The 72,089-nt window shown below is 37.3% G+C and overlaps 2 protein-coding genes and 2 long non-coding RNA genes across 7 annotated transcripts; 1 reads left to right on the forward strand and 3 right to left on the reverse strand.

Moving 5' to 3' along the window:
- Positions 1-17,319: 17,319 nt before the first annotated feature.
- On the reverse strand, positions 17,320-18,768 carry LOC110929469 (bZIP transcription factor 11). The gene has a single exon (XM_022172626.2). It carries the CDS (start codon positions 17,926-17,928, stop codon positions 17,485-17,487), a length of 444 nt encoding a protein of 147 aa, XP_022028318.1. The 5' UTR covers positions 17,929-18,768; the 3' UTR covers positions 17,320-17,484.
- Positions 18,769-20,862: 2,094 nt separating this feature from the next.
- On the reverse strand, positions 20,863-23,613 carry LOC110929467 (cysteine-rich receptor-like protein kinase 28). Its single transcript, XM_035987927.1, has 4 exons — positions 22,772-23,613; positions 22,382-22,573; positions 21,911-22,149; positions 20,863-21,786 (listed from the first exon to the last, which is right to left on the reverse strand). The coding sequence occupies exons 1-3, from the start codon at positions 23,157-23,159 to the stop codon at positions 22,010-22,012; spliced, it is 720 nt and encodes a 239-aa protein (XP_035843820.1). The 5' UTR covers positions 23,160-23,613; the 3' UTR covers positions 20,863-21,786; positions 21,911-22,009.
- Positions 23,614-39,713: 16,100 nt separating this feature from the next.
- Positions 39,714-44,485, forward strand: LOC110929466. Of its 4 annotated transcripts, none has more exons than XR_002587120.2 (8): positions 39,714-39,841; positions 39,949-40,006; positions 40,244-40,720; positions 41,323-41,836; positions 42,633-42,669; positions 42,755-42,818; positions 43,231-44,175; positions 44,252-44,485. It is a non-coding gene; the product is annotated as an uncharacterized LOC110929466 (long non-coding RNA). The 4 variants fall into 4 exon arrangements; XR_002587118.2 differs by having other exon boundaries at positions 41,323-41,408; positions 41,750-41,836; positions 42,755-44,175; XR_002587117.2 differs by having other exon boundaries at positions 42,755-44,175.
- Positions 44,486-66,207: 21,722 nt separating this feature from the next.
- LOC110927906 lies at positions 66,208-67,283 on the reverse strand. The gene is made up of 3 exons (XR_002585995.1): positions 67,195-67,283; positions 66,601-66,654; positions 66,208-66,294 (listed from the first exon to the last, which is right to left on the reverse strand). It is a non-coding gene; the product is annotated as an uncharacterized LOC110927906 (long non-coding RNA).
- Between the last annotated feature and the right edge of the window lie 4,806 nt (positions 67,284-72,089).

Here is a 72,089-nt window from a genome sequence, read left to right on the forward strand (position 1 = left end):
GTCCTGCCGATCGAGCCTACCGGCCGATCGAACAGGCTGTCCGAATGGACCTTCCAACCGAACGAACAACCCATTCGATTGAACCTGCTGTTCGATCGACCAGGCTGTTCGACCCACTTACACTTGTCTCCAGTTTACATGTATTCAGCGTTATGCTATCAAACTGTTCAGGCTAACCCTACTCTCAAGCGCTCCCTTCAATCCATCAATCAATCGCTGTGAGTATACTCGATCCCTTTTTGTTTTTAGCACTTTTGGGTGTTACATACGTTACTTATATCAAAACACAATCAATAACACTACTCAATTATTTGAACGCTAACCGATTCGCATGTATTACGTGACTAAATGAATGCTTGTTGTTATGTTTACATGTGGATTGCTGTCTACCTGCCTTAACGACGTAGTACTATAGTTTGGACTCAGCACCCGTTCACACGGGGGTTGTTAAGGACAATTACTTGCATGGATTACGGTGGTAATCATGTATTGCGAACTGTCTCGGACAGTCAACCCGCAGTCATTGGTATCGGTAGATCCATGTCGATAATTAACATGCTTCGTTTTCCTCTATATACGTGCTGGTTATGCGTAAACTATTTCGAACTCTATATGCTATTATCAAACTTGTATGCTCACCTTTACATTATATGTATTGACTTTATTTTAACGTATGTGACAGGTGTTTAAGATGTTTGCTTGCTAGGAAAGCGAGGCTAGGATAAAGCTCTAGAGGCCCCCAACAAATAGTTGTCTGTCAGGAAGAAGCGTCTAGAGCATAGTTGTCTGTAGATCTTGTCCGACCGGGTCTTTAGAAGCATTTGAATAGTATTAATAGTTGTTGTGGAAACTTCTGGACAATCTGTTTCGCTCAGTGCCATGCCCCGATGATTCCGCCATCGGTTGGGGTGTGACAGATTGGTATCAGAGCCATAACTATAGGGAATTAGGCAAGACACGACCTAGTCCGGGTCGCTGTCTTAGAGACCTAGACTATAGTTAGGAACCAACAGACCAAGTTTATGTGCTACCTCTCGCTTATTCTACACCATCACTACACTCGAATTTCCACATAGAGTCAAGCGATTTAGTCGAGATTAGGAGTGAAAGCCGCAAACTCTCGACTAAATTGTTTGGTCAATGCTGATTTTATCAATTTATCAATGATTTCCTCATTATTTTCGATAACGAACGAGGAGAATTATACCAAATCAGGAGTGAAATCCATATTTTGATGAATAATCTCCTCAAATTTTACTAAAACAAGGAAGAAGTTGCTAAGCTAGGGGTGAAACCCTAACCTTGACAACTTGTTTCGGATTTTTATTTATCTCACCAAAGCCTCGACGGACTCCAACGACCTGAACTCACAAGTATGACCAAGGGAATACATGTTGAATGCCCAAGAATCGAGGCAGCAACGCGAGCCCGAAAGTTAAAAAGTGACGACAAGTCTATTGTGAATAGTCGAATCGCTTTGGGTAGTCAATGTCTAGTAGCCGCAGACAACCCATCTCTCGATTTTATATGTTTCGATTCTGAGCCCGCAACTGCCGACTCTGATGATTCGTCGATTTTATGTGCTTTATATGTAATTACCTGTTTATGTGTTTAAATTGTTAGCGTTTTGAGATACTTTGGGTTTTGATCTAACGCCTTCTGTTTCCGCGAATCACACAACACACTACACATCGCTAACAAGTCGCTGCAATTCTAGATGATACTACGCTACGATATACGCTATACTATACTCGACATGCTATACGATTATACGATACTATTCGATATACTATACGCGATCGCTATATACGAACGACACGCGAGCTTTGAATGATAGGATCTTGAGGCAGTCAGACTGCTCTATGTGCTTATAGGGAACCACGTACCTAGTGCCTTAGTGATTAAATGTGTATGTGTTTCTGTGATTATGTGATTTTGTGCTCTATGTGCTTCTGTGCTTCTATGATTACATGAATCTGTGGTTTTGTGCCTGTGTGTTTATGTGATTCATGCCTTATCGTATTTCTGAGCTTTAGTAAGTAATAGACGTGTGAGGTGAGATTCGATTGTTGTGTCTGAGACCTACGACGATGTCTGTTGTAGACCATGTCGTCATCTGGACACCGAACCCCACTTACTCGCCAAGAGAAGAGAGACAAGCGTCTCGCTGCTATCATTGCCAAGAGTGTGGCAAAAGCTGTGAGCGAGGTGTATGAAAACGCCAGCAATCGTCTGAGGAGTCGCGAATCGATGCTCCTAAGGATGCCAACAAGACTGGTTTCAGCTTCAAACAGTTTAAAGCATGCGGACCCAAAGAATTCACCGGAGAAGATGGCCCTACCACCATGTTTCAATGGTTCGATTCGGTCGAAGTCACTCTGCGCCAAAGCGGCTGTCCTGAAAATCTCCACACCCTCAATGTTACAGGCGTCTTCCAGTCCCGAGCTCTAGACTGGTGGACGGCCGAACGAAACAAGCGCGGAAATGATGCAGCTTATGAGCTGACTAGGGAAGAGTTGAAGGCCATCATGATGGACGAATTCTGCCCTCCCCATGAACGCCAAAAGCTGGAGGACGAGTTTTAGAACATCAAGCAGAACGATGGAGACAACGCTGCTTTAACTGCTCGCTTCAAGCAGCTTAGCATCATCTGTCCCGATCAAGTCAAGACGCCAGACATGGCCATCAAGAAGTAGATTCGAGCTCTACCCGACTGTGTTGCCGATTTCGTTCATGCTGCCAAGACATCATCGATTGAAGAGACCTACCTGCTTGCCGCTGAGATCAACGACAAGCGGGTAAAGTCTGGTTTTTGGGATAAGCATACCAAGTCTCTGCATCAAGCCGCCATCGCATCGACCGTCGACACCACCACTGCTCAACCCTCCAAGTCATCAAGAAGAAAGTAGAAGCACAACAACAACAGCTCCAGCAACAAGAACTGTGCTGTGACAACGACTGCTGCTCCTCTGCAAGCCGTACAGGCTCAGCAGCAGTCTCACCATCGATAAGCTCCAGTGGTCAATGCGCCGCCAGCCAAGCGCGCTTACACAGGTCCCCACCCGCTCTGCCCGACATACTCGTACCATCATCCGGTGGGAATCGCCTGTCGTTTCTGTGCCCACTGCAACCTCTACAGGCATTTCACTGCAAATTGTCGCTATGGTCCCCGTCAAGCCCCAGTTCAAGCCGCCGCTCATCAAGCTCTACTCCCAGCCCCTCAAGGCCAACCTGCAGCTCAAGCACCAGTGGTCAATGCTCGAGTCTGTTTTGCATGTGGTGATCCTAACCACTTTGCAAACATGTGCCCAAACCGGGTTGTGAAACAAGAACCCCAGCAGCAGCCTCAGCAGCAACAACAAGCAGCCCGTGCCAGAACCTTTAACATCAACACCCGTCAAGCCCAGGCTGACAACAACGTGGTTAATGGTACGTTCCTTGTGAATGGTATTTATGCATCATGTGTAACACCTCGAATTTTTGTGTCCAATGATGTGTTAACACGTGTCATTTGTTTACACGTGGCATTGATATTAAATAAAGGACTAATTTTGACAAACCTTGAAAGTATGTAAATTCGAGGATTATAAATGTCAACCAAGGGTGAATATACTGTATAGTAACCCTAAATGATGCTCGTACCTTCAAACGAATAAATCACGGATCGTACGGAAGCGAAACGCGGAAGAAAGTGAGAGATTACAAGCTACAGGGGTTAACTGTGTCAACATGTTTAATTATACCTCTGAGTGACCTTTTAATGTTCCCGAGGCTTTGTAACAGTATAATACACTCACTAGAATACAATATATAAATTTCGCGAAGTTCCGTTTTAAAACGAGAAAGTTATGATCAAATTCGTAGGAGAAGGGTTAAAACCGTCAATAATATAATTTAAGGCCTTCCGGATAATAAATAAATTTAACCGAGGGCTTAACGATACGGGTAAATAACGCGAGGTCCTTAATTGTAATTAACCGAGGGCCATATCGCAAAGTTACCCCTTCAAACCCGAAAGGTCAGGTAATTAATTACCAAGATTTTATAATCATTACTAAAAGATTTAAAAAGATTTATTTTTAACCCCTTACGGACCGTAAAGGGTATGCCTTACGGACCGTAAGGAGGGGGAATGATTGCTGATGATCCGCCTATGGCTTACGGACCGCAAGGCCGAAGCCATACGGTCCGTAAGCAACGCCCAGCGACAGATTGTTGGCTGTTGGCTGTTTTAAGCGGCAAAACATGAATTTATGGGTTTCTCAGGGTCATGGGCGCCCCCTACTCGACCCATAACTCTCTAGGACACATGCCACTGATCCACATTCATTTATAGGATGTGTTGTAATGATCTAAGGGCTTGTCTTTGACTATAAATAGACCTCTTGTGTTCATAAGTTTCATCACAACTCAACAACACTTCTCTGGTCATTCTAAAGGCTCTCAAGCATTCTTCTTTGTTCTCTAAGCAAGTCTCAACTTCTGTAAGTCCATTAGATCCTTTGTAGTTTGATTTATACTTAGTAAATAGCTAAAAACCAAACCGTCGTAAATACGGTTTGACTTCAAAATAAATCCGTAATGGCTCAGGCTTATGACGGATCAAAAGTAGTTATGAGTTGGTATTTATGTGGGTAATAAACCTCTAAAAGGGTTCCCTCTGATCACCACTCTAACTAGCTCAAATGTCGAGTCAAACGAAAGCTTAAAAAGTCAACAGAAAGCTATTATTGCGATTCTTACATAATCTGTAATGTATATGCTATGGAACCTGTTTAGACACTCATAAAACATGATACTAAGTATATAAACTTGTTTGCGCTCGTTTGAATCGACCATTTGCTATATTGACCCGGTTCGGAGCCGAATGTCGCAAAAGTTTGACTTTTGCTTTGACTTCAGTTCTGACCCGTTTTAGTGAGGTATAGATATGCCTTAGGACTCTCTTAGGACCAGGTTACATGATGGTATAACCCTCTGTGACCGGTTCATGATTTGTCCGAGTCTTTTACGCATTTCCGTTAATCGCCTAAAAGTTGACCGTAACGGCCTTTTTAAAATAAAACGAGTATTTCGGACACGTGAACGGACCATAACCTTGCTTACTAAATTATAAGCATGTCCTTAAAGTTTCACGTCAATCCGAGGTCTAGAATGAGAGTTATGCTAAATGGCGCATTTATAAGAAACTTTTGTAATAAACGGCGCAATTAGCATAACGCCTAACTAAACCAAGATTTCGTCACCAAACTTTTACCCACTGTAGTAAAATAATATTTTTAGAATTTTAAAGATTTTTAATAAATTTTACCTTGCTCATAACCTGCGGTTATGGCTACGGTTCGGTAAATACCGAATATGCCCTTTTCGGCCAAAACATGAGTTCTACAAGGTCTTTTGACCCGATTCCAGTTGCTACTGATTTTAAATAATAAATAAAGTATTTTAAACTTTATAAACTGTTCGGGAAACTCAGATTTCCTGTAGAACTCGAAAAGCTCTTTAAAAGTCTTTAAAATGACCGAAAAACCCCTACGGGGCGTAATATTAACTTAAACTCGTTACGGGCATCACGGAAGGTATCCTACTGATACCACAACCTCTTTAAGGCATATTGACTTAGGAAATAAGCGTAAGACTCTCATGGTTAACCGTTTCGCCTATTGCGCGCACGGTTCGGCTTATGAAACTAGTTTTCATAAAATAGCCGATACGGGTCAAATTATATTATTTGGACCCCAAAATCCAGAGTGTGAACCTTAAACCCATCTAAAACAAGTCTCTGAACTTGTTGGGTCAGAATCACACTCCATTCTCGGTTTTCGCCTTTTCGCGCGATTAAACCGTATTCACATATCGGAACCAACCGGTCTAGGCTACGGCCAATATAAAGACTCGTTAGAATTCTAATAGGTAAATTAAAACCTTCGTTCCAGAATAGGAGCCCCAGTAAAAGCTATCAGTGACTTAATCAAATTAAGGATAATACTTGCAAAGGTAAATACTTTAACTTATTTTCCCTTATACGGGCTTGGGATACGGTATATTAATACCGCTTGATTGAGCATCATATCTTCCATCGCTTAGGTGGTTAATTGAATAATGTGATCGGCTCATTTAAACAGTCTTGTTACTTAAAAGCCTTTGGGGGGTTAATGACCGTTGTCCCGGATATCCTTGGCATCATTTTACGAAATGGCCACGACCTCGACATCCCGGTGTAGGCGTACACCCGGTATATTATGTCGACATTATTATTATTAAAAGACGTAGCCGTTGGTTTTTACACTACGGTTTTACGCAATGTGGTGTGTCTATTAATCTTTAACCCGGACAGGATCCGGGCTACTGAACGCATAAAAGGACATGTAATTCGTTCACAAGATTTTAATAATTTTCCCAAGTTATAAAAGAGTTTGTGCCTCGTGCATTCAAATCAATTTTAATAAACATTTTCAAATGTGTCAGTTGAACGTATTTACCAGTGTAAACTGACGTATTTTCCCAAAAAGATTAAGTGCAGGTACTACACGAAATTGCCTGGTAATAGCTTCCTAGCATCCCGAATAGTCTCGCAAACTTGATGCTGTATCTGATTGAACAATACTTTACTATTATTTATGATCCCCTGTGGAAACAATTCGACTTCTGTAATACATTTGATGTTACATTCAAAGGTTGAATTATATTTATCTTTATTGCTTCCACTGTGCATTCATATAATTGTGTGGTTTGACTATATTGTTGCCAACTACGTCACGGTAATCCCCCACCGGGCCCACCGGTGATACACGTGGAAATCGGGGTGTGACATCATGTTTGTTTAATACTGGAGCCGATAACTGCTTTGTGTCGTATGAATTCGAGAAGCTCCTTAGTCGTAAGCGTTCTTATCTCCCCTCGTCATTCGAAGTTGAAGTTGCTACGGGAAGAACCGTCGCCGTTAACTCTGTTCTTCGTGATTGTACCCTCGAGCTCAACAATCACCTCTTCCCAATTGTCTCATTCTGATGCAGCTCGGAAGTTTTGACGTCATAGTAGGCATGGACTTTCTACGCGAAAACCATGCTGAAGTTGTGTGCTTTGAAAAGATGATTCGATTCTCGCTCGCAAATGGTGATCTCTTATGTGTATACGGTGAAACAGCTTCAGAAGGTCTCAAGCTCATGTCGTGTATCCAAGCTAGCAAGTATCTACGCAAGGAATACAGAGCTTTCTTGGCCAACATTGTAGTAGCAGAGAAGGAAAAGAAAAGGAAGGCCGAAGTTAAAGACGTTCCAGTGGTCCGTAAATTTCCTCAGGTGTTCCCTGACGATCTTCCGGGATTACCGCCAAGTCGTGATATCGACTTTCGCATCGACCTTATTCCTGAAGCTAACCCTGTTGCTAAAGCCCCTTATCGACTCGCTCCATCCGAAATGCGGGAACTCTCAAACCAACTCCAGGAGTTACTTGAAAAAGGCTTTATTCGCCCAAGCACCTCTCCTTGGGGCGCACCGGTCCTTTTCGTCAAAAAGAAGGATGGGTCGTTCAGGATGTGCATCGACTATTGGGAACTGAATAAGCTGACCATCAAGAACCGTTATCCCCTACCTCGAATCGACGATTTGTTTGATCAGCTACAAGGTGCATCGTGTTTCTCGAAGATCGATTTACGCTCAGGTTATCATCAGTTACGCATACAAGAGGAGGATATACCCAAAACCGCCTTTCGCACTCGTTACGGCCACTATGAGTTCGTTGTTATGCCTTTTGGTCTAACCAACGCGCCCACGGTTTTTATGGATCTGATGAATCACGTGTGTAAACCTTATCTTGACCGTTTCGTCATCGTGTTCATCGACGATGTCTTGATTTATTCCAAATCGAAAGCCGAAAACGCGCAACATCTACGTTTGGTTCTCGAGTTACTCCAGGAGAACCAACTCTATGCCAAGTTCTCCAAGTGCGAATTCTGGTTGGAGGAGGTTCAGTTTCTGGGTCACATCGTGAATAGTCAGGGTATTCATGTCGATCCCGCGAAGATTGAAGCAGTTAAAAGTTGGATTACGCCAAAGAACCCGTCTGAAGTTCGATCTTTTCTTGGATTAGCGGGCTATTATCGACGATTTATCGAAGGATTCTCTAAGATCGATGTGCCGCTTACCACCCTTACTCATAAAGACAGGTCTTTTGTTTGGGGAACTGAACAAGAATCTGCTTTTCAAACCCTTAAGCGCAAGCTCTGCAATGCTCCTGTTCTCACGTTGCTAGACGGAAACAACGATTTCATTGTCTACTGTGATGCTTCTAACCTTGGGCTTGGCTGTGTTCTCATGCAACAAGACAAGGTTATAGCTTACGCATCTCGTCAGCTCAAAATCCACGAGAAGAACTATACAACCCATGATCTCGAGCTAGGCGCAGTTGTTTTTGCATTGAAGATTTGGCGACACTACCTGTATAGTACCAAGTGTACGATCTTCACCGATCACAGGAGTTTACAACACATCTTTAATCAGAAAGAACTTAACATGCGTCAACGCGGATGGGTAGAACTTCTTAGCGATTACGACTGTGAGATTCGTTATCACCCGGGCAAGGCAAATGTTGTAGCCGACGTACTCAGCAGACGGAGTTATTTGCTCAGTATTCGCAATACCCAAGCCCAGCATAACCTCGAAACTCTCATCCGTGAAGCCCAACATGCTTGCTTTAACGAGCGCACTTTGAAGAAAGAGAGGATTTATCACGACGGAGCTCAGCTTGTAAGCAAAGCAGATGGGATTTTCTATTATCTGGACTGAATTTGGATCCCTAAGCGGACCGATTTGCGAAAGATTATAATGAACGAAGCCCACAAATCCCGATACTCTATTCATCCCGGTGCCGATAAAATGTACCAGGATCTTCGTTACAAGTACTGGTGGCCGGGTATGAAACGGGATATCGCACTCTATGTTGGAAGTTGCCTGACTTGTGCGAGAGTCAAGGCTGAACATCAACGACCTTCTGGCTTACTCGAACAACCTCCAATCCCTATATGGAAGTGGGAGAGTATAGCTATGGATTTCATAACCAAACTTCCGCCCACGCCATCAGGTCACGACAGCATTTGGGTTATAGTTGATCGTTTGACCAAATCAGCCCACTTTTTGCCAATACGAGAAGACTACAAGGTAGAACGACTAGCCCGAATCTACACAGACGAGATCATTTGTAATCATGGTACGCCTCGTGACATCATTTCAGACCGTGATGCTCGGTTTACTTCGCGATTGTGGGAAACGTTTCAAGCGGCCCTTGGTACGTCGCTTAACCTGAGTACAGCATTCCATCCTCAAACTGACGGACAGACTGAAAGAACGATCCGTACTCTTGAAGACATGCTCCGCGCGTGTGTCATAGACTTCGGTGGTAGTTGGAACAAATACCTACCGTTAGTCGAATTCTCGTACAACAATAGCTATCATGCCAGCATACAAATGGCACCATTCGAGGCTTTATATGGAAGGAGATGTCGTTCGCCTATTGTGTGGCACGAGATCGGTCATTCGCAATTAACCGGTCCCGAGTTACTACAAGAAACGACTGACAAAATACTCCAGATTCGAGACAACTTGTCGAAAGCCAGGGATAAACAGAAAAGTTACGCCGATAGAAGACGCAAGCCCCTTGAATTTGACGTTGGCGACTACGTACTCCTAAAGGTATCACCTTGGAAGGGTGTTGTCAGATTCGGCAAGAAAGGGAAACTAGCGCCTCGATATGTTGGACCTTTTAAGATTCTGGAAAGAATCGGAAAAGTCGCCTACAGACTCAAACTACCAGAGGAACTTAGTAACGTCCACCCAACTTTCCACGTGTCGAACCTCCGAAAGTGTCTAGCCGATCATGATCTGATTGTACCGCTCGACGACCTTCAAGTAAACGAAACGCTACACTTCATGGAAAAGCCTGTCGAGATCATGGATCGCCAAACCAAGCAACTCAGACGCTCGCGCATCCCTATCGTGAAAGTCCGATGGGAAGGAAAACGAGGCGCAGAGTTCACTTGGGAACTCGAAAGCGACATGAAGGCTAAGTACCCGCAGTTGTTTGAATGAAGATCTGAAGCGAGAAATTGGTAAAATCATTCACGGCGATGTGCAGCTTCGAGCCTAATTTCGGGACGAAATTCCCTAAACAAGGGGAGGCTGTAACACCTCGTGTTTTCGAATGTCAAAGTCAAAGTCCAAGTCAACTTTGACTTCTTTGACTATAATTAGTCTATTTTATGTTTTATTTGTATTATGTGGAGTAAGTGTTGTTAATCTAAGAAATCGAAGTGATCGAATGTTTTATCAACGCGAACCGATTTACGACTGTGAATAGTAGGAAGTAACAATGCGATAAAGTTAACTAATCAATAATCAAGCCAATCGAACCATCATCGAACTCGAAACTCGAGTTATGCGAATTTGGTTGTTGTTATACGTGTGTGTGTGCCTTATGTGTTACATGTGCGTGTTTGCTTTATTTTTTGCGTGGTGATCAATCAAATCAATCGAAACTCGAATCAAAACTCGAAACTCAAATCGAATGCAATCGAAATCGAATTATGACGAATAGTAACGTAAGGATAGTGTGTAATATAGATGATTGTATGTTAGATATAGTGATTGGGACTGAAAGTAATTTGAATAGGAAACTCTATCGTACTCGTATCGTCTCCAGTCGAAATCAAAATATCAGAAATCGTCGCACCGAACACTTGAACCAGGCTGTTGATCGATCAGGCTGACGATCGAACAGCCCAGCCGATCGGATGGACTGCCCGATCGAGCAGGCTGTCCGATCGGGATGCCTGGCCGATCGGCCAGCTCTTTCCTCTTTTGGAGCCTATAAATAGGGCTGTCATTGTCATTCTTTCCACTTTTGGAAACTCTCTGACCGACCAGCTCGTGCTCCTCATCCTTTCTCAGATTTCTTCCGATTTCGGTAAGTTTTCATCCTAAATCTTGTACTTTCTTGATCAATGCACACTCCTACACCTTTCTATCTTTCGAATCTTTATTTTAAACCGTGAAATCATCAAGATCTAAGCATTCTAGGATGATGTCATCATGGTGTTCTTCAAGAACATCATGTTTTGGCCTCAATCCACCATGAATAGCTCAGATCTAACCGATTTCCACATAAACAAGCTAAGATATATCAAAGATCTGAACATTTACATGGTGTGAAGGATTGAAAGAAGGATTTTCAACTCTTTTACACTCAATGCCTTCAAACCGATAGGAACGGAGCTTGAGTCAACTCACCAATCATTCTGGTGGATGAGTGGTTCAAGATTCGGATTCTATCTACGAGGTTCACCGACTTCGGGTTAAACATCAAACTACCGTTCCGAACAGTTTACCGGCCGGACTTGGGTGATTCCTGTCCGAGCAGGGGAAACAAGTAAGAACGAAAGTTCTCTGGTTCAGCTCGCTGTTAAACTACCTCGAAATAATGTCAAATAACCAAAACAACCAAGTGTTAGACGAACAGGCCGACCAGGTCAGGATGCTAACCGAACGGTTAGGCTGTCCGAACGGACAGCCCAACCGATCGGACATGTCAGCCGATCGGCTAGCAAGTGGCCCCATACTTTGACAATTTCATGAAGTATAGTATTGAATAAGGTGATGTTCGATCGAATGAGCTGTTTGATAACATTACTCATCGGATCATGAGATACTATGTTTCAACCCTTGATCGATTTACAACTCGTAGTAGTACGGGGTGCCACCCGATCGAACATGCTGTTCGATCGATCAGGTGACATCCAGCTGAGGACTCACTTTTGAAGTTCCTAACCGATCGGTTAAGCCGGCCGATCGAACAGGCCGTTCGTTCGATCGACCTGAAGGGTAAGGACACTTCAGTGTTCTCAAATACTACAACGAAAACTTCAAAAGGCCAAACCATCATACACAAACACATCCTACTCAAAGGAAGAAACAATCCGCTCGAACAGTCCAGCCGATCGAACAGGCTGTCCGAACGGACCTTCCAACCGAACGAACAACCCGTTCGATCGAACCTGCTGTTCGATCGACCAGGCTGTTCGACCCACTTACACTTGTCTCCAGTTTACGTGTATTCAGTGTTATGCTATCAAACTGTTCAGGCTAACCCTACTCTCAAGCGCTCCCTTCAATCCATCAATCAATCGCTGTGAGTATACTCGATCCCTTTTTGCTTTTAGCACTTTTGGGTGTTACATACGTTACTTATATCAAAACACAATCAATCACACTACTCAATTATTTGAACGCTAACCGATTCACATGTATTACGTGACTAAATGAATGCTTGTTGTTATGTTTACATGTGGAATGCTGTCTACCTGCCGTAACGACGTAGTACTATAGTTTGGACTCAGCACCCGTTCACACGGGGGTTGTTAAGGACAATTACTTGCATGGATTACGGTGGTAATCATGTATTGCGAACTGTCTCGGACAGTCAACCCGCAGTCATTGGTATCGATAGATCCATGTCGATAATTAACATGCTTCGTTTTCCTCTATATACGTGCTGGTTATGCGTAAACTATTTCGAACTCTATATGCTATTATCAAACTTGTATGCTCACCTTTACATTATATGTATTGACTTTATTTTAACATATGTGACAGGTGTTTAAGATGTTTGCTTGCTAGGAAAGCGAGGCTAGAATAAAGCTCTAGAGGCCCCCAACAAATAGTTGTCTGTCAGGAATAAGCGTCTAGAGCATAGTTGTCTGTAGATCTTGTTCGACCGGGTCTTTAGAAGCATTTGAACAATATTTATTCGTTTTTAATTAAATCTGAGTTGCCGGAACAGAATTACTTGACTAGTTGTTATCTGTAATAATATATTGTATTATTTGGGATACGGTATGGGTGTATCATTTAACTGAATAGTATTAATAGTTGTTGTGGAAACTTCTGGACAATTTGTTTCGCTCAGTGCCATGCCCCGATGATTCCGCCATCGGTTGGGGTGTGACATCACGCAAAAGAAGAGAGTAAAGGGCTAGGAGACACCAACTTATTAGGTCGCATGCAACATGGGCTTAGTCAAGTCAAGAAGTTAGAAGACTTTGCTAGAGACCTGAGTAAGAAAATGTCAAATCTGTCACCAAATCCTGAGCTACAAAAGACATTAAGGAATGATTTCTTGAACATTATCATGGATACCAAGCCGTACGATGCCTATAGGTCTGATTTCAAAGACTGGCCCCTTGAATCTCTTAAAGAGGAAGTTAATAGAATTGAAAAGATGAATAAAGATCCTCAAATGCAAAAATTTGCTCCCAACTGGAAACAATACAAAAAGGTTGAAGTGGATGAAGCGTTGAAGTACAAGAGAATGAGGGCAGAACTTGTAGCAGCTAAGTATGGGACTGCTAGAGCTATTGGAAAATGGTCTAGGCAGTATATTGATCAAGCTTACAATAAGCTAGAAGAGCGAAGAAAGACAGATCCATCCCTTCCTAAAAAGCCAGTATACAAAGATGAAACCACTGTTAGACGTCGGCAGACCATTACCTCTAAAAAGTTGTTCTCATCAGTAGATGTATCCATCGCTGTCTTGAACCAAAGAAAAAGACAACAACTGATTGATGAGGAAGATGAAAAGAGAGAAGCTGAAATCAGAAAAGAGGCTATCAGAAATCAGTTACGATATGGATTGGATGATGCTTCGTTGCAATTACAAGCTCAAGTTGCTCAAACACTTCAAACGTTGGCTAGCAGGCCTCAATCGCCAAACTCCTCTCAAATAAAACTTCTCCCAAGAAACCCATTAGACCCAAAAATACTAAAGTGGAAGTCTGACAAACAGACCCATGACTTGACTTTGATCAAGTCTGATGGTAGTGTTGAAAAGATATCAAGGGAGAGTGCACTTAGTCTGAATCCAGTTGACCTCCAAGATCTTTTTAACCTTCAGCTTGATAGGGATGAAGATGTTACTAATTCCTTGGATTTTGAGCTCCAATTCAAAGGGAAAATCCGGGAAAGGTTGATGAGAGAATAAAGATCTGCTGATTTCTAAAGTTTGCTGATTTATAAAGGCTGTTATACACAAAAATCTGCTGAAGTCTAAAGTCTGTTGATGGACCTACCATCTGTTGAACTCAAAGAACTGCTGGAAGTCAAAGGCCTGATCAATCTTGATTTAGCTTTGCTGAAAGTTGTTGAGGCAGGTGATTGTGTGTTTGTAGTTAATGTTTGTTGAAACTTAAGTTGTATTCAAATTCTATTAAGTTTTGTTAAACATCTTTTATATGTACTTATGTCTATAAACAGTTTATATTGTTTTTTTGGGTAAACAGTTTACATTGTCAATGGGTAGATAACCTCTTTTTTGGATAAGAGAATGGAAATAATCGTATGTAACTAATATATTAACCGATAATCTATGTTTATAGTTGTCTTTTAGCTATAATAGATAATATGTTTTGATACATTATCTATATACCTATCTATACTTTCTATCGAAATGTGTTATGCATGGTTTTCTAAAAGCCACCCGTATTTATACACGGGTCTTACCGTTAGTTTTATATAATATGAACTGTGACTAGTCAAAACTGATTTTTTAATGTTTGGGGGTACCAAACCCACTTAGAATTCGTGAAATAAAGCTAGGGTTTGTTAGATACTTGCAATGGGCGATTTAACTTTTCTCCAAGCAATTGTTACTACACTTAAACTCCCTCACTTTGTTTGTCATTTTCTACAAGAAACTCCTACTCTTTTCGTTTGCATACGTCGATGACAAACACCGTCGGGATTTCTATGCTAGTTTAATGTATTATTTTAGAACGAAAGCGAAAACCGTAACAACTTTATACACTAAAAAATAATCCTTAATATGCAAATGATCGAAACTTAAGAAACTAAAACAATATAAATTCACAATGTTATAGAAATTAAACATTTGAATACTTTAGATGACAAAGAGCCAACTTAGCGTCCTAATTTAGTGCTTACCGATTATACGAATTTTATGTAAACTATGTGTATATATATCTGAGGTTTCCTTTTAGTTGGCCCCCCTTATTTTATGAAAACATTGGGGCATTCTTACACACAAAATGGACCATTCGTTATTATATATGTGTGTGGCCAAGAAATACATGGCCAAGTACTTTCGAATAAAGTAGAAAGAAACAGCATAGTTCCATACATATAAAAAATGGCTGCCCACCCTTTCAAAATCACGGCAGCCTTATTTATTATGTATAAACTAGGATAGGATTAATCCCTCGCGTTGCACTACGGGTGTAAAATCGTGCCAAATAGCACCGTGCCAAATAGCACCAATGTCACATCACCGACAACGACCACCGACACTGAAGTTGTGACGTGTTAATGCGAAAAATTAGACCGAAACCTAAAACATAAAAAATAATAACTAAGTCGATCTAGGACCCGTGCGTTGTGACGAACCTGTCAAACATGAAAAAATAGATGAGGTAAAAATGTTGAACCATATACGCACGTTGCGCCGTGTTAACTCGCAAAATTTAGAGCGAAACATAAAACAAAAATTTTGCACTTATGTGGAACAATATCCAATAAGCTTTTTTGTTTATCTAAATAAATATTTGAAATGATAAATATAAATCATTTCCAATATATGCAATTGATGTTAATCCGCTCTCTAAATGCCATTCAACAGAATCATATTGAGCTATTAGGGTGGAGGGGGAGTCCTCTAGATGGGCTCGCCAGTTAAGCAGGTTCCATAGAAACACCGCCACAACTCCCATATCTCTGTATATGGGATCATTTTACGGGTTCATGAACCAGGATGGTTTGAGGAATGTTTGAGTGGAAAGAGAGGAGAAAAAGGGTGTTGAATTTCTTGGGAAGTGTGGGGCTCAAGTGATGGAGCTAGAATCCTGCTATAAGTGGTATGAGTTCGTTTGGGTTCACATGGGTTGAGATGAGGTGTCACACTATAATTGGTTGGTGGTCAGGGTCCACACATGTTGGGCTAAGAACGCCCCTTCCACCCTTAGAAATATGTTCAGGACGGTATCAAAACTCACTCTGAAATGTTGTTGTATGGTAGTTGAATGCCAATTGATTTATTAATTTTAGACATTTATGTATAAAATCTGAGGTATACTTGAGGATAAGTTTTTGCCTTTCAAGTTGCATTTTTATAAACATGAAATTGAGAGAGTAGATTACAAACCGGCTCACCACAACCTTACTAGTACAACTGTACAATCAGTCTACTGAGTACTAACACAATGAACAATGCAATCAAATTCATAATGAATTAAACATGTGACTCAAGTACCCAAACCATTTACTATGAATACATTTTGGGTGGGGTAAGGGTGGGAGTGGAGGACACCTATCTTACATGAAAACTATGCCTTTGTTGTACATTTTAGGTGTATTGAAAAAATTAACACAAATCAAGAAAGAAAATCAGGTGTATATTAACACCAATCAAGAAAGAAAATCATGTTTTATATAGAATTTTTCTAGAAGAAGTTAGTTATGAAAAAAGAACTAATCAAGTTGTATTATGAAAAAAGTTCCTAAATTAAAATTTTGGCCAGCGAGAGCCACAAAAATCTTGGTTATTTTTTTTAATGCGGAAACCTTTATCGTTTGCAATGTTTATTGTTGAATATATATTATCGTAGCATTTTCATTTAATTAATATCCGATAAAATATGCAGAATTTGCTTTTTTATAAGCATCTAATTTAACCAACTCTCAGTCTCATTCTCTATTTAAGCAAGCATCTATTCAGAGTCAATCAACTAGGACCGTTGATTATTCTATCAAATATATTCTTATAAGAAACAAAATACAATATACGTGTACTGTTGAAGCAACGGTAGGAGCTTCCAACATTTACACATGGGACTGTAAGTCTGAAAGAAAACAACATTGTTAGCCTCCTCATGCATGCGACTTTATTATTTAACCTAACCAGATCCCGACAGGAGGCGAATCAACATGATGTTACTTTCATAAAAAGGGATGGTTCTCTCTTGCATCGACTAGCATTGTTCGACGTTCGTTGTCATGTAGGGTACCACAGTGATATCGTTGCATCGTTTTATTAGTAATGATTGTGTGTACATCTTTTGTAATGATCTGGTCCACTTTAGACATAATTTCAGACATGTTGTGTACATTTATGTTTGGTCGTCGTGGTGTTTGTTTCCAGATACGTCAAATCTGGAGGCGAGGTGTACATGCTCGGTGGTGCTCATGTCCAAACTTATAGATCTGGGCATTTTAGACCCGACCCGTCATCACATATGCATGCATATTTTCTTCTACCAAACACTTATATAAAATAACATTTTTATTAAACGATAAATGATTGTGCATATATTGCTTATTTACTCGATCTACCAACACAACTTTCATGACCCTCCCCCACCTCATACAAAAAGACCATTTTACCCTCCAAATAAAGTCAATATTCAATGACTACATTGTTACAACACTTTCAGTACGGAATCATGTCTGAAGCAGCCAAAATAGGCAAGTTAGCATAAACACAACTCAGTGAGTTACCCATAAACTCGTCAACAAACTCAGTGCCACCCCAACCCGAATCAACGGGTTGACTCATGATCGACTCGATCTGGTTTAGCGAATCCAACCGACGGCTCAGCTCGGTCACCTGAGCCCTCAACACCAAATTCTCAGCCTCCACATTCGTATAATGCTGCATGGTGACACTAATAGTAGCCATAACCTGGTTATTCTCCATCCTGAGTTGACTCAGCTGAGTCTTCAACTCGTCCAGGTGCTTTTGCTTCCTCAATCTTGATCTCCTTGCCGATTCCCGATTCGACACCATTCTATTCTTCTTCCTTTGATCCATTAATCGTTGAAGATCTTCATCAGAACCACCTGATGAAGTCGCTTTACCACTCGAAGAAGCCATCAAAATACCGAAAAAACAAGACGAACTTGATGATTTGGAGGGTGAATCAGAAGAAAATAAGCACAACCCAGATAGTAAATAAGGTTTAATTTGATTATTACTAAGATAGATTGGCGTTTTTTATTAAGTAACTATTGCAGAAAACAGAGCAAAAACAGAGCAAAAAACAGAGCAGAAACAGAGCACCAAATTATGAAATGTAATGGAACAATACTGAAGATTTAGAGAGTGAAATTGAAGAAACTGAGAATGACCCACATAGTAACTAAGCTTTAATTCGATTATTATTCAAACAGATAATTGTTTTTGTATGGATTTGGATCTAATTAGGGGTAGTTTGTAACTAAAGCAAAAAACAGAGTATGAATCATGTGATGTAATAGAACCAGTAGAGAAACACAACTGAAAACGAGTGAACTAAATGGGTTCTACGCCAATATGAGGAATTATTGATCATAAACTCAGAGTGAAAATGTTCACTTAAAATCTGAGACATGTATTTCAAACATCAACAGCAAGAGGTTGAACATTAATAAATACGAAAATGACCAAATCCCAGATGAAGAACAATGGGTTTTAGGCTTAAAACCTTGAATATGAATAAAAACAGAGCAATTACTTTGAAGAATAAGCTTCAAAGTTTGCTGAAAAAAAGAAGAAGAGATGGAAGAGAGGGGGAAGGGTATATGGAGGAATTGTTTGTTGGATTTTATAGAATTTTTGTGCAGCACAAGTTGCAAAAAAGTACCTTTGTGTAGATATTTTTGTTTGAAATTTAATGTCTTACAAAAAAAAAAGCAACCTTTTTCTAACATGAAAATCAAATTTTTATTAGTTTATAATATTCACACACTACTTCTCTCTGTGTATGTGTATGTATATTCATAGATATATATAAAGAGGTAGAGTGAAAAAGAGTGTAAGAATAGTGAGAGTTTTTATTTATTGTTAATAAAGAATTTAAAATAGGAGACTTCAAAACCAAATTCACATCAATTTTGCCCCAAGTTTGCCCCTCTCGTAGCCAAACTGGCTTAAAAAACGTCTCGGTAACACACCCTCCCTCTCATATAACCTGGATTTAAACGTTCTTACAAAAGATATCTATCATCCCTATCCCCTTTCCATCATTCTTTCTTCTCAAAAGCGTCCTATTATGGATGCTTTTAGATTATATTTATTAAAATTACAGACTTGATTTGTAATTAATTAACCATGTGATTTAATATGTTAAAAGTTATTAGATGCTTACATGGTTTAACACTTTAACATGTATGTGGTGACTAGGTTGTCTTGTAATTGTGTGTATCAATAGTTTGGCCCACGCCTGGGCTCTTTCTTTTTCACCTCTTGACCGGTTAGGTGTAAGACCAAGCGTAATGGGGCGTTTTTTTTTTAAAAAAATTGCCCCAAAACGCCCTAAAACGCCCAACCCCCCACTACAGGGGGCGTTTTCCGGCGTGATTTTCGAAAAAAATTGGGTCCGGCGTTTTAAAAATAACGCTTAATTCGTGTGGGGGCCACCATCTTTCGACCGTTGTTCAAACGGTAACTTTCTTATTTTTTTTTTTTTTAAATAATTCCCACTATATATATATAACCCACATTCACACCATTTTTTATACAAAACTTCACAAACTCTCCCACTTTCTTCCAACTTTTATAAAAAAAACCCACTTTCTTCTTATTTTTATACAACCATGCATCCTTTCCGCCCTCCTTTTGGTGTCCCCGCTAGACCCGCAAACCCGAACACAACCCAACCGCAAACCCCATTCAACCTTCAAGACATGGACCCGAGCTTTTTAACTTACGCGGCTTACTTAAGTGGCGCCCCTCCGTTTGTTCCTCCAACTTTCGGCTATGGTCAAGCCGGCGGGTCTCAACCGTCACAACCCGAAGCCGAACCCGATGTGGAAGTCGTACCGGAGACGCAACCCGAACCGGTGCAAGAAACATCGAAACGCGGCAAAAGGTCGCATAAGAAGAAGGATAAGGACGCACCGAGGCGTACAAAAAATATAATCAAATGGACGAAGGAAGAGGAATACGCGTTGACTCGGGCGTATGTCGACATTTCGGAGGACGAAGAGACGGGTAAATATTTTATATAAATATTATTTTACTTACTTTGTTATTTTATTTTTTAACAAACAACTTATTATTATTTTTTTTTTTTTTGTAGCAAACTTTCAAACGGGTCCGGTTTTTTGGGATAGGGTTCGTGCACTCTTCTTTAGCACGTGGGGTCAAGGCGAACATCGGGACAAAGACTCGATTTCTAGCAAATGGACCGACATAAACAACAAGTGTCATGCGTTTCAAGAAGTCTTCCAACGTAACTACGATAATCGCCCGAGTGGTGAAGGTGACGTGGGGGTTTTAACGAAGAGTTTGGAGGAGTTCGAGAGGACAAAAGGCCCTTTCACGTACTACAAGTGTTGGGAGCTACTTCGAAAAAGTCCAAAGTGGGCGGTAGTTAACCCAATGACGTCTAGTAGTAGACGTCGGGCTAAAAGGTCAAAAACATCATCCTCTGTTGACCCGTCAACTCCGACATCGGATGCCCGCAATGTTGATTTAAATGAGGCGGTGGACGAGGGCATTCAAGAAGAGTTGGCCCGACCCGGCGGTAGAAGAAAGGGAGCCGGGAAAAAAACGGTCGAGTCGTCTTCCGATCTCGAGTTAAAGGATGATTTCGAGGAGATGAACCGTCGTCTCCAAGACATTCGAGATCTCGGCCACCAACGTTATGAAATTATGAGGGAACGAGTGGCCGAAACAAAAAAATTTAACGAGATGCAAGAGGCGAGGCAAATGGAAAAGGACATCGAGTTTTTGTCCAAACCTATCGACCACCTACAAGGCGATGCGTTGATCCTTGCGCAAATGCGTCGCCAAAAAATTAAAGAAAAATATGGACTCTAGATCATATTATTTTTTTATGTTTTTTTTTTTATGTTTTTCAGTTATTTTTCTTTTTTTTTTTCAGCTTTTTTTTTTTTTACTTTCGGTTTTTTCTTTAGTTTTTTTTTTTTTCAAGTAATGTAATTTTTTTTTAAATTAATGAATGTTATTTTATGTTTTAAATTAAAAAAAATAATTGTGAAATGATTGTAAAATGATTGAATTGGGCATTATGGGGCATTATACCACTACACCACTTTTGCTATAATGCCCCCTTGCTGACTAGGACGCCACATGGCGCAAAACGCCCCATGGTGGGGGCATTATAGTGTTATACCACTACACATGGTCTAACAATGACCATTCTTTTCTTTGAGAAATAAAAATGCTTGTTGATTTCTTTTCTTTGAGAAATACAACGATCATGTAACATTAAATCAGTGCAGTTAGGCAAGGAGTTGTTATCTAAACCAGTATGACGTATCTCTTTTTGAAAAACTGGGTCACGAAAGACCATTGGATTAAATACCCTTGGTCATAACATAATCACCATTTCCGCCGACCATCCTATCCTCTGCTGCAGATGAACTCTTTGCACCGAAGACATCAAAAATAAGTTCGAAAAAAAAGAAGTGAGAGGAAACGATAGAAAAAAGAGGGGCACTTCTCTCTATTTACGTGTTTCAAACCAAGGGGATCTTGCAAAATATAAACTTTGGTGGTCAACTTCAAAACACATAAAACATCCTTGGCGCTAACTACCTTGTGTTATAATAATAACTAGGGGTTACACCCGCGCTTCGCGGCGGGGAGACCTGATTTGTGATTCGATATAACAATTGAAAGAGAAAACTTACAAAATAAAGTCGTGGTAAGTACAAAAGTATGTTGACACGTGTTTTACAACTTCTTCATTCCATCTTCACTTACAAACTACAACTTCTTATGCTTCTGCAAATAACATGTAGTTATACACCCCCTGACCCCAGACAACAAATCGACCCACTAAGCTACACTCATCCAAAGAGATAGAGCAATGGATGTCAAGTCTAACCTTGTTCGTCAGAGTACGTACCTGTTTGGGGCGAACCCCTAACTGCCCGGCCATTGCATGTTGTCGGGGACATCGTCTTGAAGCCAGATCGGCTGTGGGATATGGTAACCGGCCGGAACCCTAGTTCCAAATTATGTCGCCGCCTCCCTTAGCTCTCGTACCTCTCCCCGATCTTGTTCTTTTGAGAAAAGTAGTTTGTTGCAACTTCAATCGTCTTAAAATCGTATTGCAAAGATGTACGCTAATAGTCTCCATTCCAACTAAACAATTACAATAAGATATGAAAAAGATAACTTTCAGACTTAATTTAAAGATTCGTATAGAAGTCGCTTTTCAAATAGTCTATCACGGGAATGATCACATACTATACTATAATGTTTTTCTTATTGGTTTTGCAAGAATAACTATAATCAACAATGAAAATTCAAACACTATAAAGCAAAAAGTAAAAACATCATCAGTTTAGTGATATTTATGAATACAAAAATTTACCAGTGTCATTAGTTGAACTTAGTGTCCGTTTCGTAATTAGAGTAGAGAAGCTAGCAGTTTCTTTCTTTGACACACCGTCCTTTTGCCATATTTTTGTAAGAAAGAACCAGATGCCGATTCCAATCAACCCAACAGAGACACATACCACGGGAACGACCACATAAATTATTCTTGCAGTGCTGTTCTTTTTGCCTGCCAGAGTGATCATGGGGTTTTAATTTTAAAAACTTGTAATGCTCAATTGAATTAAAATCAAACAAAAAAATCATTAAAGCCAGTTACTGAGAAGTCCTATCACTTATTCACATTTCACATATGAAATCAAATTCCAATGCTAGCATATACAATAGACAAACAGCATTGCAAATTTGCAATAACTACAATCAGTACCTCGAGTCAACTTCGAAGGGACCGAAATAAGCAGAGGATCATTATAAAAATGCTCATTCGAATACCTCACAAAGCAATTCGGATAAAACACCCTTGCTGCCACTGTACCACTACAACAACCACGTAGCTCCCTAACTGCACCATCCAAACACTCACTGCACTGCTCCTTAGACAAATCAGGTGTATATTGCATCATCCCGTAGATGGTCACCGAATCTAGCCCAAACGACACACTTCCAACCGCTAATTTCCTAAACGAATCTCCTCCGGCAACTTCCGCCTGTAACCTAACCGTCAAATTACTCAAAGCACTATCAAACTCACCGGAATCCGAAACCCTAGCCGTGTTAAACAACTCGGCGAACGTATTGTATGAATTGAAGCTCATATGGCATGATTTTCCAATTGATTTATTGTATTTACAGATTCAATACATGCATAAGACTTTATTTCCTCTTAAAGTGGAGCTATAACACAAATCTGTGTTGTTTGACCGTGAGAATCTAGGGTTTAATATGAGGGAAGCTGGATGCATTCTTTCCCAAAATTCATGATTCCCCTGAGAGTTAACCCAATGTAGTAAATTAAAGATGGCCTAAATTAAAATTTTGTGAAGAAAAACACTGAAGATTGAAACAGCTAAGAAACTGGTACATCAGAGCAACGATATACATAACCTGGTTTGGAATCGGCAGTCCGCTACAATCAGCAGTCGGTACTGGCGGTGGTGTGAATCAACGATGATCAGTAGCAGATGGAAGGGAGTCGGTAGTGGCGGTGGTGCGCAAGCTGGTCTGTTCTGGAGAGTACGGAGAGGAGGAACAGAGAAGCAAATCGTATGCGTGGATAATCTAGTTGCATGATCTTTGAAAGTACAAAAACACCCTCAAATACTGTAGCAAACACCTGTTATAAATTGATATATATAATAATAATAAAATAATAATAATAATAATAATAATAATAATAAATCAAAATACTATACAAATAGAAAAATAATACCACATATAATACTTATAAAAAGCATAAACTTAAGTTGATATTATTGGTTCATTATGTGGTTACGGAGGTATTGGCAACATAAGGTTCAATTGGTGTAGCAGTTAGTTCATGAGGTGGTGTTAAAAGGTGCTTCAAGAGGTGGTTAATTGTGATATAATAATTTTATTACTAGTAACTAGTGAATTTTTCTCGCGTTTCGCGGCGGAAATTCGATTAGTATCTGTTTGACTCGTTATAGCATTGACATTTACTATAGTAATCGAAAAATAAAACCTTACATTGATAAAAAAAACAATAAAAACGAATATCGATACCAGTATTGATGTTGTTTAGTTGATATCGGTCCGATTGCTTTGCGTTTTATGTTTATTTTTTTCGACATCACCATATAAACTTTATTGAAAACGGCTCTTGTGAATCGAACCGGTATTTCGAGTTAAATTTTACATCAATCAACTCGTATCCTCGTTCTAAATAAAAGCCCTAAAACATCAGTTTGTAATTCGAAAAAAAACTTAACTCCGTTAAACTATATTTAACGCAGACTATTATCGGCCAAAAATGGACCAGTTAACCATTAAATACTAATTTCATTCCAATCCTCGGGGCAAATTACATAAGGATAGCAGGTAGACGAGCAACAAACTGCGCCGCCATCCCTTTTTGAATAGAAAACCCTAATCTACTAAAAACATAGCCCTGCCCCTGAGGGGTCGAAAAGTTGCTATGGACCACACGCTGAACTCTAGACAAGAACCGAACTGCCTCCGGCGCCAAAGAGCCGAACGTGTCAAACGCCAGGGGGACAAAGGCATGCTGATTATCCTCACAAGCTTTCGCGTGCTTTTCCACCTTCTTTGACTCTGCTTTCAGTACCATTTGCCCCGCCACAAATCCATTTTCCCGGAACCCGGCTAGTGGGGATACACCTGTGAGATCGACACAAGCATGTTTCCCGCCCTCCCAACCAAAAACTAGCACGTCAGCTGGGCGTAGGGTGGATCTCCCCTCCGACGGGTCTGTAAGAAAATTAACCGGTGCCTCTTTCTTCGCCGAGATCCCTGCTCGTCTGAGAATATCCATTAACACGTCTCGCACAAAGTCATGGCGATACTTAAACCCCGGAAACTCTCTACAGTGTAATGCATGCTCCCCGTATTTATCCAGGCATGCTTTACGGCAGACTGGGCAAGTATCATCATTCGGGAACATGGGGATCATCAAATGGTACTTAAGGATTGACCGGTACTCCACCGCTGACATACGTTGACCCAAACCTTCAATAGGAATAACAGTTAAGAAATCATGAGCGTGAGGCCTCTATAGGCATTCAGTTCGGATTATTATCGGCCAATAACTAAGTTGGGATTATTATCAGCAAAATTGAGAAAGCTAACATTATTTAAATCCAATTTGCCCTTTTTCTTTCATTTGTTTAAGGTTCATTAATGTGAATTTGTTTTTTCTTTCATTTGTTTAAGGTTGATTAATTCACATGATAAGCATTTTTAATTAAACTAGTTGATTTTCCGCTCGCGCGTGGCGGCGGGGACCCAATGACTGCAAAACGCGTGTCGGTAACGGTAAGCAGATATCGAATATCAAAACATAAATAAAAATGTCGTGAAAAGGATAGTCACTCCGTCCTAAAAAAGCGATTTTAAATAACCTAATATATAATAATAGGACCCACACATTCTACACGTTGGAAATTCGGTTGTTTTCAGTTTAGTTATTACGGTACTAACACGTTAAAATATGGATGAGCTCGATACCGATAACGGCAACGGAAGTACCGATCCAGAAAATCATCGAAATTAGGTACCGGCACCGAAAATGCTCGGTACGATACGGTATGGTATGTGAAGGTAAAAATCAATAAATACAGGTATGGTGCTAGACCGATGTCGAACCGAAAGTAATATTCTGAAAAGGCCAAAAGGTGGGTACTAAATTGGTACCGAAAATGATTTGGTATAGTAAATTTGGTACCGATACGATACCGGTTTGATTACAGGATTTGATACGATTTGCTTATCGATAATCTAAATATCCAAGTTAATTTTATATGCTACAATTCCTTCGTTATAGAAAAAGACAAAAAATAAAGCAAAATAAGTTGTTGTGTATATAAAACCTCACTCAAACGAAATACAGTTTACTTACTGTGTGTATGAAAAGTAATCTAAACGGTGCAATTACTTGCATTGCTACGTTGCTACAGAAATTGATGAGCTCGGTACCAACCGGTACCGAAAATACCGTTATCTAAATCCCCAAAAGTGGGTACCGTTACCGAATATACCTGGTACGGTACCGGTCGGTACTGGTACGGCACCGATATTTGAGGGTAAAAACCGATGAATACCGATACCGAAAATACACCCGATTTGATAAATTTAATACCGATACCGGTACCCAATACCATTCATTGAATTCTATTTTGATTACTGCTCATTCTATTCAATTTTTAATATATAGGTAAATATATTATCTATAATAAAATGTGAAACAAAGGTAATTATTTATTTATTAAGTATTTATATAGTATTTAATTTAAAAATGTTTTATATATATTATTATAGTTTAACGATATAAGAACATTTATTTTCATTCTTTAACTTTTTTTTCCTTATTTACAGCGGCGGACTCATAAATTTTTTTATGAGGGTGCGAAATATTTTTAAAAATTTTAGACCCCTAAGTATATAAAAAAATTCGGTTCATATTGAGTCGAATCGGTTCGGGTCATGCAAATTTACAAAAATACATCAAGCTAAAATTTATATAATTATCAAAAACAAATCAAACGTCATTACAAACACATTTAAAATATCGCCCCACGGGTTTACATTTTTTGAAATCTACCCAAAACATTATCTAGAGCTAGTTCCCTACTCATGGTTCTTATCATATATAAATTGCTCCATAAGTTCATAAATCAACACTAAAGTACTAAACATACGAATCGCTCCATAATATTCAATTTTACTTTTCAAGCCCTAGTAATTGTTGACTACTTTTATCTTGTAAGTTGTAACAACAAAAAAATAATCTAAACAACAAAATCACCCTAATAAAGTCTAAAAAAAATCAAAAGACATAAAATTTCAAACATTTTCATCATCTATATCTTCTTCTAAAAAATAATAGTATAACATTAAAAAACAAAGGCGCCTTGTATTGTTTGGATTCCGATGGTTTGGTGGCCGGATATTGACGAATTCTGGCGAGAAACTGGGTGTCACACCCCGACTCGTAGCGGAATAGTTAACCGGGGCAAGATCTCGTTGTTCATAGCTTATGACAAAATATTTAAAAGTTGCATATTATTAATAATTAAATTGACAATGTCAGAAATATAAACAATAAATGAAATAACAAATTATATTTAAAATTTATAAAAGCTAGTTTTAAATAACTAGAATTATATAATGTTTTAAAATGCATTACTTTTATCACCATTTTAAAAAATATTTAGTTAAATAATTAAAAAAACTTAGTTAAATAAAAAAAATATGTTTTAAATATTATAAGAGTTAATTGTGGGATTAGTTCCTATGGTTTCTTCAAAGTAACAATTTTGGGTACTAAGTTCTGTAATGACAAAAATACTCTAAGTTTTCAGTTAGTATTTAACAACTGTTAGCCTTAAGGCCCCAGGATGTTACAAAATCAAAAGTTAAAATGTTAGGGTGGAGGGTATGGTTCAATCACTCTAGGGTGTTTGAGTGATTCTCTAGCCAATAATATTATGCCATGTCAACTCCCAATTCCACTCCCCATTTTGCCCTCAATCACCAGGTATGGTTCAATCACTCTAGGGTGTTTGAGTTATATATTTTTTATTTTCTAGAAATTATAAATTATGCATAAATAAATAAAACATATTTTAAACTAAATAAAAGTACTTTTAATTAAAAAAAAACACATTACATATTTAAAACTAAAAAAATTAAACCATGGTGTTTATCCTCGGCTAGCGAAACCTTTTTTCTTGGGTTCACCTTTGTTTTGTTTATCCATGGTGTTTGTGGGTGTAGAAAGAGAGATGTTTTGAAAGAGTTGTATATTTTAAAATGATTAAAAATTGTGGGTTATATAAAAATAGAGGGCAACAGATTGTTTTTTTCAATTGGGTTGTTTAACGGTCAAGAGGGCAACGGTCAAAAAAATATAATGCAACGGTCAAAAATGGTTCACCCTTCTCATCAATCAATTCGGTGACTATTCACCGAAAAAAGCAATCACCGTTCACCGAATGGGGGTCACCGAATTAGGGGAAATGGTTCACCGATCGGTGAATGGCATCCCCAAACCATTCACTGAAGCCATACCATGTGTGCACCCTTAGACTGTTACTTTAAACTATTAGTACATGAGGTTGTTACTTTCCACAAACCACAGAGGCTAACGGTGTAATTAATTCTATAGTTTATTTGGGTATATATTTGATAATTAAAATTGTAAAATATCAGTGATAGTATAATATTTAAAGTTTAAACATGCATCATCTTGATCGTTGGCCTATTTTACATTTAGTTTATGTGTATTTTGTGTCATTCAAACACCAAGAAAATGTAGTTAATTATTAATTAAATCAATATTTTTTAGTTTAATTTAACTAGTTTTTTATTATCGCCGTGTTGCGGCGAACGTATTTTGTTGTTTAGTCTGTGTTTACATATGTTTTGAAATCACTACGAGCGCGTTGCGCACGGAAACCGATGACAAGAATAAAAAGAAAATATAGAAAAAAAAACACTAAAAGATAACCAAAAGAAAATCAGCCAAAAAAGTTGTATGGTAATAATGTTGTTCGTATGAAACCTGTGGTCAGAAATGAGCAAATGATACTGGGTACCGGTACCGAATTTCCCGAACCGAAAGATCTTAAGTACCAATTCGGTACGACTTTTGGCGTTCATGGTACTGGTTCGCTACCGTTTTTTCCCTTCATATACAGGTACCGTAATTGGTATTTTCGGTACCAGTACCGATTCGGTATTGGTTGGTACCGAGCTCATCCCTACATTTGAAACTAAAAAAAGAAATCATTAAAAGTTGAAGAAAATAAAAAAAAAGTTGCACGATACCGTTGTTTATACGACACCCGTGACCAGGAATAAGCAAATGGTACCCGGTAGCAGTACCGAATTTCCCAAACTAAAAGATTTTGAAAATCAATTTGATATCGACTTTTGGTGTTTTCTGTACTAGGCTGATGTCGGTTTTTAACTTTATGTACCGATAACCGTACTGGTATTTTTGATACCAGTACCGGTTAACAATAGCTTATCTAACTTAAAAAGTAAAGAAGATAATAAAACTATTAAAAAACTCATATGTATTATTATATCTTTTACTGTTTAAATCATTCTATTTATTAATATGTAGAAGAAAAATACCAGTACCGGTTAACAATAAGTTATCTAACTTAAAGAGTAAAGAAGATAATAAAACTATTAAAAAACTTATATATATATTATAGAAGAATTTTTACTGTTCAAATCATTGTATTATTAATATATAGAAGAATTCTCTATCAGTCCATCATAATTTTACTTAAATGAAATATTATCACATCATAATCGACCAACAGCCACCAAATTTGGTTAAGCATCAAAATTTCCACACGAGGGGGCCTTCACTTATATGGTTTGAAGTCCAATCCATAGAATAGGATAAAAAGAAAAATCCAAAAATGCTTTTGATAAAGTTAAGATCATAATTTTCAAATGGGTTGCCTAACTAAATCAGATTTATATTATATGCTTTCTTACTGTTTTAACTTTTAAACACCATAAAGATAACCACATAGTGAATATTGTTATCATTTTATTATACATGACACATCAAATTGAATATAATTTATGATCAGTGGCGGATCCAAGAATTTTTCCATGGGGGTGCGAACCATTTTTAAAAATTTTAGGCCCCAAGGTATATAAGTAAAAAATCGGTTTGTATCGGGTCGGGTCATGTAAAACAAAAGAACATCAAACTAAATTTATATAATCATCAAAAATATGTCAAACCATGTTACAAACATAATTAAAACGTCACCCTACGGGTTTTCATTTTTTGAAATCTATCCAAAACATGGCTCCATAACATATTATATAATATATCAACTATTCAAGCCCTAGAAATCATAATGTAAATAACCCTAAAAATCATCTAAACAACATATACACCATAAAAAGAAAAAGCCAAACATTCTTCTCTAACAAATATAACCCACCAGATCTACTGTATGGTGTATGCGGCTATAAAAAAAAGGCAAAATATCATCACTAACAAAATATAACCCACCATATAACATAATGAAAAACAAAACGAAGCACGTGTCTACTGTCATGGTTAGTATGCGGCTAATATCAACCAAAAAATCAACCAAAATTCATCAAAAATAACAAAGAAATTTACCCGTGTTCGATCGTCGGTGGTATGGTGGCTGATTACGGTGGTATAGAGAGATCGGGAGAGAATATGTAAGGGTTTTGGCTTGTTTATTTTATTTTAGTTTGAAATATTGTTGATTTGTTGGGTTTGTTTATTGGGCTAAGACTTAGTAGTGGGCTAATTAAAGGTATTGGGTATTTGGGTTTAGTTATTTAGGTATTAAAAGTCATATAATTTAGGTAGTATTTAAAAAAAAAGAGTTTACTAAAAAAATTAAAATATAAATTGATAACACTTTTTACCTAAGGGGTGCAGACGAAAAATTCCAAGAGGTGCGGACGGAAAATTCCAAGGGGTGCGGACGAAAAATTCCAAGGGGTGCGGACGGGATTTTCGAAGGAACCTAGCACTAATTTTTTTTTCCCGGGGGTGCGCCCGCCCACCCTGCCTTTGTCTTAAGTCCGCCCTTGTTTATGATATGATTGTATATTTATTATTACACTTGAATATAAATTAGGAAAATTGGTTTTTAATAAACCAACATTTGTCCCGTTGGTAAATAATAATCTTACCTACATAATTGGTATACAATAATCCTACCTATCAACATGTTGGTTCTTAATGAACTTCCGTTAATTATTTTTAATTGAAGTTAGTTTTTAAGTTTTATTTATTACACAAACAGTCCCTGTAGTTGTAATTTACTAGTTTTAACTATTTTATAAAATTTAATTACATGGCCCTTGATGTTTTTTTTGTTTTGCAAAATAGTTAAAACTAGTAAGTTACAACTACAGGGACTGTTTGTGTAAAAAATAAAACTTAAAAACTAACTTCAGTTAAAAATAATTAACGGAAGTTCATTAAGAACCAACACGTTGATAGGTAGGATTATTGTATACCAATTACGTAGGTAAGATTATTATTTACCAATGAGACAAAGGTTGGTTTATTAAAAACCAATTTTCCTAATATACACTCCTTATTTTTATTACTTCTCAATTAAAAAAATATGAATTTGTTATTCAAGTGGTAAATATAATATAATTCGCAATATAATCATATCCCGTGTACTTGATTTTTTTTAACGGTAAATTTCTTTTAATCCCTGTTATCTGTAGTACGTGAACCTAAGACCTCTCTCTCCTAAACCCAGATGTTTAAAAGCTTTGTCTTTACCAATAGACCACCACCCCATTGGGTTTCCCGCATACAATTTTTATGAGTCCATTTGGTTTGTATCCTTGTTAAGAGTTCTTGTTCACTACTTACAATTTTTTTCCGCTCTACTCCATAAAACTTACCATTTTGGCATTATTAGATTATGAGGCAGTGTACCAACGTTAACTAGATAATCCTCAATCGACAGAGTAGTATCATCATTGTGGTCGAAACATGTGTTAGCATCTTACGAACCCACCTGAAGCAGGTCTCTTTAGCTTCCAGCCTCGATCGATGTATATATATCTACACATGTTCGTATAAGAGCTTTTTTTGTAGTTACATGGACCTCCTCACGCGCCTTTGAAATCAATTAATCATAATACCAGCCACTCCGTTATTTGTATTCCAAGATGAACGGAAGATGCGATTAAATGTTGCCATGAGGTTTTTTTTTTTTCTTTTTGTTTTTTTTTTTTACCATATGATAGTGAGAATGTTGGTTATATTGTGTTCTAACTACACATGAAGGTTGCCCTGCATGACATACTCATGGATCAGCTTCCTAAAATCATTGCCCTTTTGGCTTTGGCATTGTTGAGAGGGTGGGGGGATTTTGAATTTAAAATTTAAAATTTCTTAATATCACCATTTGATATTTGTAAATATAATTTTGAAATTTGAATTTTGTAAATATAAAAGAAAACTAAGGGGCTGTTTGTTTACCTCTTAATGAGGTTCCTAATGGTTCAGACCTCTTATTGTTTCAGCACTTAATGGTTCAGACTGTTTGTTTCACGAGTAAATGTCTGAATGATTCAGACATTTGCCTCTGAATGATTAAGTATTATACAGAGTTTGAATGGTTAAGACCTCCAATCTGAATTGGTCAGACATTTGCCTCTAAACATTTAAGCATTATACAGGCTCTTAATGGTTCAGATCTCCAGATCTCTTACTGGTTCAACACTTAATGGTTCAAACCTCTTATTGATTCAGCACTTAACCATTCAGATGTTGTCAAACAGCCCCTAATAACAAACAAAACCTCTGACCCACTCAAAACCATCCAACCTCATTTTTTACATAGATGAGGCATCATTTGATGCCAATATCGCCACACTCCAATGCTCAAGGACGCCCTCAAATGCCATGTGAGTCCAACGATACTAAAAACGAGGACATTACCCATCAAACAACCATATAAATTATGAAACCTTAGGAGTGCTAGCTATGTGCAATATGTAATATGTATATGCATTTTCAAGAACATAAAAAAGTTAGTTGAAAAATAAATCATTTTATAGTAAATGCACATGATAGTATATAACCAAAATGCACAACATATGTTTGAATTCTTAATATATTTACGGTTCACCATTACAACCCAATCTAACCTAACCTTTCATTAATAAATTAATTTTTTTTCTCTTCCACCTACACTACACTACACAACCCAGCCAAATCCAACTTTTCACTCCCTTCACAACCTAACATAAACCAATATTGGGTTGAGTTCATTGCAGAACTCACATTTTGTGCAAAACTAGTCAGAACTCTTTACAGCCTTTTGTCACGGAGTTAGTCTTTCAACTCGCGTGCGGCCTTAGAACACGATCTAAGTAAGCCTAGCCGACTTAGTGTCGTTGGGTTTTGGTTATAAAAGTTGCTAAAAGGGAACGTTGGATCGCAAGGAAGTTGCTTGTAATACTTGAACACAAGTATACAAGAGAATAGCTTTGTATTAGACAAAGAGAGTTTACAAGTGTATGAAGTTTACAAGTTGCTAGGGATGCTTCAAATGAGCTCCCATGATCCCTATTTATAGTAGTTGCAAGACTATCTAGAGTATTCTTAATCTAGAATACTCTTTACAAAATATCAAGCCTAAATATCTAAGATATTTCATTCATAAATATCCATGATATTTTACTAAGTATCTAGAGTGTTCTTGGCTGATTTTTGGTCTTTCTATTGCCTCCAAGTTGCTGGAAAAATACGGATGGTTCCGGAGTCTTCCGAGCAGCTCTTGAAGCGTGTAGATGGCCCCGGAAGGTTCTAGAACACTGAATTTTTGGGCTGAATTTTAGCGGGGCGTGACATCCTCCCCCACCTAAATTCGCAACGTCCTCGTTGCGATGCCCGGATGCCTCACGTGTTTTTGTGAGTTGTATTGCTGATAATATTTTGCCTCGGTTCTTTGACTTCAAGGGTGCAGTGTGCACTTTATCGCCTTTGATGATGTAGAGTGTGTTCATGAATGGTGCTGGCATGGCCTTTTGTTCTCGAAAGAAGTCCACCCCGAGCACAATATCGTAGTCTTCGATTGGAACAATCGAGAAGTGTAACTTGCCTGCCCATGTCCCGATTTTGGTTTTTACGCCCCAAGCGACACCTTCGATCGGTATGGGATCTCCGTTAGCGGCTTTAATCCAGCCTTCTTGAGTTGTGATTCTTAAGCCGAGTCTTCTCGCCTCGTTTGTTGACATAAAGTTGTGGCTAGCACCGGTATCGACCAATGCTTCTAAGGTTTCTCCTTTGATTTCTAGATTGACAAAGCGAAGACCTTTTCCCTTCGGATTGCCTACGACTGTTGTCGGGTTTGCTTGTGCTTGTTTGCAAATGTTTAGTTCCATTTGCAATTCCTTGAATTTTTCAGCAAACTTGCTCTCTATATTGCTTTGTACCTGCCCCAGCTCCTTCATAAACATCTCTTTTAATTCAGCTTGCATGACTTGCATAGCAAGTTTGATGTCGTCTCTTAACTCGCCGAGCTCGCTACCTATTTGTTCCAGCGACTCGTTAGTGTTTGTCTGGAAGATATCGACTTCAGCCTTGAATTCTTCAACTTGTGTCTTGAATTCAGCAATCGATGTCTCCATGTCTTCCACACGTTTGTCTAAGCTTGCGACCAAGTCCTTGGACATGTCTCGATTCTTTCTTCCTCCTTTGCGAGTGTCATCGCGCCCACGGGTTTCTTCTCCACCAGCCGTGGTTATAAGTTGAGTCTTATCATCAGCCATCTTAGATGGATCGAAACGTCGCTCTGATACCACTTGTCACGGAGTTAGTCTTTCAACTCGCGTGCGGCCTTAGAACACGATCTAAGTAAGCCTAGCCGACTTAGTGTCGTTGGGTTTTGGTTATAAAAGTTGCTAAAAGGGAACGTTGGATCGCAAGGAAGTTGCTTGTAATACTTGAACACAAGTATACAAGAGAATAGCTTTGTATTAGACAAAGAGAGTTTACAAGTGTATGAAGTTTACAAGTTGCTAGGGATGCTTCAAATGAGCTCCCATGATCCCTATTTATAGTAGTTGCAAGACTATCTAGAGTATTCTTAATCTAGAATACTCTTTACAAAATATCAAGCCTAAATATCTAAGATATTTCATTCATAAATATCCATGATATTTTACTAAGTATCTAGAGTGTTCTTGGCTGATTTTTGGTCTTTCTATTGCCTCCAAGTTGCTGGAAAAATACGGATGGTTCCGGAGTCTTCCGAGCAGCTCTTGAAGCGTGTAGATGGCCCCGGAAGGTTCTAGAACACTGAATTTTTGGGCTGAATTTTAGCGGGGCGTGACACTTTGATCTATTAATCAATGGCTAAAAATAAATCATGGTATAACTGTAATTAAAGTGAAATTTAATAGGTCATTTTAAATCATGTAAGGGCATAATAGTAAAAATAACAACACTTGAATTTGGTAAAACCCAGTATATCCCGTTCTTTCCTCATAATCCTATATTCACGCACTTCTTTTCCTCCTGAATCCAATATCCACAAACTTTGTAGCCAATGATTTTATTATTTGTTTTCTCCATGCAGTTATTTTTTTTATGAATATTAAACCTACACAGGACTTCAATTTCACATTTATAGAATTACATATATGTAAATGTACAAATAATTAGCAACATATATGTAAATGTTGGATGAATTTAAAATCTGAATTTACATATATGTAAATATGACATATACATGTATGTAAATGAATTATTTACATATATGTAAATGTTATATACATAAATTATAGGTCACTTGTACATATGTAATTTATGTAATTATACATATTAAAAAAAAAAGAATTACATATAAGTGATTAAATTTATCATAAGTTACACATGTGTAAAATGTAACTTACGTACATGTAAAATAGTCGACTACTTATATGCAAAGAGACCGGTTAACAATGTTCATTAACGTTCGAGCGTACGATATGAAATTATGCACGTTATAAAACTCAAAACGCTAAACACGCATGTTAAAAAAAATAAATCCGACATCATAAACTTGGAAGACTTCACAAACTCGGAATCTTCATTCTTTCACAAACTCGGGATCTTCATATTACGCACGTTATAAAACTCAAAACCCTAATCTCACATGTTGAAAAAACATAAATCCGAACATCATAAACTCGGAAGAGTTAACAAACTCGGAATCTTCATTCTTTCAACATGCGTAATTATATTTTCAACATGCGTGACTTCACAGCATATGCTCGTACATTCAACCATATTGTATTTTACACTTATAAATAAATCAATCACACAAACTTATAAATTTAATAAAAAGAAACTGCACATGTAAATGTAAATAATGAATTACAGATCTATGTAATATCTATGTAAATAAAAGAACTGCATATTGTAATTAAATATATGGAATCATGGCTGTAGTCTTTAAATATATATATAAAATATATGAAATGGAAATTATGGCCTATGTGAAAGGCTAGGTCTATTCGCACACGGCCTTTGTCTTTTTGCACACTCAAAGCGCCCCGCTATGGCCAAAGCGGGGCGCTTTGGCTTTGGTCAACAGACAAGGACTGACTTCTGTCAGTCCTTGTCTGTTGACCTAAGCCAAAGCGCCCCGCTTTGGCCATAGCGGGGCGCTTTGAGTGTGCAAAAAGACAAACGGCTTGGGGCTTGGGGTGGGGATTATTTGGGTTGATTTTGGTTAGTTTTGTAGGGATTTTTGGTTGAATTAGTATGGTAGATATTTTTGAAGTAAAAAATTTTTATGTGATATTTGCCGTTATGAATGGGAATTTGTTTTTGAATGATTGAATGTTGCCTTTTTTGAATTAAAATGTCGTTATTTTATTAAATTAACGTTGTTTTATAATTACGTCGTTACGTCGTTATTTTTACAGAAGGTGTATATAATAAGTTGAACGAGCGTTAAATAAAGCGAACACGTTAAATAAAATATACAGAAAGCATTAAACGTAAACAATCCAGAACCAACGTGATTTAAATAAAAGATTAACTGCAATATATATATATATATCAGTTTGTACATACAATACACAACAAAAAGGTACAACTGAGTCAATAATAATACATAACAAAACACTAAACAAACAAACTAATGTACTAATCCTCGTGCGGTGGGGACGGTGGGAGGGGAAGTGGAGGCAACGCAGCGAGCTCTCGTAGCTCAACGAGCGTCTGGACGATCCAGTCAATGCGTGCACCCTGACGTCTGAGGCGCCGGTCGAAATCCCGAGCCACCTCACGCGCTACCGGAGGTAGGTCAGCGTAAACGTGCTGCGGGTACTGTGGCGGCTCAGGAGCTGGCTGAACTGGTGGTACGTGAACCTCCTCGACAGGCTCCTCCTGCGCCGGATCATCCTGAGCCTGAGCCTGAGCCTGAGCCTGAGCCTGAGGCTGAGGCTGACCCTCAGGCTGATCCTCAGGCTCATCGATGCCCAGAGCCTGTCGCTGAGCCCGTCGAGCCTCCCGCTGAACCTCAGGAGGGGCTAACACCCCAGGCCTCAGCTCGATAACAACCGGGATGACCTCCGGCAACACCTCTGGCTGCCAAATCAGCCCGTCAGCACCCCTGAACCGGAGCCCGACATCATAGGTACGGGTGATCTGCATAGCGGATACTGACGCGCGGCCCAACCTAGATGACGGGACCGGATCGGACAGCAGCGGATCTAGCTCGGGCACGATCCCTAGCGATCGTGCAATGGCGGTGATAAACGAGCCAGTGTGAAGAAACCCGCGGAGCTGCCGATGGTATGCAGTAGCAAAGTAATCTGCCAGGCTGGCTGCTAGATCGCAGGGCTGGCCGCGTAGTAGGCAGTAAAGAAAGAAAAGGTCACTAAGGTTGACCTTCTCCTTGCTGGAACCTCGCGGCACGATAGTAGACGCAATCACCTGGTGCAGGTAACCGAAATTTGAATAACTTTGATGACAACCGTAACTGTCGTTTGGATAACACTCCTGCTGTACAAAGCTATAGTCGCCACCGTAACCGAAATTCGAATAACCTTGTTGTGCGTAAGGGTCCTCCACAGGGGTATTCAAATCCAGCTGCACCGTGTTATCACGATAACGAATGCCAGATACAACCTCTGTCTCCCTCAAGTTGGACGACACCGGTTTCTCAAACGAGTCAGAAATAGCGGTCCCCTCGTAAGAATCAGGAACAACCGACTCGTCAGAATAATCACCGAAAAGATAGTTACTGAACCACGACATCGTTTTTTCAAAAAAATTAACTAATAGAGCAAAGAAGATCGACAGAAAACAAGGCCCGAAAACTATTCGAGTGATGAATCTGTTGTCTGGCTAGTGATTTAAAGCCAGAATTTGGGATCGAAGCGCCGCGCTATGGCCAAAGCGCGGCGCTTAGGGTTCACGGGGTGACTGAAACCTAGTCACCCTTTATGTCTGTCAGTCTGTCACTCAGTCAGTCATTCGAAACCTCGTATCACCTTTTGTCGCCCTAAGCGCCGCGCTATGGCCAAAGCGGAGCGCTTAGGGGTGTGAAAATTATTTTGGCGTGTGTGATTAGCATGATCCATGTGAAATCTTACTATTAGTATGATTTTCAACAATTACGTGCTTTCCGTTTTAAGCATGATGAAGATCTAACACTTACTTTCTAAATGAAATAAATTAGAAAGTAATGCAATAATGAGTCAATAACCAGCAACTGCCAATGATCTCTACATCAAGTGGTGGAGGGCTTGCATTTTTATTGTGAGATGCAGGTTCGACTCCCACTTGGTGCAGAGTGAGACACTGGTGGGCAATGATAGGAGACCCAGGGAAACCTGGGTTGGATCCTTGAGCCAAACGGGTTTTACCGGTAATTTCACCGTCGTGCCTACGGGCGGGTGGGTTACCGGGTTTTCCCCGGAATTGGTGGTGGACTCGGGTTACTCTCGGAGTACTCCGTTTGTCCAGTGGGTGCCCCGAGAGTGCTCGGGATTGAGTTTGTTGGCCGTTCAAAAAAAATAACCAGCAACTAAAATTGAGATATATAAGGAAATATGAAAACATGTGATAATTTAAGATACTCAAATTTACTTTTATACCCTTTGTTAATAATATAAAGAAAAATAAAATAAACTAAAATGAGTGGCTAAAACCAGTTCTGCAAGTTCTGAAAAAATATATGGTTCTGAAATGATCTTGACCCAACCAATATTTTATTAAATAAATATGATTTATAATTATTGTTTACTATATAAAAACTAGTAAGATTACTTGTGCTACGCTGCGGGGTTTTGATCGATTTAGCTGAAAGAAATATGATCAAAAGAATATCTATACATATTTTACATCCACCGAAAACAGAAACGTAAACGCTATCTTTAATATAACTATAACGAAAATTTATGTCTAAACGTAAACCGGCTTGAATTTATACCGACACGTGCATAAAAATAGGCACGTATAAAATATTGTTTTTTAAGTTAAAGAATGGTACGACATGTTGCGGTGGTGTCAAAACGTAAAGTGACTCAAATTTATACGGTATAATGAAAACATATTATATTTGACTCGAGTTGTTTCCGAACAAAATTTACGTCAAAACGTAGATCAATTGAAAACGTATGTAAAAATAAGCACGAAAACGTATTATATTTAACCTGATTCATTTCTGAAAAATATAAAATTTACGTTAAAACGTAGAACAACTTAAAACGTACACAATAATAAGCATAAGAACATATTATACTTGATCAAACCATTTTCGGGAAAATAAGTCACGTCGAAACGTAAATCAACTTGAATTTATACCGACACGTATCTATATATATATTAATAAATGAGATGATTTGGGCTATGTGCCCTTGAATGGTGGACCCATTTTGCTGATGTGGCATCCACGAAAAAGATGAAGGTAAACCACAATGAGAAATAACCACTTTAATGGAGATTTATAGCTGGTTTAGTGAACCTTGATTTTGGGAGGGAAGTTGTGTAGTTCTAAATACACAAACGAAATTTGACAATACACAAACCAAACACTTCATTTGGACACGGGATCCGAAAGTTTTTGGGTCGGATATATGGTTTTTCCTTCCGTATATAAAACTTATAACCCGGCTTCTCTAATCTTCATTCATACATATCCGCCTCCTAGGGTTTTATTCTTCCATCATAAGTTTCTGTTCTCCATCTCTAAATCGGCTCTCAACTATCTTCAACATCAAGGTTCGGCTCCTTAAAGATCTTCAGATCAAGGTTAGATCAACAATTATTTCGATTAACCATGATGATTTTATCATTCTTTAACATTCGATCTTCCTTTTAGTTGTTGATTTAATTGATCTTCATTCGTTCTGACATAGGGTTTCTTGATCTTCAATTGCTTTCCGGTTCTGATAGTTAAATGTCGTCGACACCAAGGTACGAATCTGTTATTTATCTATTACTCAGATTTTAGGGTTCCTGTTGATGATTTGCAATATGAATTTAGGGTTTATGTGATTTTGATAATTGGGCATACGGGTTTGACTTGAATTTGGATTGTAAATAAGTTTATTGATCTTCAACAATTGAATTAGGGTTTTTTGCTAGTTAATTCTATTTTTTTTCAGTGTTCTTGATTGTTTGTGTGGAAAGTTTTATTTTTTTATCTTCCAGTATGTAGCAGGAAGCGGGTTGAAGATAACGCCATGGTCAGAAGTCATAAGTTACAAGAGTGGTGGCGCTGAGAGATGGTGGAAAAGATTTGAATTTGGTTTCAGAATGGATATATGTGTGCACTGCTAGAGTTGTTCGATCGATTTAGATATGTACAATTTACGTTTGATTGTTAGTGTTTTGTTTAGATCTATTATATCATTTGATCTGGTAGTTTCTCTGACAAGCTTCTGGTAACACAGTTTGATGTGTTAACCATGCCGAAGAATTCAATATATCGCTTCTTATTTAGTATATCATGACATCAGTCCTGTATTTAACTTAAAATTTATGAATAATTCTCTCTGTTTGTACAGCGGATATTCATCGTTACGGGACCCACATTGCAACAGAGGTCTGGCCTTCACTAAGAAAGAGATAGATGCTCATTATTTAGGTGGTCTTCTTCTTCCGGTTGTTGTCAATCACGATGTTCAGGTATTAATATTTTTTGTACTCATCTCATATTCTATTTACATAGCTTTTACAATTTAATATATGAATACATGGAGAATATTTTATATTTGTAATGCCCTCGATAACCATGTAAAAAAGATGATGCATAATATTCGTCAATATGAAATGCCACTACAAAGGTACCAAGCCAAAGCCATGATGGACCTTCAGGTAAACTGTGCAACTTACATGGAAGTGGTAGTCCTAAACTATTTTTCTTATAATGGTCCAATTTGGGTTTCGATTATCTCAAACGGGTCAAATAAAGAGCGAGGCTTTTTTTATTTCTCGATCTTTAATGCTCTAAACCTAACTTTCTTTCATGATTCACGTTTAATTTATGTTTAATCATAGTTTACTTCCTGTTGTCTGTAATCTGATTAGATTTTGATTCTGCTTGAGTGAATTTGTGTGGAGGGTTACTGATAATGAATTGAATATGATGTTTTAATGAAGTGAAAGTTCTAAAACTTCGATTAAATTCTTCTTTTGGCAGATTGTACTTTGGGGTGATGAGATCAAAATAAGTATACATTATGATGCTCATTTATGTTATTTATATCTAATTTTCATATTTTTGACAGATGAAAATGGATTCAAAACACATACCATGAGGCTTGGAGCTGGTACTATTGTTTTCTACTTGCTACTCTACACAAGGTGGAAAAAGGTTGCTAATTTATCTATACACTAAATATGACCAATTTCTCATCACATTTACATTAGATACATTTCCTTATAAACGGCAATATTGACCCACTTTGATACTAATCGAAAAATGATATCAAGCATCTTCAGGTTTGAATCCTATATTAGTACTGTACCACTGCTTCATTAGGGATAAGAGAAGTGGAAAAAGCATTTAGTGAAGTACTATGTTTATTTTTAGAAGCTATATGATGTTCTTATGTTAGATTGATATTGGATTGCTACTATTTGAATCTGTTTCAGCTAATATTCTTATAGTTTAACCATTTTTTGGCTATTCGTTTTATAATGATACGGGTGCAGCAATTCGTGGACTTCCGCTTTTCAGCAAGGATACATTAGAACATATTCCTAAGATTGTTGACATTCTTGCATAACTTCTGATAGCTGGTAAAAATGTTTTACTTTTTTTTATTTTGCTTTATGATAGATGTTGTATGGCATGCATGTGCACACACATATATACATACATATTCAGACACACACATACACACGCATTTCTTGATAGTTGGTATCAAACAAGAAGACTTAAATTCATGAAAAGTCAAGGATGGGCACACAAAATGATTTTTTTATAGTTTTCATTTCAGTTATTCCAGTTCCCACCATTGTATAAGTTTTGGTGGCCTTGATTTTCCAATGAAAATAATCTTAAAAAAAGAAGATTTCTCATTATGATGCCCAAATCCCATTTTGTTTTGCCTTTTCTCTCATAAACAATAGCAGCCCTTCTTCGTCCCTCTACATCAATATTCTTCTCCAATCAATTCACGAAAATATGTGTTCTTGATCTTTATGAAAACAAGGAGGGCCTTAAATTACTAAAGATTCACTTACTTATGTATGGATCAATTCGATTTTTTTAATCTCTAATATGTAAACGGTTAAAATGTGAAAGATCGAGTCTTTCGTACTTCAAGTCCACCTTTGCCGTTACACATTGGTAAGTATATATCACATGTTTGCGATTATTTATTAATCTTTTTAACTTTTTTTTTCATGTTTTTGTTCAGTAATTTTTTTAAATTCGTCGATTTTGTAGAAAAGTTTGATTTAGTAACATTGTTGTTGTGTTGTTATTTACTTGATTGTTTTTGTATGAAATGCATATATAGGATAGGTACTCTTTTTATCTTCAGGAGAATATAAATATAATATTCATATCTTTGATTTGATTTGATTGTAGACTCATGGCCTAAGAAAGCTATTGGAGTGTCTTACAGGTTCATCATTTCTTTTCATTTAATACATCATGGAATTAAGAGACTTGTAATTGTTCAACTTATTACCTTTGTTTGCTTTTGGCAGGCCTTTGTATCTGTAGGGAAGCAAGAAGGGATTAAAGGCTATTGGAAGGGTTAATCTATTTCAGGTACCTTTCTTTATTTAGTTCATAACATTACACATATTCAGTTTTACAAGGGAATGTTTTATAATCGGTTCAAATTATCATGTTTTATTTTTTTAAATTTCACATTGGTTTTTATAGATGGTGGAGGTATAATGGCATGACCGATTTTCTCTTGATTAAGATAATTTGGGTCCTATTTACTTGATACAAATAGAAAACGAAGACGGAACCCACAAAATACATTGTGAATACAACTGATATGAATGAGTGGCATATTATGAGTTATATCCATGAACGTTATCGTCCATTAAATTTTTTTGTTGGTGAAATGAAATAAAAGAATAATTAGTGATTACCTCTGTTAGAGTCAGTTTTAATTATCAATTTTATTGCTTTGAGAGGATGGGATAACTTAATTTTTCCTATTTTGAAGAATATGATAGTTTTAATACCTGAGGCTATTGAGATGTTCGTTGCGTGTGGATGTGAGACGAACACCAGTGACGGTGTCGAAATACTCACCAGTCTTCCACATGACTTCTACAAGTAGGTACACAAGTTTTTTTATGGTAGTTCTCAGGTATTGACATATCATCATTTTATTGGAATTAAACACTATTTAGTTGTCACTCCATATTTTTAATATTCTGATATTTAGTGGCAAGTTTTTGGTCAAATATTAATTCCATACTTCTATTGTTGTGAGTCTGAATAAGAAAGACCCGTGTGACCACAAACAAGAGGATCACATAGAAACCCTCCTTGATCAGGTACATTTTGCAAGCACATTATAGTTATGGACTGTGGGCAAGATTCATGGGTTAGGTAACGGGTCAAACCAGGTATGCGTTGAACGGGGTCATCATTAGTATGGGCCGAAACACTCAAGTTTGACCTTTAACTATGTTTTGTTTTCATTTTCATAACCAATTAGGGCGTAAATTGTGACTATAAAACAATAGTATTGGGCTGAATGGGTCAAACTTGATACGTGGAACAATTTCTATTGTGGGCAAGATAGGTGAATTCCATGTCAAAATAAGTTTGGGTTGAATTGGGTTACCATGAGTATAGGTCGAATTGGCCAGTATGACCCTTCAACCATGTTTTCTTTTTATATTTTTATAAATATATAAGGCTTAAATTGTGACTACAAAAACAATATAGTTACAAAAATAGGGTTGCTAAAAAAACAAGCTAAAGAAGCAACTGGTTCTACAAGAAGAAGGTGGTCAGCTAAAACCGAAAAGATTCTCCGTTTCGATCACACCAGAGGGGATTGAAAAAGATCTGTTTGCCATGAGTGGTAAAAGGCCCTCAGGTCCAACAAGAAGAGAACCAAGAAGATGCAGAATGATGTTGATATAAAGAAAATACTGTGTGTATTCAGTTTATAGATTAATTTATACATCATTATGTTGTCGCTAATGTACTTCATGGTACTACTTTTGCAGGTTCTCATTCCTGGGAGTTGACTCTTTGGAGGTCATATGGCACGTTTTTAAACATTATTAGTTCAATAATAATTGCTTGCTAAAACTAAATTGAAGCTGAAATAACATTTTATTTATTAGTTCTGATATAGATCCGACCATAGTGGTTTCTGCATTGTAGTTCCAAGTATTTTTGCATGAAATTTTGGTCTGTCCTTCATATGACGAAATTAAAAGAGAATATTGTTGTGATTCCATTTGACTCTTTTCACTATTGGGTATATAATATAGAGTCTATGCATATCATCGAAATTAGATATTTGATTTCTACTTTGTCTTCATAGCAAGTCCCTTTTATTCTAGAAAATTAATTGATTAGATGGTAAAAAGCTATTGTTGAGGGCATAAATAATGAACAAATCCCACGGCAAGTAACAATTTAATTGCGATCCACATTCTTTACAAGCATGTTGTATCATTTAGTTAAAAAATAATCAAAAAATCTCACGGCAAGTAACAATTTTGTAATCATGTATACAACATACTAAAGTAATATTATTGATGATTTACGGACAATATGTGGTTTTTGTGCCACATAATGATTAATGGACAAAACATGCCACAAAATTATCAAATTTGAACAAAAGTTAACTTTCAACCAGATTGTGACTTAAAAAACAATGTTACCCTTAATTTGGCCATTTTGACCCTTTCCTTTTTTTTTTACTTTTATAAGTATATAAGTATTAGTTACAAAAAATAGGGTTATTATAACATACCTCAAAAACTATACACCATGTATGAAAGAAAAAACTTAATTATATACTTTGATATATGCTTTCTATGTTCTTTCATGTAACGTTTCTTCCATGTGTAGATAGAATTTATTAATAATTTATGACATGTATTATGCATGCCATTGTCATGGGTTAATATTAACTCTATTAATTGTTTAGTACTTCTATATACTACAATGTGGTTACCATTATTTTTCATTAATTACAATATTCACTATTTTTGTTTTCATAATTTATTTTATTTTATATGGTGTTGGACAAAATAGTTATTAACGTGCTTTGATTGAAACTATGGTAGTATTTTTTTCAGATGGTTGTGTCATCAAAAGGATCACTTGCCTACGGGTACAAATCCGGCAAGACGAAGTGTTAGTATTGGGTCTATTATGTGCAGCTTTTGTGGAGCATATGAGGAGTCTGCAGAACATCTTTTAGTATCGTGTGGGATGACGCAAACTATATGGGATTTTATTAATACTTGGTACATGCTTTATGGCTTCTTTTTCTTTGAATTCGAGGACCAGTTGAAGATTTATAAGCAAGCGAGGGGCTCTGTGAAGTGGAGAAAGGTTGTCTACTCTATTATTCTAGGGTCGTGTGGTGCATTTGGCGAAGTCAAAATAATATTATCTTCAACCGTAAACAACCTCAGGTGGAGAGTTTAAAGTAGGAAATTAGAGTTTTGGCGTACCTATGGGTGAACATCAGTCAAAATCCGTTGGTCTATCATGGGAAAATTGGCAAAATTTCGTGTTAATTTTTTTGGGTTTATGATGTAGTTTGTTGTCTGGTTGTTTTTTGATGTGGATTAGCACAATGCTAATCTGTTTTTTTAATAAAATTTGATTTGTTGGCTGTTTAAAAAAGGAAATATATCTCAATTATCTTCTTTTAATGTGTTTAAAAGTTTTGTTGTGGAAAGTTTGATGTGGAAAGTTTTTGTTATGTTTTTACTTAGGTCATGTGTGGCTTCATGTACAATTGTGTTAAATACTTGGGTTAAGTAGCATTGGGTCAGGTTTGGTAATCAGGTTTCGGTTAAAAACGGTAAAACATAAGTGCCTTTATTTCTTTGGGATTATGGTAAAAAAAGTGGTTTGGCTCAACTCATTTCTTCATAAGTGCTTTGGCTTAATCAGTACCGTATCGCATAGCATAGAGGTGCACATGTAAAGAAAAGGAAGGAGGCGCCCCATGGAAAAAAGTGTTATTTTACGACAAATAACGTTTGAAAACATGTCTTCTAATTTCAACATTGGTACCGCATAGTATTGACACCAAATTTTAACTTATTTATTTAAACACTTAATAACGTTTGAAAACATGTCTTTTAATTTATTTAATGTCATAATTAGATTATAAATTGATTTTTCCTGCCCGGAAAGTTCCCGGGTTATAAAGATTCACAACTACATGGTATATTTTTATTAATTAATATATATAGGTGTATATTTATTTTTTAGATATAAAAATTCACAACCCGGGAGTATTCCCGGGTTATAACCTAGTATAAATATAAACAAAAAGAATATTTTTTTTCTTTTTCGTTAAAATTCATATGGCAACCAATTCAAGAAAATGGTTAGCATAGCGGGTTGTCTTAGGGTGTCTTACAAAAAAAAAAGATTTTTTTTTTAACTTTTATCATAAATTTTTTTATCTTTTGCAATTTAACCTAACAAAATTTGATTTTTTATCTTTAACCTAAAACTTTTCATTATTTACAATTTAACCTCACAACTCTTTTACTTTCAACTTTGGCCTCATATACTTTTCATCTTCACAAATGCAACGTGCGTGTGTAATTCAACGTTTCTTTGTGAGTTAACACAATGCAACGTGCGTGTGTAATTCAACGTTTTTTAAGTTTCGTTTTAAACTTTGCGAGTTAACACGACGTAACATGTGTGTGTAGTTCAATGTTTTATGTCTGTTTTTTTCGTTTGATAGGTTCGTCACAACAATGGGTCATGGATCGACTTAGTTATTCTTTTGAGTTAATTACACAGATGGACCCTGTGGGTACTAACTTTTTTTAACAGGTTTAGGTTAATTAAGAGATATAATAAAAAGATGAAAAATAAAAAAATAGATTTGTAAAATTGATTTAAACTTAAATAAAATTAGGTGTTAGTACCCAAAGGTGTTACATTGATAAAATTAAAAAAAAATGGAAGGGTATTTTAGTCATTATATTGATAATTTTGGTGTTAGTACCAAAGGTGTTACAAAATTGAAACTAATAAACCTAAACCTGTTAAAAAAACGTTAGTAACCAAAGGTGAAACTGACTATAAACCACAGGGTCCATCTGTGTAATTAACTCTATTCTTTTCTATGTTACACATTTCAGTCTAGTTTCTTCGCATTAACATGCTGCAACTTCAGTGTTGGTGGTCGTTGACGGTGGTATGGCATTGGTAGGGTTGTTCATGAGCCGAACCGAGCAAGCGTCTACTCGTACTCTGCTCTAATTGAAACCAATCAGCTCGGCTCTGTTCAAATTTAAGGAAACAAGCAGAAAATGTTGCTCGAGTTCGCTTGTTTTAGAACCGAGTAACTCAGTTTCGCTCGGTTTCAATTTTAAATCAAATTTTAATATAAAGAATTCAAATTTAAAGTCACCATTGTTTCATTTAAAATTGTCTCTCTCAAAATGTTGCTTGTTTTCACTTAGTGGTCATTCATTCAATATACATACTAGCTCAATGTCTGAAGAGTGAGCCATGAGCGTCATTGGTTAGTTAGACGGTGACGTTGCGAATTGTGATGGTCGTGAGCAGTGCGTCTGCGGCTGAAGTGTGAAGTGTGACTGCGTAAAGCTGCGACTGAGCGGGCGACTCAATTTAATATTTTTTAGTGAACTTGTGAAGTCAAAACCAAAAGAAATTAGGTTTAGTGACTTAGATTTGGTATTGGGCTATTGATAATTTGGGCTAAATCCATTTACAATTCCAATATTCAATAGGGTGATAATTAAGAAATAATTATATATTTGTGCATGTAAAATTAAACCGATCCGAGCGGACCTTTGCTCGTGCTTGACTCATTTACAAACCATACCGATCAACTCGTGTCAATAGAGCGAAAAAGCGAGCGAGCATTTTCTGAGCAATTTCCGAGCAAGCGACGAGCACGTTGTCCAGCCCTCGGCATTAGTGCTATTTGGCACAGTTTTACACCTCCCCCATGACCGGGGATGAGTAGGGCTTAATATTTCGGCCTAATTTTTGTGCATTGACACGCCGCAACAGGCGTGCATGATTCAACGGGTATACATCTACTTTTCTTTGGTTTTATTTTTTTATCATTTTTTTCTTTTGTTTTACGAATTTTTCCAGTGTTAGTGGTTGATGATAATGGCGTAACATTGTTGCTACTTGGCACGGTTTTACGTCTCCACCGCAACGCGAGGGCCTTAATACTAGTTTTAATCAAATAAAACATTATATAATTAAACTGTGACAACTATCAAAATTCCAGGTATCTGTACAACTATTAAACCATGACTAATGCTTAGTGATTGTGTTGAATTTCAATTAATGACTTGAATTGTTTTCTGGTTATTACCATATACATACATGTGCATCACATATTGCTTAATGTCATATCATTATTGCATGGGAACTTTATTGACTCAAATGATGCATGAAACACAGTTAGCATAGTTATCAGACAAATCAGGAAAATGCTGACGAAGTTTAGTACATAGACAGACAAGGTGTTGAGACACAGAATGAGCCAGAAACCAAGTATTACACTAGCATAGTGTGTATGAAAGTAAGGATCACAAAACTGCCTTCCAAGAGATAGTTTAAGTGCCGGAAAGTGCCTAAAACTCACCTAAACTGCAGAATTCTGCAGAAAATCAGCAAATTCAGCATTTAAACACACTTATATCATGCAGAAATGTGGTTAAATGGTCCTGAATGCTTTCCTAAGTGTCGGGAATCAAAAGTGTCATAAAAGGGTACATAAAGCACACTAAACTGCATAGTTTAGCACCTTAACGAACCGGTAACCAACCGAACAACCAGACACTACCCGAAACACCAAATTTACACGAGAAGCACTTTTTAACATTACCAAGCTAGTTATGGTCCCCGAACATTATAACACATTATATAAACATCTAATAACTAAAATACCTAACTAAACACTTGAAATCTAACTAGATTCCTTAACTTGCCATTACATACCAACTAAACACCCCCCCCACCTTACGGTTATGGAGTGGCCCCTACTCCTTGATTTTCTTTGATTAGTTTAATGGATTATGTTGGCACTTTAAAAACATATTAACCATTAGATCTTTAAATGTTGGAAGATTATAAAGGAAGTCCATAAGATCAAAACCTACCATTCTCATTCATCACAACATACTTCACTTCTTCTCCTCCCTCTCCTTTGGCTTCGGCCGTGACCCAGCAACAACACAACCATCATCAACATTCATCTTCATCCAATTCCAAGTATACTCAAAGGTGTTAGAAGGTGCATAAGGAAGCTAGGAGCTTTCAGAAGTTCAAGGACCTTCTCTATTTGCTTTTATCCACCTCTTTTCTTCTCTTGATCATCTCTAGCCTTGACTAGTGGTAAGAACACTAATCTCTTCATTTTACATCTCATATAAGTGGTTAAAGAATGATACATGATGTTAAACTTGAAGAACACTAAGAATCAAGAGAATGAAACTTGAACATAAGCTTAAATCATGAAGAAATCATGTTGTTATGTGTTGATTTACTTGTTGATTGTTGTTTACTTATGAAAATGATGTAGATCATCATATGATCTTGCTAGATCATGATTAAAAACATAATCTAGCAAGATGAGAGGATGAACATGTTAGAGTTTAATGAATCATCCTCATGGAAGACATGAACTTGAAAGAATATATTGTTTTCTTGTAAAATGAGGACTAAAATGAGATGTAAGTCTTGTAGATCTAAAATTTCATGGATGATTTTTCAAGAAACCAAGTTAAAAATACAAGTTATACTTAATCTTGGTTTTTAAATAAATAAACCACATTTTTAAAGGTTAAACAAGTGTAGAAACACTTATGTAACAAGAAAAATCCATGAAGAAACATTTTTAGAAAATGTGACTACAAGTTGTAAAGAACCATCTTCTTTAAAAATGAAGTTTTTAAAGAATCAACCACAATTTAAAGGGTAACAAGACTTACTAAATACACTAGTAAGTTACTACAAATTTTATAAATTTTCAAGTTCATGAAGTGGTAGTTTATGCTTATTTTTGGCAAAATTTGTAAGTATAGATTGTTTATTGTTGATTGTTGATTGATTGTGTTGATTTACAAAAGAAAATGATATACCTTCAAGGTATGGAAACCTCCATTTTTAGGGGAAACTATGGCAAAATTTTTCTAAAAATTATTAGAAAAATATTTCCAAACAAATAATTACAAGTATATTTCAAACCATGAGTGTTTACATAAAGTTTGCCATAATTTTTGTTACAAAAATTATGAATATTGGAGGTTGGTTTTTATAAATAAAAGTGACTAAATATGTATTTAGGAAATATATATTTAGAAGGCACCATGTGTGTGATTATTTGTATATTATGTGTATTAGTTATATTATTTTAGGACTTGAAATAATATAACTCATCAAAATACCAAAAGTTACAATCCAAAATATTACAAAATTCTAAGGAATAAATATACAAAGAATACACAAAATATTGGTGAAACCGAACAAAGGAATATAACCCACAAAATATTCCAGAAAATTGATTCACAAGTATATCTTTGATAAATAATATTTTGGGCACCAAGAGAACAAAAATATGATTTTTACAATTATTACAAAGTATATCGTATTTTTGACAAGGAGAAAATATAGTATTTTTGACAAGTAAAAATATATATTTTCTAGGAATTATTAGAAGATATATTATTTTGGAAGAAAAATATATTTTCTTGAATAAACATGAATTATATTATTTTTGGATGAAAAATGGATGTATATATATTTTCTAAGTTAGACTTGGGAATATAATATTTTTGAGACTTGTATGAGATTTACAAATATTTTTGCCAAAGAAAAATGATAAATAATTTTTCTAAGTAATATTTCTCAAAATATATATTTTGGAAATATATATTAATGTAATTTACTAGAGCTATTATTCCGGAAAAACTAATACAAAATTAAGTATAAGAATACTTAACAATTACAAGAAAATACGTATTTTTGTATGTATAAATACACTCCGGAATACGACACCGATACATGGCAAAAATATACAAGCATAAGAATACAAATACAAATACACCCATCCTTGGGAAGGAAATACATGTATAAATACTTGAAAAGTATCAAGTTAAAATATATTGTTTTAACTATTATTCTAAAAATTTAATAAATATAATTTAAGTTAAAATATTTATTATTTTAACAAATAATTATATAACTTGAAATAATAATGAAGACACTAATTTATACTAAGGCAAGGCACGACCCGCTCGTCTAATAGATATCAGTACGTTGTAGGTAGTCGTGTACGCCAGGCGAAGCTTTGAGTTACTGTGATTACGAAGAACGCAAAACCGTGAGTTCATGTCCCCATTTTCTTTTAACTGTTTTGTTTTATAACTTCGGGGGTGAAGTACATGTTACAAAATGTTTACAAACAATTACAATTGGTATGGTTAGCTAAAGAATGCACTGTTAGATCATGTGAATGGGTAGGCGCACTCCTAAGACCATTAATCCTCGTGTTAGGACCGAGGGGCATGAGTGATAGATCTATTTGGGTGTAGCGAGCCCACACCCATGTGGACCGGGGTTTGGCCCATGAGGTGACTATGTCTTACAGCCGGAGGCCCGCTATAAAATCTGCTAGGTTTGAGCATTCCTACGCCGTTGCACACTTGTTAATGGCCTTGTAAACCATTAATTGATTTGTATCGTTGTTTGCTTTCATACCGGGGTTACAAACATACATACATATTTACAATGACTTCAAAGGTTTATTCGCGCACACAAACAAACACATAAACTCGCTCAACTTTTGTTGATGTTTTTCAAACTACATGTATTTCAGGGAATTAAATGTGGATCTGGCGGGCGTTTGGAAGTTTCTAGTTATGTTGAGAATAAAAGATGTCATCCGATGTTTAAGGATTTGGATAGTGTGTCTTATCCTAGATGAGACACACATTTCAAAGCCTGGTTTTATTTAGAATCTTTTGTCGGGTCCTTATGGAACTCTAAAACTATTTGCATGGTTTGTAATATGGATTCAAGGTCTCTGTTGGGATTTCTGAACAATGTTGTTGTTATGTTTTTTAAACTTGTTGTTATGATTAAATGCAATGATATTAAGCAAGTCACACATAATCACGTTTTCGCAAAAGTTAGGGTGTGACATAAACAAGCATCAAATTTTCCAGACGAAGGTGGTTTCACATATATGCTTTTAAGTCCAATCCGTGGAAAAAGGTTAATAAAAGAATTATCCAAAATGCTTTAAACAAAGTTAAGGTTCATAATCTTCAATTTTGTTGCCTAAGTGCGTGCCAAACTAAATTTGATAAGTTAGATACTTTATTACGGTTTTACTCCTATCATATTCGGTGCCAATAGGGTATCTCAGATTAAAGTAGCAAATAACTTTTTTAGCCTTTTCATACAAATGACTTGAATCGAATCTAATTCGTGTTGCATGACACACTATTTTAATACTTAACGTTGAGAGATTATTAGAACATGAGTAATGGTTAATGCTCTTTAAGGGACATTTTTTTGTCATATCACCATCATAATGCATTTTCAAAAAAAAAAAAAAAATGTAACGGTCAATGCCCCTTAATGCCTATTTAATTCATTACTTTCCATTATTTTTCTCCTGTTTAGGCATTATTCTAGAAACGTCCCTTCCTTTTCATGCCCCTATAATGCCAAAGGTGATAGTGTTGAGGGCATTCTTAAACCCTTTTACGCTCCTGCAATGCCCATTGACTTGATATATAAATCTTGTTATTAGCGTTTGAACACACTAATTACAAGTATTAAGGCCATGGGGTATGGGGCTTGGGTTGGGGCGTGGGTTGGCTGAAAACGCCCAAGCCACCACCCCGGGGGCTTGGGTTGGGGCATGGGTTTGGGGCATGGCCCTATTGGCATGGGTTTGAAGCCGGGCGTGGGGCGGGCTAGTAGGGCTAGTAAGGTGACATGGCGGGCTCTCAATGGCCAAACCAAACTTATGCCCCCAACCCAAGCCCCACCATGCCCCATGGGCGTAGGTTTGAGTGGTGGGGGGCTCCCATTTCACGTGTCAACAAATGCCCCAACCCAAACCCCACCATACCCCACGTTCTAGACTCTCTATTCTCTCTTTCTTACATTCTTATTTTTAAATCTAGTGAGTATTTATAAAGAGTGTCTTAATTAAAATTCTTATCTCTTCGAATTTCTGATTTTGCAATCTTATATATTTACTAGGCTATAACCCCGTGTATTACACGGGTTGAATAAATGAATTTTATATACCAAATAATAAAACATTATCTTATTTAAAGCCTCCTTTATTGCACAGGTTGAAGAAACGTAATTTTATATATTAAATAATAAAATAAGTCATATCTATAAGAACCATATGTATTGTACGGGTTGAATAAATGTAATATTATATACCAAATAATAAAAAGAATATATCTTTAAAACCATTGTATTACAAGGGTTGAATAAATGTAACATTGTTTATCAAATAATAAAAAAGTTGTATTTTTAAAAACCCCCATGTATTACATGGGTTGAATAAATATGATTTTATATACCAAATAATAAAAAATATGTTTAAAAAAACTAACAGATTTTTTTATATTTAAAGTAGGATAAGATTGAATATTAATCTGATTATATTTAAAGTAGGATAAGACTGAATATTAATATTTATTTATTTAGTTAATATAAGATTGAAAAATCATATGATTGAATAGGTGGGAGGTTGTATTATGATTTTTGCCATTTTCATCCAAATATTTGATAGAAAAAATAAAGCAAATTAGATGTGTGGTTGAAAATGGCAAAAAGAAAATACAGTGGTCAAACATGTTATTCAAGAAGTAAATAAACAACTATCTGAGTGATAAAATATAAATTATAGTTAAAAAACCCGTAATAAATCTAATTTTATATATAAAGTAATATTAATATTATGAATGAGAAGTATACATTAAACTTAAACTAAATAATAATTATCAATAGTTAAGTAGAAAAGATTAAACAAAATAATATTCAGGAGGAGAGTTACCTATAATTAATTAGAAGAAATTAAATTAAAGAGTAAATTGCCAAAATCGTCCCTCAAGTTTGAGTATATTTGTCATTTTCATCAAAAACATCTTTTTTATACTATATAGTCATTCACTTCCACCATATCTATCGTGTACCGAGTATATCTATTAGTTTTTTTAATATAATTTTCTTATTATTTGGTATATAAAATCATATTTATTCAAACCGTGTAATATACGAGGGTTTTTTAATATATAACTTTTTTATTATTTGGTAAACAATATTACATTTATTCAACCCGTGTAATACACGTTGTTTTAAAGATATAACTTTTTTTTATTATTTGGTATAAAATTACATTTATTCAACTCATACAATATAGTTCTTATAGATATAACTTTTTATTATTTAATATATAAAATTACATTTGTTTAACCATGCAATAAAGAAGGTTTTTGGAGATATATTATTTTATTATTTAGTATATAAAATTCATTTATTCAACCCTTGTAACACACGAGACTATAACCTAGTTAATATATATTTGTTCACGTGTTGTTTACCCATTCTATTCGAATTTTATGGATTTAGTTGTGCAACAAAGAAAAATACAAAAACGTTATTTAAATATGTTTTGAATTTTGATCAATCGGTAATGGTTTTAAGAAAATAAAATATTTTCACCTAAGTAAAAAATATCACTATTAAATTGTATTGTTATCAAAATTTAAATTATTGATAATAAAAATTTGTATTAGATTAGATGTTAGATTTGATTAAATATTATTAATAATAAGAATTTGTATTAGTTTAGATTAAATATTATTATTTTTAGTATTATTAATATTTTTAATCAATTAAATGAGAGAATGACATGTGTCCCAAAACAGGTTTCTTTTATTATATAGTATAGATAGATATAGATATCGATATATGTAAACCCAAATTGTTTGTAATTAATTAATATGGATATGTGTAAGATTTGTTGTAGTGTTATATAAATATAACTCTTCTTGTTTGTCTTCGTAATCATTTATCTAATATTTTTTCATATGTCTACTCCCGTAATCTCTTTATTGAAATAAAACTTTAGTGTGTTCGTGGAACTTTATCAAATTTCACAGTCACAAACCATTCAAAGATGGCTTTTAGACCGGCGAAACGCATAATCATTTATCTCTTGTTCTTTACAAGGATTTACTGTTAAGTGAAAGAAACAACTCGAGTTTTAGCTTTTGTATAAAATTTTCAAGTACAAATAGAGTTAAATTCTCATTAGAGGTGATAATTGCTGTAAGAGATAATAATCATTCTTATGATTGTAATCGAACCTTTCAAACATTATCTCTAAATCTCGAGTTCAAGCAATATATTTCTTTTGTCTCGCGAACTTAGTTTAGCTTCATATAGTTTCGGTATATGAAGCTTGGGTTTGGACTCCTTTGTTAATCGAGCTCTAAAGATGCCACATATCAAAGAAATGTTTGAAAGAAAAAAGTTGACACCATGTGTAAAAAAGTCTTGACACCATGTTAAAATAGAATGCGACACCATGTATATTTTTTAAACACTATTTTATAGTTTATTTCTTACACTTTTTTTTTTTGCAAATATCCTTTTCAACGTACCCAACCTTATATAAACTAGGTTTAACAATCTTCAATGATAATAAAGCCTATTTACCTCAAAACTATTCATAGAGAAAACTGAAATCATAAATTACAACTATACACACTCATTCAAAGATATGTGTGTTTACAATCTTCCATAACAAATAACAATAAGAATATAAACAATTGAAGTGCATTACTTTGTGTTTAATTGTTCTCACATTTGATTTTAATAAGAATTATAAATATTAAAAATCACTTGTTTAAACATTTAGACCTTTTACATATAACTCATATTTCATCTTCTTATACCAAGTCAAGGTGCGGAGTTGGGAAACTATATTGGAATAAGGGATTTAGAACTTGTTGGGGAAATTCGAAATTGCTTGGATAAATCTGAAGTCGTGTAATCACTTTCAGATCAAACAATTGGAGTGGCTACCAATCTTTGATTGGATAAAATCAGAATTGATTCTAGATTTCTGTATGAGAATTTGGTTGAGAGAATTTTGAGGGATTTTCACGAACTGTAAAAACGTCTAGGGTTTTGCAAAACCGTTTGAAAGAGCGTATTTGCAGTTTTCCACAACTGCTTGCAGTTTTCGTTTTGAACAAAAACACCTTTAGTCCCTCATGTTTCAAAAGTGCATATTTAGTCCGAAATTTAATTTCTGATGCATTTTCGACCCCAGCCAGGGGCTCTGCCCCTTGGACCCCGCCAGGAGCTGCCGCCCCTTGGACCCCGCTTCTCTCGGGGGCGCCGCCCCCTTGGATCCCCCGTTAGTGCCGATGACATTCAAATAAGCGTGCACTCTTATGTGTATGTCACACGCAATCTCAAATTACACTAAAATATCCAACATACCTCCCCCATTTTAGTGTAATCATAGATTAACTAACTTGTTCACAGCAACCAAAACAAACTAATGCATAAATGAAATGTCGTGACAATTGAATTTCATATTAGTATATTACACATTCCAAATATTCGAATTTAAGGGTGTCACGAAGGATTGAACCCTTAATATCCATAATGAATACATGAAGATAATATACACATTAGTTTACATACATAGATCTAACTTGACACTATCTTTTACTAGCCTGTGTCCCTATCCTTCGTAAGCATATCAAAGCCAAGTCCAAGCTTCTTGAAGCAGCTAAACTTCATGCTCATATAGGTAGCTCTTTTACTCTTGCACCTGCAAATGCAATTTTTCAAAAGAGCTATTAAGAAGATATACCTTAACCTTCCTTAACTTGTAGATCTAAACACATACCTTTGGGACGATTTAATGTTGTGTTCCAAACTCTAGATGTTAAGCTTTCCACATTGAATTCTGCACCTAACGTCATATTAGGTGGGAATTGGGTATCTTAACATGAGAGTTCTCAGATGGACTTTAACCCTGATCCCCCAGCTGATACTTTCACGAGATCTCTAGTTAATCCTTTGGTTAAATGATCAGCTAAGTTCTGTTGAGTTCTCACATACTCAACCGAAATCACACCATGCATGATGAGCTCACGAACCATGCTGTGTCTCACACCTAAGTGTCTTGACTTGCCATTATACACTTGACTATATGCCTTAGCCAGTGTAGCTTCACTATCACACCTTATAGAAATGGGAGATATTGGTTTTGGCCACAATGGAATCTCATAAATCAAGTTTCTTAGCCACTCAACTTCCTTACCAGCTGCCGCTAAGGCTACAAACTCAAATTCCATAGTTGAGTCAGTTATGCAAGTCTGTTTCTTTGAAGTCCAAGAAACAGCACCTCCCCCAAGTAGGAATACCCAACCACTTGTGGAAGAATGATCTTCCTTATTGTTGATCCAACTTGCATCTGAATATCCTTCAATCACTGAGGGAAATCCAATGTAAGTCAGACCATAATCAATGGTTCCTTTCAAGTATTTAAATACTCGACCTAATGCTTGCCAGTGATGAGTACTAGGATTGCTAGTAAATCTACTAAGCTTTCCAACAGCATATGCTATATTTGGTCTAGTACTGATCATAGCGTACATAAGTGATCCAATTGCTCTTGAGTACTCCAGTGGAGATACTGCAATACCTTTATTAGGTAATAGCTTCAAACTAGGATCAATAGGAGTACTTGCGGGAGAACAATCCTTGAAATTAAACTTGTTCAAGATCTTCTCAATATAGTGGGATTGAGAGATTGAAATACCCCTGTTCTCACGTTTGATTTTAATACCTAAAATCACCTCAGCCTCCCCCATATCCTTCATAGCAAACTTAGATGATAAAAATTCCTTTGTTCTATCAACTTGATCTTGGTTAGTACCAAAAATCAACATATCATCTACGTACAAACAGATCATGACTCTGTTTCCAGAAGCATCAAACTTGCTATAAACACATTTATCTGCTTGGTTTAAAACAAAACCATTAGACAATACAATCTCATCAAACTTTTGATGCCACTGTTTAGGTGCTTGCTTCAAGCCATAAAGAGATTTAATTAGTTTACACACCTTGTTTTCACTTCCAGGCATAACAAACCCTTCTGGTTGTTTCATGTAAATCTCCTCATCTAATTCACCATTCAAAAATGCAGTTTTCACATCCATTTGGTGAATTTTAAGATTATGTATAGCAACAAGGGTTAATAATAATCTAATGGTAGATATCCTTGCTACAGGAGCATATGTATCAAAGAAGTCAATACCTTCCTTTTGTCTAAACCCTTGGATTACTAATCTGGCTTTGAACTTATCAATAGTACCATCCACCTTCATCTTCCTCTTGAAGATCCATTTACTTCCCAATGGTTTACAACCAGGAGGTAAATCCACCAATTTCCAAGTGTTATTTTGCAAGATAGAATCCATTTCATCTTGGATGGCTTCTTTCCAAAAGGAAACATCCCTTGAAGCCATTGCTTCAAAATATGTCTTTGGATCCTCATCGACATTGAAACAATATTGATATTGAAAGTTAATATCAACCCTAGATCCTTCAACTAACTACATTTGAAAGTCGTCACCATAAGACTTGGCCTTTCTTTCTCTCGAACTCCTTCTTCGTTCAGTGCTAGTTGAAGGCATAATTTCTTTTCCACTAGAAATCTTTAAAGAAGGATTCATATCCTTTGGCCTAGGTATAGATGAGAATCTCTCTTCATCATATTCTACATTTCCACTTCTTACCTCAATGACCGTATGTACTGACACATGATCATTTGGTTCTATTACATAGAACCTGTGAGCAAATGAATGCTCCGCATATCCAATGAAAATGCATTCTATACCTCTTTCCCCTAAGTTTCTTATCTTAGGATCATTGAGCCTTACCACGGCTCTACAACCCCAAACTCTCAGTTTTTGCAACTCGGGTGGCTTTTTATACCAAAGCTCAAAAGGGGTTGTTTTGTTCCTTTTATTAGGAACCCGGTTTAACAAATAGCAAGCCGACAACATCGCCTCTCCCCAAAACCCATTATTTAGACCCGAATGGGACAACATGGTATTAACCATCTCTTTTAGTGTCCTATTCTTCCTTTCCGCCACACCATTTTGTTCCAGTGTGTAGGGAGCTGTGGTATGGTGTATTATTCCAGTTGATTGGAAATACACCGGATCAAAATACTCACCACCTCTATCGGTGTGTAGAGTTTTGATCAATTCACTTTGATGAAGCTCTACTTCTTGTTTATAGATTTTAAACTTTTCCAGAGCTTCGTCTTTTGCATGTAACAAGTAAACATAACAAAATCTAGTAGCATCATCTATAAAGGTTACAACATACTTTTTGTTACCTAATGATGGTGTACCATGAAAATCACATTGATCACTATGTATCAAATCTAACAGTTTACTTTCTCTAGTAACATGTTGCATAAAGGGTTTTCTAGTTATCTTATTCAACTTACAGATATGGCATTTTTCATTTGTTAAATTTACTGCCGGAATTAAGCTCATTTTAGACATTTCCATAAGGCGTTTATAGTGTACATGTCCTAATCTAGCATGCCATAATTTAGATTTAGACGAATTTACACTAGATACAGAATCAATCATACAAACAGAATCATCACTAAACGGCACTTCAAGATTTAACATAATCATACCATTACATAAATAACCAAATCTGATAAAAGAACCATGTCTTGACAAGATATACTTGTCACATTCTAACACTTGTTTGTACCCGCAATTATTTAATACAATACCGTGGATTGGCTCAGTTGCAACATTTCCCATCTTTAAAACAGATCCATCTTCAATTAATGTAAGGTCCTTGAACCATCTTCGATCCTTACATACGTGACTTGTTGCTCCCGAGCCATACCACCAAGCAACAGAATCATCCTGCACATAAAATGCTTCAGAAATTAGTGAAACATAATTCACATCCGAATTATAATTAAAGTTTAATTTTTGACCTTGTTGCTTTGGATCCTTAGAGGATCCACTAGTACCAGTTTTGTTCTTGGCTTTACCGACACGACAACCTCTCTTGAAGTGTCCTGGTTTACCACACTTCCAACAGCCTTCATCCTTAGTCTGTTTTGAATGTTTCACAGCCTTGTTCTTCTTGTTAGGCCCACTTTGAAACTTCCTTTTGTTGTTTCCCTTGTTAGAATTTTTGAAACTAGGACCACTTTCTTCCACCATGTTAATAGAAGACCCACCAACTTGTTTATCTTTGTTAACATTTTCCATGGCCCGACAAGACTCCTCAATTCGAAAACAACTTCCAAGTTCAACCAGATTCATTTCCTCCTTCTTATGTTTTAAAGTATGTTTAAAATCTTTCCAAGAAGGAGGAAGTTTATCAATGATAGATGGAACAGAAATTGCTTCATCCATCTTTAAACCATGTTGTTCGAATTGACCCAGAATTCTTAGACATTCATTATATTGTTCCATGATGGATCTATCATCAACCATTTTATAATTCATAAAATCACTGACTAAGAATTTCTTACTAGATGTGTCTTCAGCCATGTATTTGGCCTCTAGTAATTCCCACAGTTCTTTTGCAGATTCAACATTTTGATATATATCAAAAAGAGAGTCACACATACCATTCAGAATATGCCTACGACAGATGTAATCATCATTAAGCCACTTTCACGCTTCCTAGTTAGTTCCGGCAGCTCATTCGTCACTTCCTCAGGCATTGGGGTACTCAGAACGTACACCACATTCAATGTCGTCAACAGGAAATGCATCTTCTTTTGCCAGCGACGGAAGTCTTGTCCTTCAGACTTGTCCAATTTCGCAAATTTGTTCGTCATAGCCTTCGCAGATTCACCACCGCTTGTCATCTTCACTGAATTGTTTGATCTTTGTTGGGGAAATTCGAAATTGCTTGGATAAATCTGAAGTCCTGTAATCACTTTCAGATCAAACAATTGGAGTGGCTACCAATCTTTGATCGGATAAAATCAGAATTGATTCTAGATTTCTGTATGAGAATTTGGTTGAGAGAATTTTGAGGGATTCTCACGAACTGTAAAAACGTCTAGGGTTTTGCAAAACTGTTTGAAAGAGCGTATTTGCAGTTTTCCACAACTGCTTGCAGTTTTCGTTTTGAACAAAAACACCTTTAGTCCCTCATGTTTCAAAAGTGCATATTTAGCTCGACCCCAGCCAGGGGCTCTGCCCCTTGGACCCCGCCAGGGGCTGCCGCCCCTTGGACCCCACTTCTCTCGGGGGCGCTGCCCCCTTGGATCCCCCGTTAGAGCCGATGACATTCGAATAAGCATGCACTCTTATTTGTATGTCACACACAATCTCAAATTACACTAAAATATCCAACAGAACTCCCTCCATAACTAAGAAAATTGTAATCCTTCTTGAGCATATTATATTTACAAATTACAATTAAACTTTTATAATCTTTTAACCGGATTTAGCTTGAGATTTGATGATATGCAATGGCAAAGCCTTCAAACATCTTGGGAAGGGAATGTCTTGAGTTCGAATCACACAGAAGACACGATTAAAGAAATTTGCCGTTAAAAAAAATACAAAAAACCAAGCATTAGGGTTGTGTGGAATCTTGTCGGGTTGGCCGACCCGGTACCGACATGAACTTTTACAACCAATCCGTTTCCAGTTTGTGATTTATCTTTTCTGGGTTGGAACCAGTCGAAATAGAACCGTTTGACAAAAGCAACATGACTTGTATTCTATGTTGACAAAGGAACCGTAAGGGCGTAGGGAGTGGTTAGACACTTGAAAGTGGTAAACTTTAAATTCAATTGATGAGAGTGTGCCATGTCAAAGTGGTAAACTATGCTCAAAAGTGTTGGCAATGGTTAGACACTTCATGAATTGGTAAACTATTTAAAAAAAAAAAGAAAAATGTGTGATTGGTTGAGATGGTATGGACCCCACCACACACCCCCACTCTCTCCCCTTCCCTCCCTCTCCCCGATTCGGTGTTCCCTCACCGATTTCTCTCCCCCCCAATCGGTAAAACAGGGCGGTAAAAAGGCTGGCATCGGTCACCGATCGGTGCCGCATGCCTTTGCTGCTGCCACTCCTTATCCCCTAAGCTCATCATTTTCGGACATATGTCAATTTAATATGAAAATAAGAAGATTAATTTGTACTTTTTGTTCGATTATTATCGAACACATATGTTTTTGATAAACTAGAAATACAAATGGTACGATCCCAATTTCATTACCTTTTGCACAAATGACCAACAAATATGTATATGTATATGAGCCCACATATTCAAGACTCAAATGGTTGTCTCAAGCCCATGATTTGTTAGTCTTGATGTTATGGGTCTATGGGATTAGGGATGGTAAAAAACAGTCGAACCCGACGGGTATACCTGAACCTGAAGCATTTGTGATGGGTATACACAATACCCGATGGGTATACGACTAGTAGTGGATTGGAAAAAAATATTTTGTGGATATGGGACAAGTATGGAATTAGGTGATACTTGACCGATTACCCGAAACTATGTATACCCGTTTAGCCTTGAAAGTCACAAATAAAACAAATAAGTGTCTGTTCTTGTGAAATTTCCAATAAACATGCGTAAATTGGGGGGTAAAATCATGCGGTAAATATGTGTAAATTTAAGCACATCATCTACAACTTGATCCGTGTAAGATCTTATCTCTACGGGTATGCTCATGGTGGTATATAATAATATAATAATGATGAATTTTAAGCACAAAGAACAAACTTTAAATTTATAAAATACGATATAATATGCCCGCTCACTATGATACACACAGGTCAACTGCACTCATCGTATAGATAACGTCCAAGAACACAAATGCTTTCAATATCGGTAATCGGTCATTGTAAAGTTAAATACAAATAAGGGGTTTTTGAAATGTGTGTGTTAGTGCAATAAGATGAAACAACCCATTTACGGTGTCAATCCCCACGATAATATTGGAATGTTACCATGGTCAAGTTACCATGGTCATGTCTAAAAGTGGTTTATGGTCTGATATTATTGATGATCTTTCAAAGGAATACAATACCCTATTTATAGGGGAAACAATGCATGATAAGAATGGAAACTAATCTCTATCTATAATACTATACAATATCTTCTAAATATATGACAATTTATTATGCTAAGATTCCCCCTTAGTTTGATCGGCGCGGAGCAGACGGTTAAACTGGACCGAAAAGACTGAAATAACTCCCGAGACAATCCCTTTGTGAAGATATCAGCATACTGAGAAGCAGAAGGGACATGTAAAACACGAATATGACCAATGCGGACCTTTTCGCGAACAAAGTGAATGTCAATCTCTACATGTTTCGTCCGTTGATGCTGAACTGGATTATTAGACAAGTAAACTGCAGACACATTATCACAATAAACCACAGATGCCTGCAAAAGAGGGACGTGCAGCTCAAGTAAGAGATTTCGAATCCATGTTGCTTCGGCCACGGCGTTTGCAACGCTCCTGTACTCTGCTTCCGCACTTGATCGTGAAACAGTGGGTTGACGCTTGGAAGACCAGGAGATTAAATTATCACCGAGAAAAACACAGTAACCACTGGTGGAACGGCGCGAGTCTGGACAACCGCCCCAGTCGGCATCAGAATAAGCCACAAGAGAGTTGGTAGATGATTTGGTAAGCCGAATACCATAATGAATGGTCCCTGTAAATACCGAATGATCCTCTTCATGAAAGAAAAATGTGAGTCACGAGGCTCGTGCATGAATAGGCACACCTATTGAACTGCATAAGAAATATCAGGCTGAGTGAAAGTTAAATATTGTAACGCACCTGCCAAGCTCCGGTACAAAGTAGGGTCGTGAAATAGGGGGCCGTCTGTGGCACTCAATTTCGCGGATAAGTCCACAGATGTGGTACAAGGCTTACAAGAAGTCATCGAAGCCTGTTGAATGATGTCTTTAGTGTATTGAGACTGTGATAAAAACAATCCATTCAACGTGTGAGTAACCGTAATGCCCAAAAAAAGATGTAAACGCCCAAGATCTGTCATGGCAAACTCTCGAGAGAGTGCACTAATAATATCCTGAAGAAGAGCATCCGTAGACGTCGTAAGAATGATGTCGTCCACATATAGTAACAAGTAAGCGGTATGTGGGCCTTTCTTAAAAATAAATAGTGAGTTGTCACAAGCACTGCTTTGAAACCCCTATGACAAAATATAAGTGGCAAATCGAGTATACCACGCACGTGGTGCCTGCTTCAAACCATAAAAGGATTTCTTCAAACGGCACACAAAATTCGGGAAACGTTTATCAACGAATCCCGGAGGCTGATGCATGAACACTGTCTCCTGCAAATGATCATGTAAGAAGGCGTTCTTGACATCCAACTGATGGATGGGCCAAGAGCGTGAAACAACCAAAGACAAAACTGTTCTAATAGTAGCCGGTTTAACAACTGGGCTAAACGTGTCTTCACCGTCAACCCCGACAGTCTGTGACTTCCCATTAACCACAAAACGCACTTTATAGCGCTCCAAGGATCCATCTGACCGAAATTTATGGCGAAATAGCCACATGCAGCGACTAACGGGTCGGTTAGAAGGCCTTCGGACCAAATCCTAAGTATCATTTTCCTGCAAAGCAATAACTTCAGCCTACATAGCATGTGTCCAATGAGGGTCGGTAAAGGCTTTGGCATAGGTATCGGGAATAGGAGAGATGGTAGAAGTGTGTAAATTTAATGGTGTTTGAGGTTTAAGTGAGCCGGTTTTTGAGCGGGTAGTCATTGGGTGAGTGTTAGTGGGTGTATGAGGTTGGGCCGTAGTGGGTGGGTTGGGCCGAGGTGAAAAGCCGGGTGGAACAGTGGAGGATTGTGGTATGTGGGCCGATGGCTGGGTTGGTTTAGGGCGTCTAGAGTAAGTCAGAGAAGGGGCTGGACGTGAGGTGGGTAATGGGTGGGGCGGAGGGAAGGCTAGGCCAGGAGAAGGGGCTGGGCCGGCAGTCTGTGTGGGTCTAGGCATGGTCGGGTTTTGAGAAAATGTGAAGGTGGGTGGGAGGTCATCGTCTAAGAAGCCATATGAGGAGACGGTGTTTGGGATAATGTATGGAAAGGATGACTCGTCGAAGGTGACGTGACGAGATATGTGCACTACGGGTAAAAGCAGCGGTACCTCCGAAAGTCCGGTGGGTACCCCAAAAAAATGTATCGAATAGCCCGGGGGTGCAGTTTGTGCGGTTGGGCTGTGGAGGTGTTTGGATAGCAGGCGCACCCAAACACTCGTAAGTGTTCATAAGTTGGGTGGCGAAGGTATAGTGCGAAGGTAGGGGTGAAGAAATTAAGGCGTTTGGTGGGTAGGATGTTGTGAAGGTATGTGGCGGTGTGAAGGGCCTCCACCCAAAATGAAGGAGGCAGGTTTGCATGGATGAGAAGGGCTCGTATGACGTCGTTTAGGCGACGAATCATACATTCCGCACGCCCGTTTTGAGAGGACTTTCGAGGGCATGAGAAGCGGAAAAGAAGGCCATTTTGTGTAGCAAAGTTTTTAAATGCATTATTGTCGAACTCGCCCCCAAGATCACATTGAAAAGTTTTGATTTTGTAACGTCCATAATTTTCTTTTTAAATTTATTAAATAACAACGTACTTTTCTAACGAAATTTGGGCATGACCCGTTTGAAAAACGAGCGGTCCCCTGTTTTACATAATCCAAATCATTCGAAAGACACAACATACACGTCAAAACATACCATGTTTTACTTGAAAAACCATTAAGTTTATGTACGTACTTACGACAAGTTTTCCAAAAGACAAACATAATAAAAACTAGGTTTAACTACTAGACGAAAACATAAGTGACAAAGTATTAAAAATTGACTTTTACAAAATGCGGAACGCTTGACGGGCTTGAGGCGTGTTCGAACCGGGCGGAGCTTGATAGCTAGACATGAGATTTACCTACATGACCACAACATCAAAAACTCATTAGAACAAAAATTACTTTCTTTAACCCAAGAATCTAACTTACGGGCTAGAAACAAATGTGACATTCACAACTTGTGCTTTGCTACATTCTTTCATCCTTGCACGATAATATGTTCCAACGGAACTTCATACCATTCCTTCTAATCTTACAATAACATCATTCGACCCTTTCAAGAGAAGGGTCTATACATACATCTTTCTCCATATTTGATTCGAATTAACACATTATTGATAAACACATATCTATAATGAAACCAAAAATTTGTACAAGAAGCGTACCTCGGTCTTGATCCCCTTGTTGCTTCACTTGACTCGAACTTTCTTCCTTAACGCCTACATATAACCATTCATTCTTTTAATTCATGTTTCATGCTCATTTACACATATCAATCGATAAACATCATACAATTTACTCATGCTTCATAAACATGTTCAATTCACATAAAGTTTATGGCTTATATGACTAGCATTTTCATTGAGGCATTTTGTCAAACACTTGATGTGCACATTATCAACAAAGCACAAAGTACAAGTATTCATTGCATAACCCTACTTATTCACCTTCTAAACTAACAAGAATCAATCAAGTTCATAACTTTCTTTCATCCTACACCATCTTAACTAATTCTTCTATCTCTATGCAAGATCATGTATAATTTTTCATCTAATAGCTTACATGCAAAACATTGGGTTTATGATTTCTTCACAACAATTGGGTAATACACTTAAATCATTCAATCACTTAGAATTCAAGCAGAATTTTCGAACCATTATGAAACCCTAACTCTTACTTGTACATAATTTCCACATAATTTCATGATTGGGTCAAAACCCACTTTCTACAATTCATCCAAAACAAAAAATTCGACTTACCGCTTGTTGTACTAGCTTAGATAGTTAAGGTTTCGAGTTCATGCATGTGATTTGGCCTTGATTTCCTTTTTAATTTAGCTAATTTGCAGAATTTAGGGTTTCCCCCTTGCTTTCCCCTTCTTGATCGATCTCCAGAGAACACACGTATGTGTGTTTTAGTTTTTTATTAATTCTTATTTACTAGTAATCATAAAACTTCCAGCTTTTAACAAGTTTAGTCCCCCTATTTATTTAATTTGCTCATTTATCATTTAACCTTCCTTCTAATCAATTACTAGTATAACTACTTAACTAGGTTAAATATAACATGTCTAGACATTTCAAATAACATAAATAAATTGCATATTTTGGGGTGTTACAAGTCTACCCCCCTTAAAAGAGGTTTCGTCCCTGAACCCTTAATACGTACCAAATAATGTCGGGTAGAGCTTCCTCATTTCGTCTTCTAACTCCCATGTAAGGTCTGATCCTTTCCGATGTTGCCATTGCACCAAGACTTGCTTTATAGTTTTGTTCCGAAGGTGCGTTACCTTGGAATCCTTGATAGCTATCGGTCTCTCAATATAATTCAATTTTTCATCCAATACAATATCGTCAAGGGGCACATATGCTGTCTCATCCGCTAAACACTTTCTCAATTGTGACACGTGAAATGTGTCATGTATTCCATCTAAAGTTGGCGGTAATTCTAACCGATATGCTACTTTCCCAACCCGGGCTAAAATCTTGAAAGGTCCTATGTAGCGGGGACCTAGCTTTCCTCGCTTACGGAAACGGATTATACCTTTCCATGGGGAAACCTTTAATAACACATAATCACCTATTTGAAATTCGATAGGTCGCCTCCTTCGATCTGCATAGGCCTTTTGTCGATCTTGAGCTGCTTTTAAACGGGCTCGCACAAGATCGATCTTTTCGTTAGTTTTAGCTACTACCTCATTGGGTGCAATTTCTCTCTGCCCCACCTCTCCCCAACAAATTGGAGTTCTACACTTCCTTCCATACAACAATTCATACGGTGCCATTCAAATGCCGTTATGGTAGCTATTGTTGTATGAAAATTCCACCAATGGCAAGTGGTCATCCCAGCTTCCCCCGAAATCTATCACACATGCTCGCAGCATGTCGATGAGTGTTTGAATGGTTCGCTCAGATTGACCATCCGTTTGGGGGTGGTAGGCGGTACTGAAATGTAATTTTGTACCCATACTTTCATGAAAACCTTGCCAATATCGAGATGTGAATCGGGTATCTTGATCTGACACAATAGATACAGGAACCCCGTGTCGTGATATTATCTCGTTAACATAGATCTCCGCCATCTTTTCAGAAGAGAAAGCTTCCCGAATGGGTAAGAAGTGCGCGCTCTTGGTGAGGCGGTCCACGATCACCCATATAGCATCGTGACCTTTCCTTGTCTTAGGAAGCTTGGTCACTAGGTCCATCGTCAATTCTTCCCATTTCCATACCGGAATCTCTAACGGTTGCAACCTCTCGTATGGTTTCTGATGTTCTGCCTTCACTTGCAAACACGTCAAACATTTTGCAACATACTTGACGATATCACGTTTCATACCGGGCCACCAATAACTTTTCTTCAAGTCCAAATACATTTTTGTAGCTCCAGGATGAACCGAGAATCGGGATTTGTGAGCTTCTTTGAGTAATACACCCTTTGCTTCGCTAAATCGAGGTATCCAAATACGACCATACATGGTTTTAATTCCATCGGATCTTTCTTCGAATTTATCCACCAACCCCTTTGTTCTTTCCTTTTTAGAATCCATTCCGCTTAGTGACTTGATTTGGGCTTCTTTAACCATTTCGAGAAATCGAGGTGTAATTACCATCTTCATGGACTTTACTTGAATTGGAGGCGGGTAATCCTTTCGGCTCAGGGCATCGGCTACTACGTTAGCTTTACCCGGATGATAAAGGATCTCACAATCATAATCTTTAAGAAGTTCTAACCACCTTCGTTGCCTCATATTTAATTCCCTTTGCTCGAAAAAGTATTTAAGGCTTTTGTGGTCAGAATAAATAGCACTTTTCGTACCGTATAGATAGTGCCTCCATATCTTCAAAGCAAACACTACTGCAGCTAACTCCAAGTCATGGGTTGGATAATTACTTTCGTGTGTCTTCAATTGCCTAGAAGCATAGGCAATGACTCTACCCCTTTGCATCAAAACACATCCCAACCCTTGGTGTGACGCATCCGTAAACACCACCAAGTCTTCCGTTCCATCAGGTAAGGTTAGTACCGGGGAACTCGACAGCTTTTCTTTCAAGGTTTGAAACGCCCTCTCTTGATCTGCACCCCATGAAAACTTCTCATCCTTCTTGGTTAACTTGGTCAACGGCAAGGCCAATTTAGAAAAGTCTTGGATAAACCTCCTATAATAGCCTGCTAAACCCAAAAAGCTTCTTACTTCACTTGGGTTCTTGGGAGGTACCCATTTCATAACGGCTTCCACCTTTGACGGGTCTACTAAGATACCATCCGCATTAATCACATGACCGAGAAATTGTACCTCTCTAAGCCAAAAAGCACACTTGGAGAATTTCGCGTACAATTTCTCCTTGCGAAGTACTTCAAGAACTTCACGTAAATGGCATGCATGTTCGGCTTTACTTCAGGAATAAACCAGGATGTCATCGATAAAAACTATAACGAATTTGTCTAACATGGGCCGACAAACTCGATTCATAAGATCCATGAACGCGGCAGGCGCGTTCGTTAATCCAAAGGACATTACTAAGAACTCGTAATGCCCGTATCGCGTTCTAAAAGCCGTTTTCGCCACATCCTCATCTCGCACTCTTAACTGATGGTACCCGGACCGCAAATCTATTTTTGAAAACCAACTTGCCCCTTGTAACTGATCGAAGAGATCATCGATTCGGGGCAATGGGTATCGGTTTTTCACCGTCAGCTTGTTCAACTCTCGGTAATCGATGCACATGCGCATCGAACCATCTTTCTTTTGGACAAAAAGTACAGGCGCTCCCCATGGCGACACACTCGGGCGTATAAATCCCTTGTCGAGCAATTCTTGTATTTGTACCATTAACTCCCGCATTTCAGTTGGGGCCAACCTATAAGGAGCCTTGGCTACAGGTTTGGCATCAGGATACAATTCAATCTTAAAATCTACTTCACGTTCCGGCGGAAGCCCCGACAAATCTTCCGGAAAAACATCGAGAAACTCGTTCATGACTTCAACCTCTTCTATCTTAGGGGTATTCTGCTTAGTATCCACCACATAAGTTAGAAATGCCTTGCTTCCATTTCGTACGTACTTGTATACTTGGACTATAGAACAAAGCTTCGAATTGATATTCCTTTCCCCTTGTATGCTTACTCGTTTTCCTCCCGATGTTAACACATGAATCACCTTCTTCTCACATTGAATTTCGGCCTGATGTTTAGCTAGCCAATCCATGCCAACTATAACCTTAAATTCCCCCAATATCATGGGAATAAGGTCAATGGCAAACTTCTCGTCTTCAATGATTATTTCACAATTTCTACAAACTTCGTGCAACAAATAACTCTTACTATCGGCTATCTCTACTTCTAATGGTACATGCATTCTTTCGATTCTAAAAGAGGGGTGTGACACTAGTTCACTGGATACAAACGATCTACTGGCACCAATATCAAATAACACGTACGTAGGCATCGAGTTCAATGAGAATATACCTGATACAACATTCGGGTGGTCCTTCGCTTCTTCGGTTGTGATCTGAAACATCCTCCCCTTAGCTCTTAGGGCTTCCTCCTTTCTTGCTTCCTTATCGGTTTTCTGTTGAAGCTTGGGACACTCAGCCTTAATATGACCCAGTTGGAAACAGTTGTAACACGTTCTGGAAGGATTTGGACACCTATAGTATGGGTGTCCCTCTTGACCACAATTGTAACAGCCCTTCTTCCCTTTCAAACACTCCCCCGTGTGTAACTTTCCGCACATTTTGCATTTCGGAATACTACCCTTCGCCTTATCCTTCTTGCTTTGATCTTGAAATTTTGGTTTCTTTGAAGGGCTCGAGCTGGAAACATTCTCAGATACTCTCTTTTCACCTCTTTCTGCATGTCTTCTTATTTTAATCTCCCTATCTCGGGCCAAGTCAATGAGCTCATTCAAAGTTTCACATTTAGCGGGAATTATGAACTCCCGATATTCAGCCTTCAACATACCGTAATAACGGTTTATCTTCATTCTTTCCGTTCCTGCTATATCTTTACAGAACTTCAGCTTGTCAAGGAAAACGTTGGTGATTTCATCGATGGTTTCATCTTTCTGACGAAGATGTAAGAAATTTCTTGGATCTTGTCAATGGCAGATTGTGGACAGTGGTACTTCAGAAAAGGTTTCTTGAACTCTTGCCATGTCAAGACTTGAACTTTTTCTTCCCCAAGCTCTTTACTATAAACATCCCACCACTCCTTAGCTCGGAGTTGTAGCAAACCGGTGGCGAACATCACTTGATCCTCCTTTTCACAATAACTCCTTATGAACACCGCTTCCGTACTTGCAATCCACCTTTGACATGCTATAGGATCAATTTCTCCTTTGAATGGTAATGGGTTGCACGCCATAAATTCTTTGTATGTGCATTTGCGAGTTCCTTTCCTTCCTTGCACTTCACTAATCATTCCCTTCAACTCGTCCATCTTACTCGCCATCATTGATTCTACCACTTCCAACACATGACCCTCTACTTCTTGGGCTAAATGGGGAATACTTGCTTGCATTGCCCTTCCAATCTCTTCCGAGATCATAGTTTTCAGCTGTTCTTGTCGTGTCGCTTCATCCTCATTCGTATCCGTCATCTACACATAAGCATCATTCCTTATTTCAAACATTCAATCATCCTTTCCATCATATAAT

This window comes from Helianthus annuus, chromosome 3 (assembly GCF_002127325.2).
Source record: "Helianthus annuus cultivar XRQ/B chromosome 3, HanXRQr2.0-SUNRISE, whole genome shotgun sequence".
In the NCBI taxonomy this organism is placed as follows: Eukaryota; Viridiplantae; Streptophyta; class Magnoliopsida; order Asterales; family Asteraceae; genus Helianthus; species Helianthus annuus.

What these genes read in the sequence shown, in the direction of transcription:
- LOC110929469 (XM_022172626.2), bottom strand. Translation starts at nt 17,928, where the DNA reads ATGGCTTCTTCGAGTGGTAAAGCGACTTCATCAGGTGGTTCTGATGAA.
- LOC110929467 (XM_035987927.1), bottom strand. Translation starts at nt 23,159, where the DNA reads ATGAGCTTCAATTCATACAATACGTTCGCCGAGTTGTTTAACACGGCT. An exon ending in CCCTTCGAAGTTGACTCGAG is followed by an intron (nt 22,574 to 22,771) that starts GTACTGATTGTA and finishes TCACTCTGGCAG; the next exon opens with GCAAAAAGAACAGCACTGCA. An exon ending in AAGTTCAACTAATGACACTG is followed by an intron (nt 22,150 to 22,381) that starts GTAAATTTTTGT and finishes GTAATTGTTTAG; the next exon opens with TTGGAATGGAGACTATTAGC.